The sequence below is a fragment of the Macrobrachium rosenbergii genome, chromosome 1, assembly GCF_040412425.1.
Source record: "Macrobrachium rosenbergii isolate ZJJX-2024 chromosome 1, ASM4041242v1, whole genome shotgun sequence".
In the NCBI taxonomy this organism is placed as follows: domain Eukaryota; kingdom Metazoa; phylum Arthropoda; class Malacostraca; order Decapoda; family Palaemonidae; genus Macrobrachium; species Macrobrachium rosenbergii.
In genome coordinates this window covers 41,511,786-41,583,874 of record NC_089741.1, presented here as the reverse complement: position 1 = coordinate 41,583,874, position 72,089 = coordinate 41,511,786, and the positions used below count along the sequence as shown (strand labels likewise).

Here is a 72,089-nt window from a genome sequence, read left to right as displayed (position 1 = left end):
TCAAAATTTCCAGGCGGTCGCTGGAATGTGCGTTTTCCATATTCTAATCTAGGGAACTTTTTATAACGAAAAAAGTTATAAAATGTTTAAATGTTTCAGTTATGTAAGAACAAAAAAGGATATTTGTTTAGATTTGTGCATTTTGATTTTAAAGAGTTTTATTCGTAACATGTAAGAGGGGAATAGATTATTTATTTAGGTTTTTTTTAATCTTTCTCATATCGCTACGAAGTTGTCTAAACTTGGTGTTTAGTTTAACCTCATTTTGTGTGTAATTAGCCTTGTCGAAAGTGTCATAATCATGTAGCTTATCATCGGCATATCCCAAAATGATGACAAAACCGTACGTGTTCCGTATTTATATATCCCGTATTTATGTACCGTATTTGTCCCCGTTATTTTTTTATGTCCCTTATTTATGTGCAGTATTTATATGTCCCGTATTTATATGTTCCGTATTTAAGTGTCCCGTATTTATGTGTCCCGTATTTATATGTGCCGTATTTATATGTTCCGTATTCAAGTGCCCGTATTTATATGTGCCGTATTTATATGTTCCGTATTCAAGTGCCCGTATTTATATGTGCCGTATTTATGTGTCCCGTATTCGAGTGCCGTATATGCCCCAAGACATTGATTAAGGGAAAAGGGGATGTTATTTTTGCCCGTTTTGTGAAAGATGGACACCTCGTATTGGGAACAGCGCTGATTGGAAACCTAGGAAGAAGATCTCTCTCTCTCTCTCTCTCTCTCTCTCTCTCTCTCTCTCTCTTTCCAGAGGGGTGTATGCAGGACACCGGCGCACAGTCATCCTTGGAAAAAGGTGTTAATCTCTCTCTCTCTCTCTCTCTCTCTCTCTCTCTCTCTCTCTCTCTCTCTCTCTCTCTTCCCTTTTCATTTTGGAAGGAGCGACGTCTCGATATCTGGATGATTTTCTCCGGGAAAAAGAGGTGTCACCCACCTTCCGATTTCTGAAAAATGCCTCTCTCTCTCTCTCTCTCTCTCTCTCTCTCTCTCTCTCTCTCTCTAGGTGTTCAGGGGATCGCAGTGCGATTCATTTACGACATGTCGTTTGAGAAGTGACGGGGAAAATTAAAAGAAAAAAAAAACATTAATGTTCTTGATGTGGGTTGAATAGAATGTTCTTTTCGCTGAATAACGCTAAATATTCTATAAAACTAATAAGCATCTATAGAACATTTGCACGCTTGTTCTTCTATCTAAAAGGCAGCTGGTCATTTTAAGATCCATTTGAATACTTCAGAGTCGAGTAGTAACGGTGAAACAAAAAAATCTCCCTGAAAAAAGTCATAAAAAGAATTTCTAGTATGATTTCAAGGTTGCAGTATAGTCTGTCAGTCAATACAAATTTGACCACAAACAGTTTTAGATATATTTTGATCTAATTTTATGTGTTTGATAAGTAAAAATAGCCTTAAAATGTTTTTGTGGATAACGTGTGTATATATAATTGTACAAAAAAGTAACGAAACATAAATTAGGATAAGGGTTGAAAATAGGATTTGAACGTTCGATTTGGAAGAATTTAATATTCGCGTTACTTTCAAGAAATGGAAGTTATTGATAAATTCAACCAAAGAATTGAAAATTTAGTAACTCGCTTTGCGTTGTCGAAACATAAGTCTCTCTCTCTCTCTCTCTCTCTCTCTCTCTCTGCAGTGTGCGTGGGTGAGTCTTCACACATATAGCTCACTCAGCGAATCCTTTATGGAAGTTTTAAGCCAAGGAATCGATCAAGGATAGGTCTAATGGACGGTGTTTGTCTTGGCAGAAAAAATTGAGCAGTTGCAGTCTCTCTCTCTCTCTCTCTCTCTCTCTCTCTCTCTCTCTCTCTCTCTCTCTATATATATATATATATATATATATATATATATATATATATATATATATATATATATATATATATATATATATATATATATATATATATAAGGACATTCAGTCATAACTTTGGATAAACACGTGTTAAAATTTTTTCTCTCTCTCTCTCTCTCTCTCTCTCTCTCTCTCTCTCTCTCTCTCTCTCTCTCTCTCTCTCTCTCAAAGAAAACATGTTATTGAAGAGTCCTTTGTCAACTCAGGACATTGAATTACCCTTTCCACGAATTTCGGGAAAATATGTTTTTCCTTTTCTTTCAGAATTATTCAGCTGCGCCATAGAATATAAAACAAAAAATGCGCCGAAGTGTCTTCGGCGCAATCAAGTTTTCTGTACAGCCGCTACAGCGTATAATCAAGGCCACCGAAAATAGATCTATCTTTCAGTGGTCTCAGTATAATGCTGTATGAGCTGCGACCCATGAAACTATAACCACGGTCCGCTGGTGGCCTATCCTACATCGTTCGCGGAAGCACGATCATGGCTAACTTTGACCTTGATAAAATAAAAACTGCTGTGGCTAGAGGGTTGCAATTTGTTATGTTTGATGATTAGGAGGTGGATGATCAGCATACCAATTTGCAGCCCTCTAGCCTCAGTAGTTTTTAAGATCTGGGCGGACAGAATAAAATGCGGACGGACAGACAAACCGCGCTATAGTTTTCTTTTGAAAACTAAAAGTTAATAGTCAATTTTTTATGTGACAGAAAGTTGTTTTTTTTTTTTAGAATTATTCAGCTATGCAATAGAATAAAAAGTCGACAGTCGAATTTGTGTGCGTGTGTTTTTGTACTCACAAGTTTTTTTTTTTTTTTTTTGCGTTTATCGCTTTGGTGCAATGTAAATATTACTGAAGGTTCTTGGCAGCGTCCCTTCGACCCCTAGTTGTAACCCCTGTAATTCCTTTTACTGTACCTCCGTTCATATTCTCCTTCCACCCTCTGCTAACAGTTGTTTCTTTGCGCAACTGCAAGTGGTTCCCTACCGTTACACCTTTAAACCCTTTTACTCAAGTTTCCCTTCCAGCGCTGAATGGCCTCATAAGGTCCCAGCGCTTGGCCTTTGGCCTAAATTCTATATTCCATTCGATTCCACAGTGCCTCAGTTTTCAGTTCTGATGTAACTAATTAACGATTCTAGAAACCGGTTCGTCTTAATGCGGTGTTAGGCCTATCTTTACATTTTTCTGATTTCCTCCGAGCCCAAAAGTGTGCCTCTGCACTACAGATAGAACATGTCGTAAACACATGTCTGCGACATATCGGACAGAAATCACAAACAAGTTGGATCGATGTTAACGACTTGTTGGTTGTTGGGGCCAAGCATTGGCCTATAAGGTTCGTTCTCCACGTGTTTCCAACCTGTTTGTGATATGTAACAGATAAGTTTCCGACCTGTGTTCAGTGGCATGTTCTACTGTAGTGTATGTGGACAGTCCTAAGTTAGATGAGGATTGATTGATCTGTTTCAGTAATCTGGCGTTGCAAGAACAAAAGAAAATGTACGGTTGATTCTCCTATATCGGTCTATGCATTGAAGTGATCTTCCCGTTCTTTGTAGAGTTGCTATGTTCTTTATAGTCTTCATATTCTCTTTATCCTTGCGTGTGGTGTTCTCCTTCTTCGCATTCATAGGCCATCCATATACGCCCCTATTCTTATATTTATTCTTTATTCTTCTTATTAGCTCAGTTATTCCCTTCCAAAGCTCATCATCATTATTGTGGATTTCTCACATATTTCAAAGCCTTTGGTGACAAACAGTAGTATAATTCTAAGTGATGAATTTACGAATCTCTCTCTCTCTCTCTCTCTCTCTCTCTCTCTCTCTCTCTCTCTCTCTCTCTCTCTCTCATTAAATGAGGAAGGTGACAAGGTGACAGCAGTTGGGGGGATGGGGTGTCGGTTGCGCAAGGAGATGGAGATATATCACATTACATATGCTGTCCGTTCCAGGTAGTGAATGAGGCAAGATGGTAATTGATGGTGATGATGATAATGATGTAAAAACATATACACACACATAAACACAACAACACTCATACACACGCACGAGCACGCGCATGCGCCGCGCTCATATACACGAGAGAGCAGGCATATAACAGTGAGATGTTTTGGAGGGAAATTGTGAAGGTCGGTTATGATTTTTTTATATTTTTCAGGTTTTCTTTCTATTTGCAATTTTTTATGTTTCTAATGTTTTAGGATTTTTCTCTCTCTCTCTCTCTCTCTCTCTCTCTCTCTCTCTCTCTCTCTCAGTTAAAGTATATCTTTGTTATGGGAACCACTGAGCTGATTAACAGCTCTCTCTAGGAAGACTATATAGTTTATTTACGTGGCTAAGAACCAACTAGTTACCTAGCAGCAGGACCTACAGCTTATTGAATCATACACATTATAACAGATAAATGAATTTCTATCACCAGAAATACAATTCTTCATTGGCTGGTCGGAGAGTCGAACGCTGGATAAGCAGCGTACATATATATGTTTATATATATGTATATACATAGTACATATATATTTATATATAATATATATAAATGTATAAGGTACTCTATATACATATGTATAACTAATGTCCAGAATAACATTAAATATTAACTATATTTACAATTGGAAACATCAAGCCACCGAGATCCACCCTTGAGAATTAATGAGGAAGTTCACTGCGCCTCATAAATATAGTACGAGGCTGTCGATAAGTGTGAGTGGTCTTCTCCTTTCTCTAAATTTAGGTATTGAAATGAAAATAGAACTGAGGCCAAATGCCAAGCGCTGGGACATATGAGGTCATTCAGCGCTGAAAAGGAAATTGACAGTAAAAGGTCTGAAAGGTGTAACGGGAGGAAAACCTCAAAGCAGTTGCATTTTGAAATAAGTGTTAGGAGAGGGTGGAAAGTAAGATTGAAGAAAGGGAATATGAAAGGAGGTACAGTAAAAGGAACGAAAGGGGTCGCAGCTAGGGGCCGAAGGCACGCTGCAAAGAACCTTGAGTAACGTCACTACCCTCCTACGGGGTCAACTTGAGGCTTCCTGTATAAAACTCGCTCCTACTTCTGTTTTCATCTTAGAAAAAAAACGAGAAGTCTGGTTGAACTGTCTAAATCTTGTTTAATTTATTTAATTTATTTGTTTATTTGTTTGAATGTTGTTACGTTCGTGTTTCGTACAGTTACGTGATTTTAGATATTTATTTATGACTCACTTCATTGTGTGTGCTCAGATAATTGTATATCCAGTAATAAAACATATATATATATATATATATATATATATATATATATATATATATATATATATATATATATATATATATATATATATATATATATATATATATATATATATATATAATCTACAATTGATACACATCTGCATATCCTAGATAATTTTAATCTTTGTAAACATATAATCAAATAATTACCATATTGCTTACTCCATGCAACCAGGTAATTACATCTTGCATTCACCCAGATCATTTTGGTCCTAGTTGTAATTACAGTTCTTGAAATTTCTCTCTCTTTTTTTGTGAGAAATGTCGTGCAAGATTGTCGTTAAAGGAGTAATGAGGCGAAGGTGATTACCGTAATGGCTGTTTGTTTAATGAGTTATGAGACGGTCTTGGGGGAGGAGGGTTAGTAAAATTCGTAATGGCCTTAATTGTACAAGTTTTAGGTCTGTATATGATTTTGTTTTTTTCGTAATAACTTGATTTGTATAGTGTTCTGGTGTAGGTTTGTAGGAGTAATCGTATGAATAGTACTATTTTATGGTCCCACCGAGACTAACTAATCATGATGTGCACACAATTTGGTCTTCTCAGCAGGACCGAATATTTGTTGTCCTTTTTATAAACCAGTAACCACCACACTGAGGCCTTTGGCCAGATCGCCTATGCAAAGTCTATGGAGATCGTTAGTTGCCTTGGCTTATCCAGTTTCGTCATTAGACCGAACCACCACCTTCACTGGGAAGGGAATAAACCAGCCCTCATAAACAATGAGGCAACCGTAGGCCTGGTTTCTAGACAGATTCGGAATCCTCCTCCGCCTTCGTTGTATTTTGAGAGGTTCGCCCTGTAGTAAAAGAGGCTTACAGGTGGTACGCCGTTCCTAAGGATGACGATGGTAGAAGGCCAGGGAGAGGTTGATAACATTGATGATAACATACAAAAGTGGAGATGAGAAGTACAGATCACGTCAAAGTATAGGCCTACGCTATTATAGCAGATGGTATGTGCTGTACATTAACTGCTCTGGGCTCATGTTAAGAAAGAGTCAAAAGGATAAAAAGCTTAAGAAATGAAAATAAATAATTCATAATACAGTATCAGGAAAGATTGTCAAAAAATATAGCATCACTGAGGTAGGTTGAAACCTCTGAAAGAAAGTATACAAAAGGCATAAGAAGAATGTCCGAGGTGATGTTCTAGGAAAGAACATAGAAAGAGTGAGTGAGTCAAGGCAGTGGAATCAACATCTACAAAGAACAACTGAACAGAAATCAACCACTTAACTAAAACAAATAATTAGATAGGCATTATGGAAGCAGAGGGTAACAGAAGCACCCACTGAACTAGCGATTGTTACTGTATACAGTAACGAAAGATCTAGAGTGAACGCAGTGGCAGGAAATCAAGGAAGAAGGGCATAGATGGAGACCTAGACCTAACGAGAATACAGGCAGAGCTCACGAGACACAAGGCATTGGGGAGAGAGAGAGAACTCATTCCACGCCTAACCACATAAAGATAAAAGTTGACTTTAAAACTTCAATAAAGATGATTGTGTAGATGTATGAGAATAACAAAAAAAAAGTTCGTACAAGTTAAACAAAGGGAGAACAGAGACTTGTAATTTAAAAAATTATATCCCGCTGGTTGAAAACGTGGAAAGCTATCACCCGGGATATAATGAGTTTTGTTATCCATTGTATCCTATTTTTGTATATATATATATATATATATATATATATATATATATATATATATATATATATATATATATATAAATAATACACATTAAATATGTGTTAGACCAAATCGATTAAAACGTAGGACAATAAGTCGCTTCGCTTAATTTGACCGTTGGCATTGCTTAATAATACTCCCGGCTGTGAAGAAAGAGGCTGGACTCTTTTTCCTTCTTCTACTTCATGTTCGCTGTTAACTGAGAGGGACTGAAATTCATTCTGAGCTCTTCAGTTTTAATTGCCTTTCCCGTAATTAAGTTTTCTGCTACAGCCGTGGGACTTCTGAGCAAGACACCACTTTTGATGGTTAATTTGCTGTGATGTGTATATATATATATATATATATATATATATATATATATATATATATATATATATATATATATATATTATATATATATAACAAAATCCACAAAGGAAAGAGGTGGAGTGGGTGCTGCGAGGCCTTTCGACTGTCGTCCTTTACTTAGGTAAGTAAAGGACGACAGTAGGAAGGCCTTGCAGCACTCCGTTGTTTCTACCTTTCCTGCTTGGATTTTGTCTTTATTCATAGTCTGCTAAGTAAAGGACGGCAGTCGAAGGACCTCACCCAGCTTCCATTGTTTCTCTTTCATTCGTCGATTTTGTCTTTATTTGTATGTATTCATCACGTTCCATATTTTCATGATTCAGTTATATATATATATATATATATATATATATATATATATATATATATATATATATATATATATATATATATATATATATATATTAATGCATGTATATAGTATATAGTCATTGTTTTGACTGAGACAGCTAAACAACTGATATGTCGTAGTCTACAGAACTGCATGGAAGCTCTTTGAAATTAGCAATAACTTTATTCATTGTCATTAATTTCCTCTTGTTTTCCAGGCGAACTGGGCACCAAGCGCTTCTGCTCAGCCCGTGACTGGGGCAACTACTGCGAGTGGGTGAGGCGCCCTGGGGACGAGAGAGAGTACAGAGCCTGCGTGTTCACCTGCGGAATGAACTCTTGCAACAAAGGTCACAGGGGAGTGATCTTTTCTGAGGTTCTTCTCATCTTCCCCGTGGTCTTCTCCGTCGTGGTGCACAGGGCGTGGTGCCTCGTGTCTTAGGAGGCTGGGTGGACTTCGGTGTGGATAAAAGTACGAGTGATTACAGGAAGGACTATCTTATTTTCCCTGGTTTCGAGAATTGCGGAAAAACTACCTGAATGTATTTTATGGGGGGAATTTCGAAACCAACGTCAGCTAATACCAAAATGCTTGTTCAAAAGAGTTTTATGATTATGTATACACTGGCGATCTTGCATACTTCTTTTGTGCTCCTCTTAACTATCTCTTAACTGTGACGTCGATTGTTTCAGCTCGTCCCTGGTTTAGTTAAGTTTGTTCGGTGTGGCAGCTTCCTTTAGGCCGGGTATTCACGATCAGGTTTACCTGTCAGTTCATCGAAACTGACGTTAAAACTTTTCGTGTGGACGCTCATCCGTCGAACGGTCGTGGGTGAACTGACAGGTAAACCTGACCGTGAATACCCGGCCTAAGAGTAGGCCTATATCTCACAAGTTCGAGTCCAGGTACCATTTAAAACTTCGAAAACGTTCAAAACTATCATTAAACTTTGGTCCACGAGTAGCCAGTATTGATGACAGTATTGAAATCGTGAATGTCCGTATTTGTGTCAGCGCCTTCACGAATACTACCATGCACGACAGCTTCGAATAAACGTTAGTACTAGGACTACTTAGTCCAGATTTTGGCGGGAACCGTGCTTGTGTGATGATACCTTTAGACTTTGTGACATCTCATCCCCACTTTTTTTTATTTAAAGTAGTTTTGATTAAGGTCATTTTGAGTTTTCTCAGAAGAATCTCGCAGGGACAATCTTGAATGAAAAGTAAAGTTCATCTTATAAATATACCCGATGAGGATACAGTGCATGTAGGCCTAAGTGTAAAAATAATTTGTCATTTTTTGGTGAATATAGGTCTGAGACATAGCTCATTGAGCTTGCTGGATCGCATTAAAACAGTTATGTATTTTAACTCAATCATTTTTAGGCTATCTCATTTCATTGCAAGATTACTTCAGGAACTTGACCTCAGTGCAGGATTAAATTTCCTGTTTCTTCGTCCTTTCCCTGATGTTAATGTCTCGAGTCTCTTCAGTCTTTTCAGATACTTAATATATCTTTTATATACAGTATACTATCTGTTTTTGTGCTTTCGGATTAAGACCGAATGAGAAGTGTGCCAAACGACTGATTCAGTTACAATCGTCAGTTGAAATGGTCTTTGCAGTTACTCTGCCTTGGTATTACTGTGCTGTAAATGTGATGTCATTGTCTTACTGTGAATAAGATGTCATTATGTATGGGAAGAATGGTCATTTTAGATTTGAAAGGCGCCGGTTGTTTTTATTATCATTCGTAATGTGTGCTCATCCACGTTGAACAGTCATGTTCGTGCAGTGTTAAAACGCTTTGAATTATTCAAAGAGCAACTGGTTGATTATCTTATGTAATTAAAATAAATGGTTAACAGTATTTTGACAGGCCACTCCAGGGTCCATTTTTTGCAATGCACGTGACCAGATCACTTCTAGAAACACCTTCGTTTTCTGCAATAACTTCAGTTGCGAACTTTCTGATGAGCATTTATGGTCCCTCCAGTTCTAAGCAGCCCTTTGTAGGCCTACCCCAGGATACGTTTAGTGTCTGTGGGCCTGCTGCTTTCAGTATCCCTTTTAAAACGTGGAGACACTGATTTTTATAGATAACTGAACGAGAACCACTTCTGTCATTATAAAACTCGCAACGGCAAGAGTTATCCTGTTGTACGAGAAGCTGATTTCGATAAACACAGCTGTATCATGATTGTATGAACATTATGTGTCAGTCCTCGTCGTTTTCCTCCAAATAGATTTGATAGGATGATCGATGTTCTTTTAGGATAGCCAGACCTTTTTGTTTTTAATTTTTGTTCTAGGATACCTTAGTGACGTGAGTAGTCATTGTTAGGTTAGGATGCAATAAGATACTTAACAAACATTCTTTGTTACTATAGTTTATGATTATGTTGTCAACAGGCTACAGCCCACACACGATTTTGTCTCTTTAGAAGAAATGGATATCATTTGATCTGGGAGAGATAAGAGAATTTAAGCGCTGAGTTATTTCAGTTTGTCACTGGTATAGTTCAGATAGTCGTGTATAGTGACCTCGTGGTGAACATTTCAATTTACTTAATAAATAAGTAAAATATTCGAACTTGAAGGCCTATGTTGATACAATTTCTGGAATGGAAAAGTTTGTTCAATACTTTTAAGGTTACAAACTATCTTGTTGCTATGAGACAAATCATTCCTTCAATCAAATTATGTATAAGTCTAGATATATGTGGCATCTGTAGACTCCTCTTCGTCGTGGCCTAGAGATGCTGCAGTTGTGTTCAAAGACAATATCATTTTCCTCTTGTTTAAATTAAGGCTTTGTTTGTTCTAAAGGTGGTCCGAAGCCTCCATACGCTGCTTCGGCTATGTCTTGCCCGTGCTGAGTAAAATCTTTTCGAACGAGGCAATATTCTGTGTACATACGAACTAGCGCCGTTTCTTTCAGATGCTGGAATCTTACATGGCGCTCGTTTTCTGTTCAGATAACTTTTCCTTTTTCATTTCAAGGTTTTGAGACCACCTTTATCTTTTTTTTTCTACTTCTCCAGATCAGTGTATGAATTCTTACAAAACTGTATACTTTGAAAATAAATGTTTTTTTATATGGTTTTTCTTTTGTATACCTAATGTGACTCTTTATGTTTAGTGCAGTGATGCAGTCCAGTACTAAATTTTTGCTAGCAACGTGATATGTCAGAAGAACTATGTCAGAAGAACTTTGTTCTCAGCTGTCGTCTACTGAAGTGAACATTTTTAATTTTCTTCTAAGGCTGTGTGATTTGAAGATCCACAGAAGTTGCTTTCAGTTGAAGACAGTATTTGTAGAAGGAAGTTAAATACACTATGTAGTTTACACAGTAGTTATCTGCTATTTCCAATCTTGAAGAGCAGGTAAGTGATAAGTCCAATTTTTCTGATGATGCTGTATGGGAGTTAGACGCATATCTCTTGAGATATATGAATGAGCTCACCAACTATATAATGCAGGTCCTATTTTGTACAGTCATAAAGTATAGGTTTGGGGTTTTATAAAAACTTCAGTAATAGGGCAGCCAAAAAATTACCATGGATGTCATATTAACAGACAATGCCAGAACAATAAAAGTATAGACACATTGACGATAAACAAAATTTTGAAAAGCAAGCACGTATTTACATATACATAAACAGTTCACTTATGTCCAAGTTTGTGGGCAAAACACAGAACTACTGTATGTAGTACTATCCGTATGAATCATAGCTATCAGTCATCTTTTAAACTGTAACTGTGATATTCGAGACAATAGATAAATAAGTGGATCAGTCTTAACGTAACGTGGTTATAATACTAGCGCGAGGATGCAAATCATTTCGATTCCTGAAAACCCAATGATGATTTATGATTATCGTTATTTATTTTCATTTTAGGCTAATAAGGATTGACAAGCTTCACGTTTTACGGTCCTTGTGTTAGCCTAATAAGTCAGCTGGATCCGTTACCACTTACCAGTTTATGCGGAGTGTTGACATCCGTGCGTCAGTGACATGAGGGAGGAAAATGTTTCCCCAAATTTCAAGATGACTTTTCCTCGCCGACACACGCATATCCCCACGACTGAGAAGGACCTTAAGGATGTCTAAACAGGCAAGTCAGGCTACTGCAGCGGTAGTACTGTACCGTAAGTACGCAAAGTAAAGTCAGCCGTTCTCAACGTTGTTCGATATTCGATTTGTCATCACCACCATCACGAGTGCTGCCATCCAGCTGCTAAGAAAGTCATCAAGCCACACCCTATTCACGCTTGTGAATGTTTAAATATCTTTAGAGTTACTGATAACATCCTGGTTAATAGCTAGATTAGATATGTTGAGAAAAGCATCTTGTGTTTACGTAAGCCGGTAAGACCGAACAACTACCGGTGTTTTCCCAGTCGAGAAGTAACACAAGCGTAGCCTTCTACACCAGGTGTTACCCGTATTGCGGAATCGTAATTTCTGCAGCCTAATTTACTGTTTGAAGTTTCCCATGGACGCCATAATGAAAGCTTCGTCAGAAGGTAAACGAACTTGGGTCTGTACCGTCTTGTTATAACCATGTGGTTTTCTGATGCTAACGATCCTGTCAAATTAATTAGCAGCCATAAAAAAAGTTCCACCCACGCCTAAACTTTTCTTTCATTGTGGTATCCAGGTTACTAGGCTAGTTATTACTGGTTAAAACCGATTTTCTTCTGCAATAATTACGCTGTGTGCAGCTTTTCAGAACAACAGTGCCATTTGGCGCAATGATCGGGTGGAACAAGTGGTGTTTTGTAGATACTATGCAATTGTTTGCTTGTGTTTACAAGTAAACAGGTATTCAGTCATTTCTTGTAAACTGGGCCAGCAGAAATTGCCTTCTCGTATGTTGTAGATGGTTGATCTGTTCCATATATTATCAATTTCCTTTTGTTATTTAAGTATTCCCTTTGTTTATTATGTGAAGTTACAATATACACAGCGAGGGGATGGAGATTCGAACATCAAACTTGGACGGAGGCAAATCAAATCCGTTTTCGGCTGTTCATGACTATTGTGAGACTGGGTAGCAGCAATCAACGAGGGAAAAACAGGGCCCTCGTAACCTTATCCCACACAATTAGCTGGAAATTCGAAGGACATTAAGTGTAGTGTAGTAGACCACTGAGTTTCATTTTAGGACCCATAGAACTGGTGCGAAGAAGGCTTTCTTACCTAAGTAACAAACATTGTTTAAAAAGAACGGCTAAGTAAATGGAGGAAAGCAATGTAATTTAGTTGGGTCAAAGGAACGTTACGAAAAACGTTGTCGAAGTATGTCGCTGAAGGTACACAATATGACATAGAGACTGCAAAACAGGCTACCTACCCTCCCACCCCCAACCTTCCAAGAATCCCTTACCGGGGGTAGCTCTAAGAGTTTGCACATGAGGCCGATATGCACTGACGTGAATCTAAAAATAATGAGAAATCGTGAGTGAAATTGAAAAAATGCTCTATAGACTCTTATTCAGTTCATGCGGAAGTCTTCACGCGATTTAATTTTTAATGAGAAAAAAGCATTTCCATTTGTATTAAAAAGCGAAAACTACTGGAAGAGAGAGAGAAAAAAATGGCGGCTCTTTGTGGCTTGAAAAACAAAGTAATAATCATTATCTGCATTCGTTATGTTGCTGATTCCTGGTCAAATTCGTTTTATACAGTATGTCTCTCCAAACGGGACGTAGACTCAAGTACCTAAACGATGGCTGAAATCGTCTTATAGAAAACGGAGTAAGTAAATCTTCACTTGAATACCATAACCTCTTCCATATATAGGAGCTGTGTTTATTACCAGCCTCATAGGAATGAATATTACAACATAAATAAAATGCTGTAAATATCAGTGGCAGTAAATTTAAATTAGATTTTTGTATGATTTGCGTATGAAGCATATTATGTTGGCCTAATAGCAAAGCGTAACTCCAGTATGGATTATAAAGAACAGAAAACAAATTTCATTGACTGGAGTTGTAAAACAATATTACAGATCAATAAAAAAAACAATTTAATTTTATTTAATTTAGTAAATGGATCGGATTTATATTAAATCAAGAGGCTATTACATAGAAAACTCTTTTACTCTTAGGTGGAGAACTTTTAGTGGTGGCACGGTACAGGCTATCTCGCTCAACAGTCTGCATGGGATTGAGTACATGGAGTTATGTCGTACTTGACAAACTTTGATGGCGTTCGCCGAAACTAATCCGAGATGTGGTATTGAAATTGATCAGCTTAACTGATAATCTACGACGGCTTTCACAGTAACAAACAACTTTGAGGTTGTTAGTGTAATAATATGATTTGATTACTACTGGTAATCACTTTACGGGTAATTACAAGAATATAATTATCCCAGGTAATCTTTGTACAGGTATTGACGAAGTGCTAAGTATATGTTAAAACCAACGGAGGTAGTAAATATGTTACAATGAGTTTGAAATACATTTTGGTATGATTCTCATATTAAGAAGACGAGTAAAATCCCATCATCAAGTTACCAGATCTGAACTGCTGAAAGTAGTCGATAACTTTTATCGACAATTTGCTACTTTCCATTATCACATGACTGACTACAGTAAACCACTCTTTTTGAAAATGACACCTAGCTTCATGCTAGGCTCCAAAATCCTTTCTGTGGACTCTTTCGTTAACAGTGTGCCATGTGTCATTTTTGGGTTTCAAGGTTCATTTCTAACATTTATATAGCTGGTAGCCTTTCATCACTGGCACTCTGTTGGTAGTACCCCCATGTGTCGTTTTTCAATATCATGGTTCCTATAGCCTTGTGGGTAATGCATGTGGCACTTTTGAATTTCAAGGTTCATATATCTACAAAAATGAAAATACACCAAAAATGGGAAAATAGTCCTACATGGGGTTTTACAGATGTATACATAATATAATAAATATAGAAAATAAATAAGAATATATATATATATATAGTATATATATATATATGTATATATATACTATATATATATATATATACACTGTATGTGTATAACTGATTCCTCTCTACGAAGCATATGGAACGTGATGAATATATATAAATAAAGAACACGAAGGAAACGCGAAACAACGGAGTGGTTGCGAGGCCTTTCGAGACACAGTCCTTTACTAGCATGGGAAAACCAACGATCAGTTTTCATCATTTATGAAACGTCTGTCAAGTCTGTCATTCAAACTTGATTTGTTAGACTGCGTGATGGTTTCATTTATTGTAAACCCACTCAAAGAAGCATAATTACAAGCACGAGTCGTCTCTTCATAACAACTGTTGCTCTTGATGTATCAGCCACATTTTGCTATTGCAGTTTTATTTTACGTTTTACCGTGATTTTGTCGCAATATATTATTTAATTAATACTAATATACTTCCAAGATTACTAGCAGCAATAGCTTTGGTTTTTTTTTACGGAACCTTTGTAAACAATGGTCTAGGAAACTATGCTATGAGCCTTTATGAACAACGATTCTGACAACGTCTAAATGCTTTTTGCACACTGGTATGGATAAGAATTTTCCGTAATGGCATTATAGTAGGCTACTGAATAATTTATTTTTTGCATATTTTGTCATTCATTTAACGAATCGGGAATGTTATTTCAAACCATCTCTTGAAATAAAATAAATAACACTGCCTATATCATAATTTATAGACTTGTCCAACAGACTCTCTCTCTCTCTCTCTCTCTCTCTCTCTCTCTCTCTCTCTCTCTCTCTCTCTCTCTCTCTCTCTCTCTCTCTCTCTCTCTCAGTATTTTCCCATTAAGTTACAGTTATTCATTTGGTGGTTTAAACAATCCATGTTGACCTTGGAGAAAATTAGACTTAAGCAACATTGTCACGCTCTCCTGTCAATGTATTAACATTTCTTCTTTGCTGTCGTGACTAGCCATTATGGAATATATCTTTTCTTCGTGTAGTCTCGAAAGCCGTCATTATAGATATTGCTTTTCATCAGCCATGCTTACTTTTTGGATTCAAACTTTCCTCCTTGACCTCTTCAAAGTGATCTAAAAGTTAATTCTTCCAAATGTTTCGTGCACCATTTTAATAAGAAAAACGGATATCCATTTAATATAACAAATTGTGATCTTTGTTTGGTAAACGAAAACTACTGGGGAGAGAGAGAGAGAGAGAGAGAGAGGTGTCTCCATTTTGTTAGAAAGAAAAACGCAATTACATTTGTATAACCAAACAATAATTATCCTCTAGTTAACGAAAGCAACTTAACTGGAGGAGAGAGAGAGAGAGAGAGAAGTGGTGGCTCTTTGTGGCTTAAAAAAACAAAGTAATAATCAATATCTGCAGTCGTTATGTTGTTGATTCCTGGTCAAGTCGTCTCATATGTCCTTCCAAACGGGAAGTAGAATTTAGGAGTACCTAAAGAATGACTGAAATCTTCACTTTAGTACCACGAAATTACCACCACGACCTCTCCCATAGGCGCTGTGCTTACTACCAGCCTCATAGGAATGAATTTTAAAACATAAACAAAATGCGGTAAATATCTGTGGCAGTATATTTAAAGAAGGTTTAAAGAAGAACAGAAAACAAATTTCGTTTACCGGAGTTGTAAATAAATATAATCAATAAAAAACAAAATCTAATTTTGTTTATAGTAAATGAAATTATATTAAATCAAGAGACTATTACATAGACAACTCTTTTAGGTGGAGAACTTTTAGTGGAAGGATGGCACAGGCATGTTAGCCAGGTAGCTGGATTGACTCGGGTTTTGGAAATAGTCTACATAATGGAGGCATAAAACCTAGAAGGCTATCGCCGAAATAATATCGATTTTCTAAAATAAATCAATTGATAGATTGAAACTCTGTGACAGTTTTCACCGAAATAGACTTAATTTTGAGATTGTAACCATGAGAAGATAATTATGAGGATAAATACGAACATAAAGCAATAAAGACAGGCGGGTCCTTCTAGATCAGTGGGATAGAACATTTGTTGTGATTCCTACTAAAGAGGTGGAAATATTAAATACAAAGAGGAACTCGTGATACTATCGCTGAACCCGAGAGGTACATATGAAAGCATTCGGGTCGTTTCGGCCGTAAGCACGTTTACGTGCAAAATGGGCGCCGTGTTTAGTACCAGCCCCTTGGGGATGTACGTAAAACATGGAATGATAATGGTAAATACCATAAACATAACGTCTTACATTGTTTTGGATGTTACGGCCTAAAGTGACTTGCGGCCGAAACAACGAGGACCGATCTGAAATGAATCTTTGTAGCAGATAACATTCGAGCGTTGGCTTAGAAATTGTATATACGCTTCAATAACTTGGATGACTTTCATGCATCACATAATTATGATCATTACCACTTTCATCTCACCTTTATTTTTTGTACAGTGGTCTTGCTTCTCGTGTTCTCTCAGAAATACGTGCGTGTACGTTCTTAGAACATTATAATAAAAATTAGGTCATATGCAGCGTAACAGAGTAACCTGGAATATTTCAGAACTTGTTTTAAATACGAACGCAGGCAAACTAAACGAAGCATGGAAGACGAATTTGAAGACAAAATACTCAAATTTATAAGGCCTTGAAAATTTTAAAGTTAATAATAAAAGATATTACGGAAAGAAACTCTGACAGTTGAGGAATTTCATTATATATATATATATATATATATATATATATATATATATATATATATATATATATATATATATTTATATAATAAATCATATCATATACTTGGACTAATTATTTTATTGTATTAGTGATTATTATATATGTTCAAACTTCGAATTCCACCAGTCCTGTATTGTTTATCCGAAGATCAAAGAAAAGGTGAAAATTCATTATACTGGTTGCAAATAGAACTTTTCTTTTGAGAGAAAAATCCAAAGAAACGGACAAGTTATCGTATGTTTCTAACCCAGGCCAGAAGAAAGCAAGAAAAAAGAAGGAAGAACACTGGAGCGCATCCTGAAAGGAAGCAATAGACATGCCTCTTGAAGGAAGTCGTAAGTTAGGAAAAGCAGAGGCGGGAAGATTGTACATACTGCATGTACAACTTACAAGCGTAACCGTGGAATGGGGTGGGTAGGGGAGATTGGACGCCGTCACTGGGGAGGGGGTGGGGCGGATGCTGCTACCTGGGAAGAAAATGAGACTAGTTGATTTCATGTTAAACTGGCGCCACGAAAGATACGGTCATTTACGTTAGAACTTGTGAAATAGGAGTTAGAGAGAGAGAGAGAAGGACTGACTGCTGGGATGAAAAGAGTGGATAGCATGTTGGATTTGGTGCAGAAATGGTTTCTCGTGAATATCAACAGTATCTCTGCCTGTGGGCAGATCATCATTTGGGAATTTTATGCAATAAAAAGAGGAAAGAAAAGAAGAATGTGACATATTTCAATTACATATAGTATTGGTAGGCCTAATTATGCATCAGTTACTCTAATTTTGAATGCACGCTTTCGATGGTAGTAAATTTATCTCATTTATAATGCGTACTAAAGATTCAAGTCTTTCTGTAATGTTTTTTTTACAGTCCATGTACCGTAGTAAAACGAGACCAATCCAGTTCTCAGACATCGTTGTTACCTACATTTGATTAATTTTCAAATTTATGCAAATAAAAATCGATATTGTCTAATATATTGCTCATTAAAAAAACAAAGGCAAAAATATATTCAGATAAGGGCAAAACCCAACTGTCTTACTTTACAAGGTGAAATTTAAACAAAAAATCTACTGGTAAGGAAGGAAACCAAGCGGACATTATGAAACCATTTTTTCAAAACAATTGAATTATGCTGAAGGTCAACTGCAAGTACCGAGAATAGTTGAAATTTATAGTACATGTTTAATAACTCCGGTTTTGTACTTTGACGCTGCAGATCTGTCAGGCGTGGAAAAAAATAAAGAAATATTAAGAGATAAATAATATGTACCTGTGCTGTGATAGTTACCTATTGCTTGTAAAGTCTTGACATAAGTTTGCAAAGCATTTTTCGTAGCTGTAAGAAGAAAGTGTACCCTAGCGACTCGTTTTATATGCTCCCCCGTGGTAGTAAATCCTCCTTGCCTCCTCCCTCCCCCCTTTAAATTGCCTATCTTGTTTTATATAACTTTTTAAAAGTTAATTTCCTGATCTTGGAATTAGGATCTTATTCAGTTTATTCTCGGACGTATAGTTTTAACAATATTAATGTATAAGTAAGCCGTTCTAGGCTTATTATACGGGGACTTTATAAACTTACCAGAGCAGAGAACGCTTCACACCAGACCCTCAACTATACAGATAGTTGAATGCTGAGTAATTGTTCATGATTAACTCTCACGTATGCTAACGCTATTTCTCTCGCACGAAATTCGTATTAATATCGGGTTTATTGGTCCTGTGGTGAAGTAGTATGATAACAGAGGAGAATACTGTTTATTTGAGAATGCTATGAACATATAACTAAAGAAATGCTTAGCTTACCTCTTCATGAAAGGCGATTTTGTCATCGCCTAAGAATAGATAACCATTAACGCAACTGGAATTCCTCTTCCTCTCGGGTCGGCTCGTAAAACCTATCAGTTACCTCTTCCCATATTTATAGTGGAAATCAGATTCTGGATTACATGGTGCAGTGGCTATTTCTTTCCTTCTACTGCCAAGCTTTGGGATTCTCTACCTGCTCCTGTTCTTCTCAACCTTATAGCAGCTATTTTTTTTAAGTTATCACTTCCTTCGCGGGTAATCTGCACCTTCCTCCCTTGTTTCTCAGTCTTCATGAAGCTGGGCTAGAAAAAGGCGGTATTTTGATTTGATTTCGAGAATTTCAGAATGCTGCAAAAGTAATGCTACTTTTATGTTTCTAACCAAGAAAAATATTTTATAACAAGAGAGAGAGAGAGGGAGAATATCCTGATTGATTTTAAACCTACGAAGTCGTAAGAAAACGATGATCCAAGATGAACGTACACTGCAATTAAATTAAAATTCTGAAATGTTTAAGTGTGGAGATTAAAGTTATCGGGAAGACTTCCTTTGTAGATTCTTCCAGTTTTCGTTGAATTCAGCTGTGGCGGTTGGTATCTCTTGAACGACAAACTTTGCTGTTTACTAATATCCCATATTTCTGCTGTGTGAAAATGAATTAAATCTTACACAATCATCGACAAAAACCAATATTGGTTAATCATGGCCAACGAACATAGTATGGACGAGTTGCAATTCTTACCAGTTTTTCTTCCACAAATATTTTTCTTTGTATCCACTTGTGCCCTCTCTCTCTCTCTCTCTCTCTCTCTCTCTCTCTCTCATTTTTTAATCTGTAGTAGCCTGAAGGTAATGGACTATAAGCGTTGGTCTATGAATTTGTGCGTATTTTCAGTAGTACCATAATAATCCCCCTCCTTAGTAGGCTACATTCAGACTGAGGTACTCTAAAAACAGTAATTAACAGGCTACGTGACAAGAACAACATAGGGAAATGTAAAAAAGGCACATTTATAGAACAAATGGAACACAAAAACATCCCTTATAAACTAGAAATGTAGAACTCGTGAGTAAATATTAGACAGTCACCCCCTCAAAGATTAACGGGTCGTTGCAGGTAATGGCAAGACATTAATATTAACAGATGTGTAAGGGATCCTCCCATGTATTGTAGGCGGGGTACAGACGCCATGGTGCCATATTTTAAGTATTGCATCATTTCCCTCTTCTTCCTTTCATCCTTTCATACTGTAGTCTGATGCTGATGGGGATTCTAACGTTCATTTTATTGCCATTTTGATTAAACTTTCCGTATAACATCTGATCGATCGACAATCGAACTCTCTATCGGTGTAGAAACTTTACTGCCAGGTTTTTCCTCTCGTGGTTGTATTCCACATATTTACCTTAAAAGACTGATATATAATTAATAAATCTTTTAAGGTGAATAGGTAATGTATTTACCTTAATATGTAAAATAGACAGTGGCCGTTTGCTGTGGTAAAATAGGAAGAAATAATCGTGACGTAAAGGAACTTGGGCCAATTTCTTTTATTGTTTTAATCAAGAAAATTAATACCTTACTTTTAAAGATACATCAGTAGGGTTGATGCCATCCTAACGGCACACGCACACATTATATATATATATATATATATATATATATATATATATATATATATATATATATATACTATAGTGTATTATGTAATATATATTATATGTTTATGTAATAATAATACATATAATGTTTATGTAATAGTTAATTTTTAGGTACTTAAGACCACAAATAAATTCATGGTGTGTACCTCTTCAAAAAATCTTTTTTCAAGCAATGAACTTCTGATTTTTTGGTAGGTATCAAAAAGAATTCTAGTAGCATATATCTGAAATTATTACTGTAAATAATCTGATTGTCGGGGATTAGCTTGTGCCAATCATACGGCATCTTAATTCGTCCCTCTAGTATTTTTTGTTGTTATTGGTCGCAAGTTATTAACCTAAGCTATAAGCGTACATTACAGCAGAGAATATAAAGTACACATTTCTGATAATTTCTTTAACAGAACCCGTAGCATTACAAGGAGGAACACGGCAAAGGAATTCCCAAAACATGGGAGCACTTGAACCGCAACAGAGGAAGAGTACTTTGCGAAGATTACGTTTTTAGGTTAAATATTAATAAATTAAGTAAGCATAATTTACAGTTAGAGCAAAAATGAAGAATTAGAGATACATCACCGCCTAAACTGTAGCAAAAGCTAAGAACATGTAATACTAATTTTCCAGAAGCCCACGATTTTCGTCGACGATGCTACCGTTGTTGTCGTTGTTGACATTTTGAGAGAGTGACTTTACTATGACATCCCGCACCAGAAAAAATAAGAAAAACTCAAGTACGTATCGATTACACCCGTCAAATTCCTCTCGCAGACGAATCCCCGGATTTTCCCGTGCATTTTCGAGCCGTTTGTTTCGAATTCGGGTCCGTCTCCGGGTCAAGTGGTCCCAGAACGACGTTTTTTCGACGTCAGAAGAGAGGTTTTTGGGGCCCATGGGCGAGTTTCTTATGCCACTTTGCGACGACTTCGAAAGCTCTTATTTGCTCGTTCTCGTCGAGATTAATTAGTTGGCGACTGCTTGTTATTTAATCCGTGGTTGTTTTGAGGGCGGAATTGTAATTGGTGTTAATATCCGCCCATATTGTCCCGGGCCAATAACTTTGTTGCCGGTAGTTTGTACCTGATCTTAGATAGGCCTCTGCTCGGGTGATTAGACAGCCTCGCGTAAGCTAGAAGAACAGCCTCGCGTAAGCTAGAAGAACAGCCTCTCGTAAGGCTCCTTGAAGTAGTTCGTAATTAAGGGGAAGCCTAGGTATAGGCTTTTGGCTTTGGATTTGGTGTGCTTTGGAGTGGGTTAGCCTAGCCTAGAGGCAATGCCACACTCGCAGCCAGCGTAAGCTGCTGTGGGTGAACAGTAGGCCTGTGGCGCAGGTAGGCCGTGGTTGACAAGTCAGTATTATTTGACTCTAAACCGTTATTGCATTTTCATCTAGGAAATATTTGTAGAACTGTGGGGTTGCTCCGCATCGGGTATTACCTTGGAAATTGCCTTTTCTTATAGTATTTTGGTTGCTTATTAACAATTTACTTTTATTTTGGTATATTTAAGTAAAAGCTCCAAAAGGACTATTACTTTGGAAATTGATTTTTCCTGTACCTGCAGTGCTGCTGATGAAGGATGTGGTGGTGTTTATTGTTAACCAATTATTATTAACCTCATATCTACCGAACATGGTTGGGGACCCTTTGGGAATGCGGGGTTTTGAGTGGGGGAAACAGGGTGAAAGACCGGACCGCCATGTTGTTGTTATGAAATGGTTCCGTGCATGCACAAGTCAATAGGGTTCCACATGTTTAAGAAGGGACTGATTAAGGAGACCTATTGTAAAAGGAATTATACTGACCTAACATACCCTATCCTAACCTAACCTAGGAAGGCTGTGGTACATAGACCACAATCTCTGCCCCCCTCCCCCCCATGAAGGAAACTCCATTTCTTACCAAAAGCTCCCCTATAACACTGTGCATGCACGATAGCATTCCAGGATGGCCAGCATACAACTTTTGAGGTTAATTATAGGTTAATTACAGTTGACTGATAAAAAACAATGGTAAATATTTTTTAAGCAACCAAAATATTATAGGAAAAATAAATTTCCAAAGTAATACCCAATGCGGAGCTACTGCTTAGGTCTACTGTTATTTTTTGTTGGTCTGTGGTAATTAACCTGTACTTAACATCAGAATTGACATGTTTTTGTACGCTGGCCATCCTGGAATGCTATTGCGCATGTGTAGTGTTATAGGGTAGCTTTTGGTAAAAAGTGGAGTTTCCTTCACGGGGGTATCCGGGGGCTCTGCCCCCAAGCTAAGTAACACAAACTGCTAGATTGGGTTAGGTTAGGGTACGTGAGGGTATTATAGTTCCTTTTATAATAAGTTTTCCTTAGCCAATCCCTTCTTGAACATATGGCGCTCTAATGACTTGAGCATGCATGGAACCATTCCATAACAACATGGCAGTCCAGTCTTTCTCCCAACAATTTCCCCAACCCAAAACCCTGCGTTCCCAAAGGGTTCCCAGTAGATATGGGGTTAGTAATAATTGACTGATAATAAACAACACTAAAAGTATAGGAAAAATCAATTTCCAAGGTAACAGTCCGTGCAGAGTTACCCTGTAGTTTTACCATTTTCATATGTAATAATATGTAAATTAATTTGAATGTTTCTGACATTTGTTTCATTAGCTAATGAGTATTTTTTCGAGATAGTGTATCCCACCTTGATAGTGTAACCCACCTTTAGGCCTATATCCTACAATTTGAGGATCACAGTAGGAAAACATAAAAGAAGTGAATTAAAAGGCCCATAGTCCCAGTGATACATCTCATTCATAGTTTGGTGAGCTTTTGTAATGTTTTCAAACTAATTTCATGCATTTACCTAAAGTAAAGACCTGGTACCCAAGATTAGGTTAGGTTAGGTGTTGGTTAGTTCATTTGCTAATGAAACAAATATTAGAAATGTTCAAAGCCCACATTAATACATAGGCAAGTGATATGTTTAATTCCAAGTGCAATAATAGTTTAAAGAAAAATTTTACCGACAAGTCCGGTACTAGGCTAGGGTAAGTGTAGTTTAGTATGAAGTGCTTAATAAGCTAGGGAAAAACTGCATTTGCTTTTGGTAGATAACATACAAAATTATTTTGTATGTTATCTACCATATTTAGTCATCTTGAAACACCACACCATAAGTTTACCCAGTTTCCTGTTTGATATAATTTTACAAAACTAGGTTAAAGGGGTTTTTGGACAGAACCTTCCTGACCAGCATAGGGCACAGGACAAAGATTTTGTCATTTATCCTGGATAAATAGTTAGGCTATGTCATCTGCCTGATTCTCTCTTAGGCTCTCGGTTGCTGACTTGCGCAAATGGTGGCTGACTGCAGATTGGTGTTATTAGTTATATCAGAAATGGCTAAAGTAAATGAAAATCCTTATAGAGCTGGGAGGGTAGGGGGGTATGAAACTCCTCCAGGCCAGGTCACGGCACAGTGATCTAGGTAAGAGCAGTTGAAGGGAAAGTTAGGTTAGGGTGTATTAACCAAGGCAATATTGAGCAAAAATCATGGTCGTTGGTTAATTCAAAAATAGGAATATTAATTTTTTATTCAACTAAATTATTTATAATTTTGTTAAGAATGAAGTTTCTTGTTAGATAATACATGACAAATTAAATCCTAGTTCTCCTGGCTCTATTACTTTACATTATGAAAAAGCCTTATCTGTTTCAAAGACATTAGTAGCTATGACATATTAAAGTGGTTCCCCTTACATTTGGTCAACTTGTCAGTGTCATTTTGTAATTAAAATTTTCTGTCTTTTCAGAAGAAGAATCTGAACTGAAAATGCCAAGAAAACAAGATACTGCAAGTGCTGCAGCGACATCACCAGAGACTCCTCAGAAAGGGCGTAGGAGACCACGCCAGTCCAAGGCAAGTCCAGGAACTACTCCAGAGTCACCTCCAAGAAAAACGCGAAGGGGTACGTCCACCCCAGAGTCGCCACAAAGGTCAAGTCCTAGGAGTAGAAGTTCAACTCGAAGCTCAAGAACTCCACCTCTTCTGGTCAACCTTTCACCGAGAGGCAGGGGCCGCAGGAGCCGTAGGGGTAGCACAGATTCTAGCGCAAGTAGTATAGGGAATACCAGTGGAACCTCTACCTCTACTCCAACAACACGACGCACCAGAAGAGGAAGTAATAGCTCTGAAGCGAGTGGAATATCTGAAAACACCACTGCCTCAGCAACATCATCAAGGGGAGGAAGGAAGAGGCCCAAGTCGTACAGTCCTCCAACTGCTCCTGCCACAAAAACCAATGGTGCTTCACCACCTTTGTCACCAAAACGGGCAGTTAAGAGGAGGAGAGGTGCTGTAGCAAATGATGTGGCTCCTGCTAATGGACGAAGTGGTCGTAGAACAAGAGGCCGAGGGCCCACTTCAGAAACACCCCCTCCTGGAGATTTAGATGGTGGAACGGAAGGTGCAGATGATAAACCATCTGTTGATGGTCACTCTGACAGCCCAGTTGATCATGTGAAAAGTGACATAAATGGGGACAAAGTTCACATCAGTTCTGAGGAAAAATTGGAAGTGGTTAAAGAAGCTGAAGGTGAGCAAGACCATTTGTGTCTAAATTCATCAGCAGAGGTGGAAGAAAATGCACAGAATGAGGTTAGGTCAAGGAACAGAAATGAAAAGGGGAAACAGAGACGTGCAAAGAAAGATTCAGGAGCTCGAAGCAAAGGCAAAGTTTCAGAAGTTGATGGTGATGATAACATTGAGGTTCAGGATAAAACTAAATTATGCAATTCTAATGAGGGTTCTAGTCATAATGACAGTGCAATGAAAAGGAGACTTTCTGACAGTGAAAGCTCAACTTATGAAACCCCAGAAGGTAAAATTACACATCTGAAAAAGATTAGAACTGAAAAAGTACCTGTTGTAGAAGGTAGTAAATCTGTAGTTTTGGACAAAATGCCATCTCAGGGAAGTACAAATAATGATAAGCCTAACATTAAAGAATCTGTTACTATTGTGCCAATTGAAGTGGATAAAGATAATTTAAGTGTTGCAGATACCTTTATGGAGACATTAAGTCTTAATGATGAACAGAAAAATGAAATTGTTTGCAGTATACCACCTGCAGTAAGAGGTAAGATAGGAAATGTTTTTAACTTTCTTGCATGCAGTCTTAAGTTTTATAACATTATTTTTAAGAATTGAATTGCTCTTGTCCTCAGTATAGTTAGTATTGTATTATTTTAGAACGGAGGATGGGTACAGTAAGGTTTAATAAGTTTAAGTTCATCCAAGACAATGTGATTATTAATACAGTACATGTGGAAGTATGCATAAAGCAATAATTCAACAGAGCATGCCTCCACTGATGACCCATGTTGAGTCTCCTTTATGACTTTTCTTTCACTTTATGGTTTTCATGCTTATGAATCAGTGTACTGTAACTGCATTTATAATGTTTCACTTGGTTTTTATTCATTATGAGAATTAAGGTATATCCTCACCATTTTGTAGTAGCTTGCATTTTTAGCTAAGTTTTTTTATGGAGCTAATTGTTAATGATTCTGGTCCATGATTATTCTCTATGTTATTAAAAATTCCCAAAGCAATGTGTAACTGTGAAAATTAGTTCAAAGAACATGTTTGAGAGTTAACATGAATGGGTATGGTAGGTTTGTTACCTGAAATTGTGTCAAGTTTGTAGAGGTCAGAGATGCACTCGAACACATATACCTGTATTTTTTAATTTCTCGAAGCTAGACTAGACTAGACTAGTTTTGTCAAATAATCAAGAGTTTGTTCCTGCTTCATTTAGTTGGTCACTCAACCTATTTAGAACTGTGCGTCACTGTGGCTCTGGCGTTCATTCTACTTTATGATAGGAAGCCAGTTTAGACCAACCTTGATATAAAATGGAAGGAGATTGCTGGTGTTCTTTTTCCTGTTCTTCATCACAGGAAAGGAGATGGTTGGACAAGAAGCCAACAACTGTATTCTCCAGGTTTATTGCTGATGTCACTTTTGATAATGTGGATTATGCTCCAACAGCTGTGAAATTTAGGGTTACTTTATGTGTATCTTTAATGGGTAAGGAGTATGCTCTTCTTGAGAAGGTAGATGATTATACAACTTAGTGATTAGTTAATGGATGTTGTAAATTCATGAATGATTTGACAGTGAATTGTTAAGTTGTCTGGTGATCCTGGCTTATTGGAGTTTTTACTGGTCTTACAGCTTCTCTTGGAGGAAGAGACTGCCAAGATTAACACTAAATGGCCAAACAATTTGCATTGATTTTAGAAACACAAACTTACAGAAACAAAGGGGGCAGAATGATTGTTATTATATGGACAAAGACATTGGAATGATATTTGTTTTCATTTAGGGAGACAGACAGGCAAAAGGTTTCTGCAGACCAGTTAAAAAACTAAAGCTATGGCTTATAGCCAGATTATGGCAGTTGAGACTAGACAGTGGCCTTTTATTGAGTATGTGTAGGCAGTCTCTGAGCAGGATACCCTCAGGGCATGGTCATCAGTCTTTTCTCATATTTAATCAGTCTTTTGTAGGTATGGTATTGGTAAAGGCTGTGGTTACATTGCTGCCTGAGTAAAGGCATCATTTAGAATCTTCTGTTCTGTGATATCTGTATTTATATCAGGGCTACACAAACTTTTTTGGTAACACTGAAATTTATTTGGATGTGGGTAACTTGCCGATGAGTTTTGATGGATATTTCCAGTGACGTTCTTTAAGAATTACCCATTCATTCGCTAAGATTCGTTAAATGGTTGACAGGGAACTTGTGAAGCTTTACTTATTTTGACAAAGATGGATACTCTGGTTCCTTCTGATGTTTTTCTGGGAAGATTACCAGTTCCATCCTAGAGAGATGCTGAAACTTGCAAACCAGGAGCTCCAGAAGATAAGGGGTGCAAATGTTGACTGCTCACTTTTTACAGTTAGTCCTTTTTGCCAGTATGGTGGAGCAGGAAGTTCTTAATGACATACCAAAGTCTCACAGAGTCAAGGTCAGAAAGATCAAGGGGCCAGAATTGACAGTAAACTCTCTGTTCCCCTTGCTTTGGGAAGAAAACTGGTCAGATTGTGGGAGCTGTGCAATATGGTTGCAGTTTCTAGAGGCTATTTTCCCATCTACCAGTTGCACACTTGCAAGTGTTAAGATAATGTAAATTGTATGACATTGTTGGGAGAGATTTAGGGGTACCAGCGTGACCTTTCATATTTGTTCACCATCTTGCTTCATGGGTTCTTGTAAAGTTGGTGATTCCTGTTGCCTATGGCCACTCTCAAGTATTATGGTTAGTGAGACATTTGGATAATTATATCAATGCAAAGACTTTTCAAATTCAGAATGATTGAAATCATTCTTTTGCTTTGGTCACTTGAGGAAAGCTTACTTGTATTCTTTGGAACAGTATATTAGATGTAAACAGATCCAGTGTCATAGAGGATGGTTCTATTTCTGGAGTGACCTTCCAAGTTCTTCAGGCTAAAGTCTTGTGAATCAGTCTTCTACTGGCAGTTCCTTGGTTGTGGCTTTTTGGGGTATAGTGAATTTGGAGGGAAGAGATCAAGTTAAGACGAATTTACTAGATTCTCTCTCTCTCTCTCTCTCTCTCTCTGTGGTTCTGAATTAATATGTTTGTGAAGAATACTCAGATGCTTAGATCTGAATTGACAGCACTACTAAGTTATTGAGATATGGTTTGGAATGATTATATGCAGGACATTCATATTCTTGAGAACTTTGTGAACTTTATGGGATTGCAATTGATGTAAATATGTGGTTATTGCGACTGTAGATAATAGTTTATGTAAATACTCACAGTATACATAGGCTGTACTGTGTAATAAATTGAGGTTGCACGATGAAATGTTCCATAATCCTATTATGAGTATATGGATATTTTCTGTAGTTCGTTCTTAGTTTATTTTAGAAATATGTCAATTACTCTTTTCCTCTTGCAGATTCATCAGTCAATGAAATTGTTGAAACCTTGGTAGAACAGCTATTGAATGGGACAACCACTGTAAAGACCATGAATGCACCTCGATTTAATAAGTTCCTCAGACAGCTGTTGACTCATTATTGCAGCTTAGAAACAACTAAGCAGAGTAAACATACACTCTGTGAGGTAAGACTGTTCTGATCGAGTTGTTTTGATGTATCTAGCTTCTTGTATAACTTCCATAGTTTAATTACATAATTGTTGATGAAAGCAGTTATTCTTTGCTTCATACTAAACTCAAGATGGCAAGAAAAAAAAAGTACAGCCTGTAGTACAAATGCACTTGAGTTACAGTCCTTGTACAAAATGGAAATCAATACAGACATTACCCTACATATGAATGAGTTACATTCCAAATGGCCGTTCGTATCTTGAATTGTTCGTAAGTTGGTCTTCATGCCTATTTAAGTACAGAATGATGTAAAGTCAATATGGTACTCTGCATTTTTTCATCCCAAAACGCAATACAGTAGTACTGTACTCTATACATACATTACTGTATTTTATACAGTACAGTGCTTTATTAATTGTAACTAAGCAGAATAGGCTCACGGAACAAAATTTAAACTTATGGATGGCAAAGGGGAGCGCTCTGAACACAATTTTAATTTATGATCACATTTGTTCGTATCTGAATGTTCGTAACGTGAATGTTAGTAAGTGGGGTAGTGTCTGTACTGTATTTAAGGAAAAAGCTTGGAAGTTGAGTCAGTGATATGAATACTACACGAAATATAACCCAACACATGTTCTTTGCTTTACTTAAGTCATATTAGAAAAGATATTAATGTAGTCTTGTTCGTTAATATTTTTGCACGTTGTATTATTTTATAGAAAGCCGTTGAATGGGCACGAGAAAGGAAAAGCGTAAACCTGAGGCATGAACTCGAGCTTACATTGATGTCGTTGTATTATGCCACCAAGCACTACAAGAAGGCGGAAACCATTGCAAATGCCTTGTATTCTGAAACGAAAAAATTGCAGGACAAAGAGAAAACAGTCAAGGTAATAAAAGTTTTGTATTCTTGTGTATATTGAGTGAATGGAGAACATGCTCGTGTGGTGGATGTTTTTAAAGGTTTGGAGAATCTGGTTATACTTTTTTGGGGGGGTTTCAGATCTGGTCATAGCTAAATTTCTGTGAATGTCTTTGTACCAACTTGCAGTTAGATTTTAAGGTGTATGAAAAAATTACTGCATTGTATTTTCTGTGAAATGTATATGATATAGTTATTATTAATTTGCCAGTTTTTATATTTTAAATAAAAATGACTTGCTAGTCTAAATTACATTAACCAGTGGCAATAACATTGTTGTTCAGTTACCAAGTTAATGAAATTGTTGCTTCACCACATGCATAGTGGTCTAGACCTCATTAATTCCATATGTGCTAATTTATAAGATATTGACTGAATGTCTCTTCTCTGCTAGACATGTAAATATGTTAATTGCTACCTCTTCGTATGTAAGTATGGATATTGTAAGGTAAGATCTTCGGACATTAAATAGAGTAAGGCTCAGTGTGTATGTGGAACCCAAAAGATGCAGTTAGTGTCTCATCAAAGATAGATCATACAATATTATTTGCTGAGGATTTAATTCAAAACAAACAGTCCTTCAGTTTTCTTGTCAGAGTCTTGGACAGATCTATTCAACACATGTTTCTTCAGTGGCCACTAACAATCTGATTGTCATTTATGGAGAATATAGTATGGCATAGATCTTTAAAAGTATTTTGTGCTGCTACCCAAATTTCAGCCAACAAGGAATGACAAGTCTTGCACACAAATCCATTTGAGAAAGTATGTTAGAATCTGGAGTATTTTCAGTTGAAGCCATTGTGATAGTGGTAAAGTTTTTGAACAGTTATAATATATTAATTTTCTTCCATAAGAACAAATTGTTTGAGAGTTATGAATTTTTAATTCATTGGTCACATTACACCTATGGTTTATAATAAACTTCATGAATCGGAGAACAGTATTATAGAGTATTGATGTTTGGACTGTTCAGAATTGTGATTATTTTGTGTGGTTAGTAGTATCTTCATTCAAGTTTGTATATTGAACGCCAACTGATGTATTTGGTCATCATATAAAATAAAATGTACATTTCAGGCTTGTTTGTGTTTAAGTCAAGTTTACCATGCAATGGGCAACATATCTAAAGCTCGAGCAAACATAACAACGGCAAAAACTGAGGCTCTGAAAATCTACACTCCTCCAGACATGCAGGGAGAGCTTGACTTACAATCAGGTAAAGTGAATTTATGCTCTTAGGGAAACATTTTCATAGTTCATCCTTCAAAATGTATTACAACCGGTCAGGAGTTTACTGTTTTTTAGTTGAGTCGTCGCATTAAGAGTTTACCATTAAATCAGAAACTTATCTATTCAGTCAGATTATATTTATGTGGCAGAATTCTTAGGAATCACATGAAATTTTTGAGTAGAGTCTGTCAGCATAGTATTCACTAGTGTATATTAAACGTAATCATGTAAAACAAATAGGAAGCACGCCAAACACCTCAGGAAGGTAGTGTACAGTGCTTCAGAGGTCTGGTTAAACAAATCATTTATAAATAAAAATAAATAACAGTACCCTAGAGGTGTAGCAATTGTGAAAATCTGCATTCATTCCTTTCTCTTCTATGTGCATTTTATTTGTAAGTTTTGATGATTGTAACAGTTTTTAGTATGCACTTACTGAATTTGGTTGTAAATTTTCTCCGTTCATTTGTCATACATGAGTTGTGAAGCCTATGAACAAATATAAAAATCTCTCTCTCTTGTATCTACCATTTTGTTCAGTTTTGATGAATTTAGTATCCCTAAACAAATGTTATTATTGTAATTGGTAATGAGTAAACTTAGTGCTGTAAGGGTAATGCATTACATAATTACACAAGGTATCAACAAATGATGTACTGTTCCCTAAGCTCAAGTAGCTTGCAACATGTTGCAGAGTGTAAGGATTTCATAAATTTTCGTAGGCCATAACAAGTAAATAACAATATTGCTGTAATATATCTTTAATAAGCCCTGCATGCTTGCACACTACATCTGCATTCATGTTGCAGATGCATCACTGTATATGTATTTATGAATACATTCCTTTTTATTTTACGTCTAGTGGCATTATATAATCAATCAACTAATAGTAATGAAAATACTGTACTATTCATTCATAACATTGTTCCTTCTAGTTTTTAGAAAAATGAAACTGTTTATATTTTGTGGTGTTTTCATTAAGCTTATACAGTATCACTTTATTTACATAGTATTTAATTTTGCAGGTATTATGCAAGTGGCTGAAGGAAAAGACATGGAAACTGCTTTTTCCTACTTCAAAGAAGCCGCGACGGGTTTCACATCACGTAGACAAAGATCACAAGCACTTAAGTATATGCTTCTTACCAAGGTCATGGTTAATCGGTAAGACTGTTTACCAAATACATACAGTATAGCCATTACATTATGTTTTTAGTAATAAATCAGATCTGTAACATATTTGACGTTCTTATAAGATTAAATCTTGCTAACTGAGTTTGAGAATTATATGGAGCAAAATACGGGAAAGAAATCATGGAACCTTTTCCTATATACGTAATGAGAAATTTGTCATCTTGGGTTTACTGTTAAAACAGAAAGAAGATTGTGATTATGACAGTCATTTGAAAATGAAGGATTATTTTACGTTTGTTGTAGTATAATGGATTGATTCAGTGGAAGTAGGTTGATTGTATTTATAGCTCTCTAACTACAGTTGTTTGTAAATGCCATCTGTAGGATGATAGATTAATGGAAGCTAGTTACTATCAAAAATAATTGTTTGAATCATGCAGACATTAGACAGATGTGCAAAGTGCCAAGTAGTTCCTGGCCATTTTCTCCTCCATTTTTTGTTGAAAATAACTAATCGCGAATCTGTAAAAATCATTTGAGTGGCATTTTCAAGAAATTTAGTAACGATTGATATGAAAGATGTTCGATATACCTTGATTTTGAGGAGAAATTAGATTTCTAACTTGTAGTATATTTCAAGGTCCTTTTGATGACTTATTTTAGGTCTGAGGAAGGAGAAAAGGCAGTGAGGAGCCAGAGTCATGTTCAAGATATTGATGAAGGAGTGGAAGCTATGCTTGCCATTACCAGTGCTGCCAATAAATCATCACTTGCAGATTTTAAGTGAGTTTGATTTTATTTTAATGTACTTTGTTTTGGTGCAAATTGATTAGATACAACTGGACATTTTTATGCTTCTTTTTTAGCATTAATATTTCATGAAATAATGGTACAGTACCTAATTAATAATTGTGAAATGGCTGTTTTAATCTGGATTTTTTTTAGAGATAACCAAAAGTGCTTCACTCATGATCCTTTCCTGTTTAAAGATGATAGGCAGTGTTTCTTCTTTTAAGATAATGAAAATTTACTAAGGATGTTGGTACAAGGAGTTATTGAGAAACTGTCATGTATTATCCTTGGTTGCCTTCAATATCTTTAGTACACTGTGCTAGGAAAGAAATTTGCAGCTTTAATTTAATGCTGATACTCTTGAGTTTTTTTTATGTACATTAGATTATAGGAAAGTATTCCTTTGAAACGACTGTATGGCAATATATATATTCATTATTTCAGTAGCTTACCCAAGCAGCAGAGTCACATTTCAATTGTCCAAAGGAGAAAAATATCAAATAGAATACAAAATTTAAGTCTCAACATGCATAATATGTGCCAGGGAGTCTATTTCTCTGATGGCCTGTGCAATTTGGTGGCACCTCAAGAGAAGGGGGATTTTGGCAACAAAATGAGTAGCATGCACAAACTTAGGCATGGGTACTAAGAGTGATGATTAAACTTCCCTTTTGAATTACATTTTTTGAAAGATGGTCCAATAGGAAATCTGGCAGTGGTCTGAAATGTCATTACCAGTCTTGTCTAGAAGAAAGATGTCTTCAAATCTTCCGGAGTTTTAGAAGGAAAGCATTCCAATGCTATTAGAGAAGATGATCCAAGTCTTGTGCCATTAAGCTATAATCTCTGCAGGTATAGAAGTCCTGCAAAGATTTGTAGTACTTTTTTGTAAGCACTGGCACTTTGAAAAATCAAGCTTAGTGTCAAAGGTAAAGCCAAGTATTTTTGGATGCTTGAAATCATTCAGGACATTATTACCAATGTGCAGTAAATTGTGTAAAGGAACTGTGATGAAGATTAGCCGATTTAAAAAAAGTGATCTTAGTAGGATTCTACCTAAAGGAAAAGTTATAATGTTACCAAAATTCAGCTTCACATCTTGGACTGCAGTCACTTATCAGTCTTTCTAGATCTTTGTTGAAGTACCTACTGTATACGTGTATAAGGCTACCTTTGACCTTAAAACGGGAGTCGTTTCATACGAGGTTAAATTCTGCCAAGATTTTTAATGATAGGCTAACCCTTGAAGTGGCAATAGTTTTATTAACAGTTAACTACTGTCTCAGCTATCGACACTCTAAACAAAACAACTGTAATAACGGTAAAAACCACGGGTAATTCGAGTGAATCAGTAGTGACACCATTGTTACAAGGCAATATCAGAAAATTTTGTTATTGATACTTAGTATATAATGCCCTTTTAACATTAACAGATGATTTGAAGTTACTGAAAAGGTAAATCGGATTAGTATAACTTTCTTGTTTAAGAAACGTAGCTGTGTTCGTAATTCCCAGTTGTGCTTGGCTTGTGATCCTTGTTGTCACTAAAGGCCAACATTTCCTTGTTAGTATTTTATAATCAAACTGAAGGGTTTTGTGATATTGGTAGTTCCCCAGTCATCCTTAATATCGGGGTTCTTTCTAGTTCTAAAGGAATGCATTCATGCAGATCTACTTCAAATGGGTATTACTCCGCTGATAGTGATGTTATAGGCGTTGAGCATTTGTCATGATGTTTATATTTTTTCTTAAGGGAATACAAAAATATTTTTTTGTTAATGGTGAGCTTGCTCAACCATTTTAAAATCTTGAAGATACTGATTTCACACATTTTCGGTACAATCATTCCAATAATTATTGATTTTATATATATGTACAAACTGACTTACATCAACTGGTAGTGTTATTTAATTTAATAAATTGGGGGTCGTCTTATACGGCGAACATGCTCTAAACCTACATTTTTACATGAAAAATGGGTGGTCATCTTATACGCTGAGTCACCTTATACGCTGGCATGTATGGTAATTGTTCCTAATATTCTGGGAGTGAACTATAAGCTTGTATATGTTTTACCAAGCCAGTGGAATATTTTAGTAGTAGTGATGTCATGTATCTTACAGTCAAAATGTGCTGAAAAGCATTAATTCATTTATTGGTAATTCCAGTTTTCTGTTGTAAAGGAATCGTAATACAGGAAGTAATGAATAGAGTACATTTGTGAAAATAGTTAAAATCTTGTTTTTATATTCTGATACTTGCAATGAAAATATGTTGTTTATAATTTTCCAGGAAGACTCGAGCCCAGTACAAGGATCATTTAGAAGGGGACATTGTTGTAGCAAGTGTACTGGATGATCTGTACACATCAATGATGGAGAAGAATCTTCTCAACATAGTCTTGCCTTATGAGCGACTGCAGGTGAGAACCTGTATTACAGTTATTACTGAGGATAATGTGTAGATATATCTCTCAATAACAAGTGTATTACTTTTATTGAATGGTTATACTGTTTATTTTGTATTCTGTAATGCTGGTTATACTGTATATTTTGTATACTATAATGCTCTTTAGATCATATTTGTTGGTTATTTGAAGGGATGGCTATTTTTGTCAGTTTTTTAATGATTTATTGCACTATTGTCTAGTGGCTTGCTGTCTTATCAAAATACAGAATGTGAAAATGTTAAATAACCACTTAATGTCCAGGTTAGTTTATGCTGCATTGCTGTTTGTTTAGAGTATGCCGGTGTTTAATTATGTGATGTGCTTTTCCCATATTTTATCCCCAAAGAACTGTTCGTATAGTAAAAGAATATGAATGCATGAACCCATGGTAAAGATGCTCTGATTTTCCAGAAAAGTAAATTTCCTAAGTGTGTTGAGAAATGAGGTAGCTCTAGCTTTCATGGGTACAGTAATGCCTCGATCTTACACGATTCGAGTTGCACAAATTCACAGTCACGCGAACTTTTCATTGGAACCTAACTAATTGGCTTACACGATTTTTCCAAGAGTTGTTTTAGCGTTTGAAACATATAAAGACAGAACTAAGAGTTGATTAGTGTTGTTCTGTGAAAATTACTTTGTTAACCTAGGAGAAAATGCTGGTGGAATCTGTATTACATGTAATTACAGCACGAACAGTTAGTGTGCTTTTACAAGATGTGATACCCATTCGCAGAGGTACTACACTTTTCAAAGATGTGATACCCCTGCAGAAAGTGTTTGTTTAATATTTGAAGTATTTTATAAGTTTTCATGCTTTTAAGTTTAAAATCGGTATGGAAAATTGTGTTACGGTCCAATCTTATTAATGTGCATATGTATTTCTCTCTCTCTCTCTCGTTCATAGTTATTGCTCACACATATTTTTACAAATTATTATTTCTCTATGTCTTTCATAATTTTGAATTGATTGAATTTTACTTACAAACATTGTGTACATGTTTTCTTTATTTTATTGAATTGTGTACCTTCGTTATGACTATAACTTATGAAGTTTACCTAGTGATGCAAAGAAAACATCTTTTACTCTGTGAGTGAAAAAAAAATGGCATCCCATAAATCAAGGGTAACGTTAGTATATGTACATACCTACTGTAAATGCACTAGTATGGCAAACACAATACCCATTACGATACTGTGCTGTGTTTTTCCATCATCCATTTGTTTCTTTTTTTAAGGGTAATGTATTAAGCTAATCTTTAAAAGAAATTACACTAACTTTAATTTCATTTAAAAGTTAGCTTAATACTTTGGGAGCATGATTATGGTCATATTTAGTCTTTAAACTCTAAAAATAAGCATTTATTAGCATTTTTAGTGACTGCATCAAATCTTACACGAATCTTCGCCATGTGTGAGTGGGTCTGGAACCTAACCTCACGTAAGTTTGAGGTATTACTGTACCATGAAAATGATGTCAAGTTGTCACCAGCAACAGTGTTTTGAGTTCCCTCTACCACTCCCAGAGTCAAGATAAGCTTTTGGTAGAGCTTCCACCTTTCGAAGTAGTTAGCTTTATTTCTGGTGATAAAAATTAATTTCCTACGGATTCCACAGAGTCACCACATAAAATGAGAATCCTTGAGCCCCAGGGATTGGCCAGTGGTCTGATAAAACATGAAGTGAGGGGATTGAAGAAGTAGTGAACATTGTATACAGCCAAATGGTAGCTAGTTGGGAAAGCCAGGTGAAGAGACTAAAAGAAACTGATGAAAAGTAAAAGACAGAGAGCATTGCTTCTGAGGCATCAAATATAGGTCTCTTCCAGTTGAAGATGAAGGTGCCATCCTTTGAGCAGGCACTAGGAGATGCCACTCAGCATTCTCTCCATTTTATCTTGAAGACATAACTTGTAAGAATGTGGATTTCTTTTTTCTTTTGTAGTCAGGAAGAATCTGAATTTTTTTTAGTGGGAGTCAAGAGCCATGTGGGAGGGAATTCCCCTTCATCATTGGTACTGCATCAAGATCTATCCCCCATAGGGGGTTAGTGCCGTCAGTGCACCTCATGCAGTGCAATGTAGGCATAAAGTTCTTTGCAGCGTCCCTTCGGCCCCTAGCTGCAACTTCTTCCATTCCTTTTATTGTACCTCTGTTCATATTCTCTTTCTTTCACAATTGATTCATAGTGCAACTGTGAGATTTTCCTCCTGTTACACCTTTCAAACTTTTTCATGGTCAGTTTCTGTTTCAGCGCTGAATCGCCTTAGTTGCCCCAGTGCTTGGCACGTATGCCTAAAGTCTATGAATCGAGATCTATCACTGGTGAAACATAGCTTGAGCTTTATAAGTCTGCTGGGTACAAACCATTGCTTTTACTTGCAACAAATGCAAGTACACCAGCACTTCCAAACCCTCAACTTTCTGCCCCTGCACTCTTAAGCTAATGAGGACTGACTTCTTATATTAGGCTTTGCTCCTCATTATTATGATTGGTAGGGAAAATTAGCTTTGTCTTTGTGCTTGAGAATAGTGATGCAGGCAGCTTGAATTAATGGGGCTGCAATGAACAAAATACATTTTACTTCACAAAAATGTTTTTCAAAACAAATCCGTTAATGATAAGAATGTTAATGTATTCCCTGCCCATCACCTATTCTCCTTAGTCTTCTAGGAGAGTGGAATGAGGAGGCTCTTAGCATGCACAGTGGGTGTTTCTTTTTTCCCTGTAATAGTAAATTGTAGTAACTTTGCGCAAGATCAAAGATGCACAAAGCCTGGAAGCACACAAAGATAACATGGAAGAATGCAGCCAGGATGTTGACACTACATGCCATAGATGAAGACCTAGACCAGACATGAATCCTTGTGGGAAAGTGAATGAGACAGAAGCAAGTAGAGCTCACTGATTTCACGTCTAATTCCATAAAGGGAAAAGCTGACATAAAACCATTGATGGTGATGACATTCACTTAATCTGAATAACTGTTACTTAATTGTACCAGACTGCCAAGTCACAAGTAGAAATTTGTAGCAGAGCAGTGAATGGAACTGTAATTTTAGCATCCTGAAGATGTTTCAGCAGATACCACCAGAAGGCAGTAGCCCTTGTGGTCATCTGAGTGTTGAATTAAGTTCCTTCATTTTGTGGCTGGTTACCCACTGTGAATGTAGACCCTTGCTTTTTTAGGTTACATTGATTGGTGGATTTTGTCATCTCTCTCATTTCCCAGTAGTTAAGTTGTGACTTAGTTTTTGCAGAGTTGAACTTTATGAATCAAACAAGGGATCAGAGTGTTTATGCTAGAAAAGAGAAATTACTGATGATTGTGATTTTTTGGGGTTAGCTAGCTGGACTACATGGTTAGGGCATCTATCCCAAGTCCACAAGACCTGGATGTGAGCTGAGTAATAACTGTTTGATATTAATGTACTTAGAAAATTCTAAGTTTTGCAGTAAAATTATGTGAGGGGGAGCTCTTCCCAGATGTTAATGAAATAATTTATATATACTTAGGTTTATAAATTATTAAATCTTGATATTTGTACATTGGGTATGTGAGGTCAACTGGCAAATAACCTTTATGTCTTATTTGCAAAATCAATTGTAGGTGAATTTCTTTTTATCTTTCAATGGAAATAATTTTCAGATCACATATGTTGCTGAAAAGATTGGTCTTCCAAGGGAGGAGGTGGAGAGACGTCTTTCCCAGATGATTCTAGACAAAAGAATTAATGCCCAGCTTGATCATCGGGATGACTGTCTCTATGTGTACGGTGCAGAGGAAAAAGATGCCGTCTACCAGACTGCTCTGGACTCCTTATCGCAACTTGACAAAACTGTATCCCATCTCAATCGTAAAGTAAAGAAGTTATTGTAATGAAAGTTTTTTTTAGGACAGCTAATCTTGTGAATTTTATGGCTAGTTGCATATATTCTATTATGTATGTATTGTGATCATTTATTTCAGGAATGCAATAGGTGGTAAGAATAGATCCACTTTTTTGTAATATAAGTGATATCGGTGATATCGTTAGCCTGACAAAGAAGAGACTTTCTTTGAAGCTGTTTAAGAGGTATGTACAGTGATTGAATCGTACTTGTGTGGTATATCAATTTCTCGTATGTTCCATGTACAGTTTTCGTTTAGAACTAACTCGTACCTAATGCTTAACCTCGGGTGTATTAGAAATAAAGGTATGATGAAAAGCATTTAACATATAATAAACATAATATTGTATACTAAAAATATATGCATTTTACCATGTCAGATCAGAGTTGTATTAGACTTATAAAGTGTGTTTAAAGTGTGTTTATAGCACAGGTGAGGTTCCTTAGTATCATATATCTATAAATTGTCTCTTTTGTGGCAAATGAATATAATGTATCATTGTTTTCTCAGCAGTATGTCACAGTTCCCCTTCTGTTTATGGAAAAGTAATGTTCTAATGCTCAGAAAAGGAAAGACCTGGAGAATTTTGTCTGAGAGATTTTTGGTTTGTCTTTAGAGGTCAGAGAAGTAAAGAAAATTAAAGTCCTGAAATACTAAACTTTACTTCCATAACTCAGTAGTTGGTGAGATTTGTCACTGCAAACCATCACAAATGATAACACTGGAAATTGTAACTAAGTAGGTATGGGTTTGATAATAGCCAAATATAAATAGTACAATGTGGGCCTTTTTTATATAATTTTGTACTTTGATAATTATGATACATTGCCTAATGAACAAAGGAAAAAAGTATAGAATACAAAGAGGAAATACATGGAAATGGTGGTGGTTGACATTTGGAAAGAATTTATTTGATCATATCTAGGTTTATACATTTGTACATAAGAAATATTCTTCAGAGTTAAGAAATACAAGTTGTCTACTTTTGATTTCATGTACAGTAACAGCCAGCACTGTCAAAACTATTGCAGTGTGTAGAGGGGATTAATGTTCCTATTATATATTAGGAAGTAACTGCACAAGATTCCTGTAAGTGGGTTTAGTTATGAACAATGTATATGCAGTAATTTCTCCTTATTTACTAAGGTAGGAAAGTGTCAAGTTGTATTTTTGATACATTAATGTGGGAAAGGTTTGTTATAGTAGCTCTTAACATAGATGGTTTTTGAGAAAAGGATTCTTACGTACAGTACATTCATTTTATGCACCCTGCTTCTGATTGCTTAGTGAAACGAGTTTACTGTTACACAGTTTACCTGTCAAGGCAGAGTGGTTATCCAACATTCCTGACAAGTTATGTAAAGTGGTTTTGGTGAAGAGATTCTGTCGCTTGTATTAAGTTGAAGAAAATTTACGAGAGGATATATTTGTTGGGTTATATTAAGAGTGCTATGAATAGCATTGTTACATTAAATTCATTTTGCTTGAAAAGCAGACATTATCAGTACGTTATCAAAGGCAGTTGAAAGATTGTGTGTGTGAAAGTAGAAGTTTTTCTTTCGTATTTTGTCTAAGCAGTTCTGTTTTTATTTAGAACAGTAACTCATATTTGTGCAACAAGTGTTCAGGTGTGGAATTTCACATTTACTTGCTGTAACCAAAAGAGTCCGGTGTATAATAATTCAGTTAAGAGAGAAATAGAGTTTAAAAAAAAGATGAACTGAAGTCATTTTATATTGGTAAAACTTAAAGATGAATATTATGAGCATATTGTTAGGCTTACACGTTTATTTCCAACTGAATGTTTGATTATTAGAGAGAATGTTTGTCTATTTACCAAAGATTCTTGAAGAACAGGTTCATATCTATATTTATTCCTTTGTACTTGAGGAGGTTAGTTATACGGTTTAATTAATTTTTCTCCCGTTTTGTATGTCATTCCGACTTTTTTTCATGTAAACCAAACCACTTGAGTTTCATTTTTATTGATACATTTCACTTGTCTTTGTTACATTATAGTACAATAATTATTGAGCCATAGCTATGTTTTTGTCGACATGCTTTTCCCAGTAGTAGTAATTGTTTATAAGAAATAGGATACTAGAGCATTTTTTTAACTGGTTGTCAATTATAACTAAGTTTTTCGTTTGATGGTTTGAGATCGAGATGTATATATGTATTTCTGTGAATAGCGATAGTTGATTACTACATAATTATATAACATTTAGTTTAGTTGGTTTGTTTTTTTCTATTATTTCATCGTGATGATTTTGTATATGTCGGACATTTTGTGAGATTATACTCGTGTAAACTTCTTTACCCCTTTATACTAGACTGATATCAGAAAGTCATGTTGAGCATGATGATCACTGTGCCTGCTTTCACAACCCAGTTTTGGCTAGCCCACCTTCCAGGCTAGTTAAGTATACTGTAAGGCCAAAAATTGCCTTTAAAAAAATCTGTTGTGTGTCAGTGAGTGAAAAAATTGGATCAAAGATATTTGAAATTTCTTTTATTTTTCCCCCAAAAGTTTATTACTTCTGTCAGGTTTGCAGGTACCATGTGTACACAAACAACCATATGTGTATAAGGTTTCAGTCAAAAAATATATTGAAATACATGTCTGTGTAAAGGTACTTATAAACTGCAAAATGAGAAAGTACTAAGTTTTGTGAAATTTTCAATAAATTTGTAAAAAATGGAAAGAATACGCTTTTGTGCCTTGCAGAGTTTTTACAATCATTGTTTGTGGATAGCCATGAGCAGTTGTTTATGGGTATAACAAAATTTTTAAAAATTATCCACATTACTGCACAAAGTTGTAGAGAAAGTAGTTTAAGGTCATGTATTCTGTTCTCGGAATTGGCCAGCTACTCATTAAAACATGCTGTAATATTTTTAAGGTTCATCTTATAAGACTGTTCAGACCAGAAATATTAACACAGGAATTTTTTAGGGCAATATTGGAGTCCTGTTTTGAACTTACAATAATGTGTTTTCTGTTGAAGTACATTGTACTTAGGAAGTAAATGTGATTAAAGCAAAAACCTGGAAAATGATTGTAGCCAAGCTTTTCATAGTGGAAATGTTTACGTGTCCACCATCACAACTGCCAACAGAAAGGCCTGAAGTACATGTAGAGTGCTCCAAGTACTCTGTCTGTGCTTGCAACCAAAAGATAGAAAAATGTAATGCAAATGCAAAATTAAAAAGTTGCAATTGAAATATGAAGGGTAATGTGCGCACACAAAGGAGCTACAGTATACTGAATGTAGAACCGAAAAATGTATGAATTTGTTAAAACTACTGTGCACATCGTAAAGCTAATACACAGAAAGACAATACTGAAAATATGTAATACACATTCCTGTTTCGCTTTAAATTTTGTTTGAAAATTCAAGTAATTTGTAATTTTCACATTGTCTGCTGCTGTAATTTTTACTGATATATTTGTGAGAATTGTGTCTGCGCAAAAATTTTTGCTCTTACCTGAGTTAACGTATTAATTCAGTAATCAGAAAACAGCTAAAAAGGTGAAGAAAGATTGTACACAAGTACCAGTTGCTAATATTAAGGGACTGATGTAAAATAGAAGCCAATACATGAAAACAATAAATATATGCAATGCCGTCAATAAGCTCTTGCATTACCAGTAGAGGTTGTTGGGAAAATTTTAAATAGTTTTCTCGCATTTTTCTTTTGCCTTGTTACAGTGGTTGAATAGTGATTTTTCTTTTTATACCAGTCATTTTTCTTGGCACTAGAATGAAGTTTATATGTGATTTTTGCTTCTCATGGGAGCACTATATTTAAACTAACTCAAATATGCGTTGGGAAATGTTTGAGCATTAAATGTTTTCTGGTGTTTTAACTTCCATAAACACCAGAGCTTAATTATTGTGAAAAGAAACGAAGATTTACAGGTCGAATGTTGTAACGTTCTCTTGTAAAAACAGCGTGTCTCGACACCCAACAAGCAGAAGTCTTTCATAGGATGAGATGAAGAAGATATGAATGACGTGCGTTTTTCATAAAAGAGTAAAGTACACTTTCATCCACGTTTATTCAAGCCAAATGCTTGGTATGTAATGCTGTATACCGGATAGGGAAAACGTACCTATTTAATGTCATCAAACTAACATGTCGCCAAGGTAGTTGGTTACTGAATGCCTAATAACTTTAGTATTGTCTCTCGTTGTCGTTCAATAGTATTAAAAGCAAATTACCGATTCTCATTTTTATGTTTGTAAAAGTCACTCACCTTTGCTTTCAAAAGATTATTAATGGTTACAAAAACTTCATGAATTCAGTGGAAGACGTTGTCAGTACACGGGAAGCATGGAAGACGATAAATTAAGGTTTGACAGCTGCATTGGCTACGGAGCCTGGTCCTGACTTACGAGATTTATCTAGGACTAGAGGTGAGGTAAGTGGATGTAGACATGCCTAGATGTTACTAGAATAGAAAAGCCGAGCCGTTCTGAGTGTTCTGTTTGTTTTCCATCATAGTGTATACCGTTCATTAACGGAAATTATTAAGTATATACGTTAGAGGATTTGTTAAAGTTAGGAAACTAAACGAAAGAACGAGTTCCCTGATGAAGGTCGGGTATGTCAGATGGAGAAAGGCAACAATATTAATTTAGCTAATGAACATAAAATTTGCAAGGAAGAGGTATGAAAACCGATAACGAAAATCAGAAGTGGCCTCAACAACATAAGGTAAATTTCTATAAAATACTCGAAGACTTGAATTACCATTGACCAGTTGCAACTCATTCCTGACCAATACTAAACATCCTAGCCTAAGACAAAATGGGCGGAAACAATAAAGATATAAATAAACCCCAGAATATCAGTTAGATGTAGTCAGAGACCATTAAACCAACCCATCAGACCTTATTACCTTGGGCATGAACAATGGACACATCATACCCAACCTAACCTAACCTGTTGCAGACTACCAACACCTGATCCAAACAGTTCACAAGGCATTACTGGAGTGAAATATTGTTTTAGAAGATGGGTGGGCTATCCGGAGTCAGCTAATGTGAAGAGATGGTGTGACATCAAAATGCAGGACGTGAATGAACTCGATCCATAACAGTTTACAGAACGTGTGCTTGGACAAAATCCATTAGGTTATTTTATAGTATTGTTGCTCAGACTTGACGTCGTGAGGGAATAGGTAGCCGCTTTACGCTTTTAGGTACCCACCAGTTCGTACGAGAATTATTTTTTCTTGCATGTACAAAGTTAACCAAAACGTAGGAGAGATTTCGAATAATGGTCCTACAAAAATCAGCACTACCGTAGAATTTTGTCAGCCCCTACGCCCTCCAGCATTGTTTTTCGAATATTATTACGTCGTTATTCATGAAACTCGCTGCAAATAGGCATTTCTTTTCGTCCTTCCAAAACCACAACAAATTTCATACTTTTACATGTCCACAATTTGTGATTTTGTGGCTGTTATTTCACTTCGTATATTCGGATAAGTTACTATGGAAAAAATTAGTTATTTCACCCTTCCTTTCTCTTCCTTGACCGTTTGTCGAGATTTTTGGATAAGTTTCACGGAAAAACAAAAGATTATTCATTTTCGGTGGCTAATCTGGTCATATCGTGTAACATCTGGTTAATTGCTATACTTCATCTTAACATTATCATGGAAATTATAAACTCTTATTAATGGACAGGAGATTAATAGAAATACGTTTCATTCGAAGTACAGCAAATTAATATACGAATTACAAAGCGAAGATTTATTTCCATGCAAACAATATAAGACCCTCAAATGGAACGGCGTTACTAGCGCTCACGATTCATAATACCGAGAGTACGGTGTGTTTTACTACCATGACGTTTGGCGTGCAAGGACATTTCCCGCCTTTTCACCCTATCGCCGATATTTTCTATATGAAACGTCAGATTTACGTAATAAAGTGATTCGTTACTATTGATAAATAGAGGAAGTTAAATAAGGGGTCAAGGAAATATTCATTGATAAAATAATCTCTAAATTTTCGAATGTGTGGATGCGAGTTAGTTTCCGGAGCTAAACAACAACCGCCAGGGCTGAAGCATCGGGCGTAGAGTACCAGGTGGGCGGAGCTTCGCCGAGAGGTCGTAGAGCCTTTCGTTACTGCTAGCAGAGATAACGAAAGTAGTAGTGATTCTGTGCTTGGTCTCGCAATAAGAATTTCTCGTTGTGGTCATAAAAATCCAAATATACGAAATTATATATGAATGAATTCGGGAAATTCGTTCTTCCAGTTTGTTGAGGTTTACACTTGACAGGTAAGTGTCGAGGATGTTGTTTTTCCCTGAACACTTGTAACTGCTGGTTTAGCTTTCTTCTTTCCAAACGATTATTTGATCTTACAGTATCATCCTTCCATTACGTATATTGTAGTATATCGTATCAGGTATAATTTATACATTTGTTTACATCACACATGCTTATGATGATTACAGCAATTTAAACTTACCCATCTTGATGTGTTCCCTACTACTTTTGGAGATCATTTTACTTTTTTTTTATTTCCCGTTCTTGTCATTTAGTCTGTTTTTTAAGACTGTTTTTAAGACTTCCATTAATATGTTCAGGTTTTCATGGTACTTTTGTATTTTGTCTTATGTGAAAGCAGACGAGACTTGTGTCATATTTAGATCATGTTTTCTGTCGTAAAATTCACTTTCTTAATTAGTTGCCTTAAGAGGACGGTTAAGTAAACCTTAGTTTAACCAGACCACTGAGCTGATTAACAGCTCTCCTAGGGCTGGCCCGAAGGATTAGATTTATTTTACGTGGCTAAGAACCAATTGGTTAATTGGTTACCTAGCAACGGGACCTACAGCTTATTGTGGAATCCGAACCACATTATAACGAGAAATGAATTTCTATCACCAGAAATAAATTCCTGTAATTCTTCATTGGCCGGTCGGAGAATCGAACGCGGGACCAGCAGAGTGCTAGCTGAGAACGATTGCGACCCGTCCAATGAGGAACTTTAAGGGGACAGTGTTACAGAAAATTTAGTATTTACTAATAAGCACTACTGTGATCTCTCTCTCTCTCTCTCTCTCTCTCTCTCTCTCTCTCTCTCTCTCTCTCTCTCTCTCTCTGAGTGGGTGTACGTGCACGTGTGTGTGTACGCATGTATCACATTAAATTTTTTCCGTGGAGAAAATATATTAAGCAGTACTACGTTAGAGATTCCTCCCAGTGAAAAAGATCCAGTGGGCTGGGATGCTGTCTTATTATGTATCAGAGAAGAAAAGTTGATGATTATGAATGTATTGACAGAGAAAATTTTCTATTAGTGGCGAAAAAATGACACTACAGAGCACAGACCAGTGACATTATCACCTCACTGGATCTGAATATAGGTCTACTGTGTCAAATGTTCCCATGGTCTTGGGGAAGGGCAGATGTTTATTCGTCACTGTACTTCTCAGATTCTCATTATAATGGACGTTCTTGATGTCAAGCACAGTCACTTAACAAAAAGTACGAATGTGAGTTAGAGACAGGGGAAATACCCAGTGCTGCTGAGATTAATTTAATATAGCGTACTTGACTAGTTTTCGAAGTGGGCAACCATACGTAGAAGCCAGCTTACAAGGCAATTCATTTGCAAGGCAAGTTGCCATAGAGCTGAATTCCTTTATGTGGAAAGCTACACTTAGGAGACAAAAACGAGTAAAAAAAAGTAAAATAAAATCTTCAGAGACGACAGAAATAATGGTATAAAAGATAAATGCAAAATAATAAAAAACTCCTTTTATGATACTCCAATTTTTCCTAGTGTAAACATGACGTGGCAGTTTAGTTATGCAAAGCACAAGCAATTGAATATAAGGGGATTTAATTGTACAAAACAAAATCAGTTAAAATAAGGTGTTTCTGTACTTACAAAACGCTAGAAAAATCAAAATGACACTAGTAAAGAGTGAATAGAGTCAAGATAACTGAGAATTATTTAAGAGAAGAAGAGGATATCTCAGATCCGGTATCGTGAGTCATGTAATTCTCACGCTGGTGCGAAATTGTGCTTCGTTGTTCATCATTTGGTTCTTTGTTTCCTCTATTTTTCTTTTTTTCCTTTCTTTTTGATTTTTTTTTGAGGTCATCGCGTGGTCGTTAAGGTGGGCCCTTAATTTATCAGTTATGGTTTCTCTGGAATAAAGTTTTCTTTTCGGTGTATGAGCAATTTTTAAATCAATAATTATTGTAAAATTCTCCAGTTATTCTCAGATGTTGAAGATTGGAAGGGATGTTTATTTTCATCATCTTCTTCTTGTTCTTCTATATTATTATTATTATTATTATTATTATTATTATTATTATTATTATTATTATTATTATTATTATTATTATTATTCAGAATTTGCTAATTTTGCATTGGAATCATTCTTAGGCAGTCATGCAACTGCTCCAAAATGAAGAACTCCGTGACCTTCATCTGACAAAGAACTCGAGAAAGCAGCGAATCATCGTCTTTCATTATCAGCATTCTTGGTTTTTTTAAAAAGTCTGATTTCCCGTTTGGTTGACATAACGACGTCGAAAAATTGCTTTACAGGATGGAAGGGAAAAGTTTCACGGGATGTGCAGTTGTCACGTGGCAAATACAACTCGGATGGAACACACAAGTCGAACGTAGGTCTAGCGATACATAAGATTACTGCGTTTCTTGCTTTAAATCTTTAGCTGAAAAACCGTTATGGACAGATTTAACTGACTATAAGCCCAAGAGGACTCCAAAGGGAAATCAGCCTGCAAAGAGAGAGAGAGAGAGAGAGAGAGAGAGAGAGAGTTATAGGAAGAGTTGATAAATGAATAAGTATGAGGGAATAACAGTTAATAAAACCGTTACGCATGAATTCAGGAGAGAGAGAGAGAGAGAGAGAGAGAGAGAGAGAGAGAGAGAGAGAGAGAGAGAGAGAGAGAGAGAGAGAGAGAAAGTTATAGGAAAAGGTGATACAAGTAAACGAATACGATGGAATAGAAAATAAACCGTTACTTATGAATTCAAGCAACGTCAGCAGAGAGCGGGGATGAATTTGGTCCTTGCTTCAAAGTTTGGAGATCAGAAGACTCGGCAACTGTATTATGCAAACTATCCACATTTAAGCTGTATCCTAGATAAAAGTCATAGCAAACCGAGTAGTATTAAACCTGATACTAGAAAATGACACACGGTTTGCAGCAGCAGCCTGCGGAAAGCGTATTGCCGAGCAAGAGTCAAAAGACTGTCAAATGGGAAAATGAGAGAACAGCACCAACATGAGACTAATGAGCCCCGTAGGATTAAGTTAAGTATATCTTAGTTTAACCAGACCACTGGATTACTTTAGGTTCTTTGCAGCGTGCCTTTGGCCCCTAGCTGCAACCCCTTTCGTTCCTTTTACTGTACCTCCTTTCATATTCTCTTTTTTCCATCTTACTTTCCACCCTCTCCTAATGACTGATTCATAGTGCAGCTGCGAGGTTTTCCTCCTGTTACCCCCTTCAAACCTTTTACTGTCAATTTCCGTTTCAGCGCTGAATGACCTCATAGGTACCATTGCTTGGCCGTTGGCCTAAATTCTTTATTGAATTTAATTCAGTTCAATGAGACTAATGAGAATATGAGAAATATTAAGGCCCAGCGATTAGTCTATAGGTATTTGAAGAAAGTGGATGTTTGTAATCGTAAAAAGTTACCCAGTGCCTATTTTAGAGCTCGGTCTAGAAACTGATTGATAATATTTAACTGAGTGGAGGAAGTGGACAGGATACAATGCAATCTCGCTCATAATGGAAGTCCGCTTCCCGCCAGTAACAAAACTATTCCAACCGTCGCGACGCTTAAATTAAATCGTCCATCACACGTCTGAATATATGAATTGAATAATATAGAAATGACGCCTGTTTCTCAAATAAAGCTTAATTATGAGTTCACTGGGGAATAAGATATAAGACGTAGAACAAATAAACTGGGGAAGAAAATACTTGGGCAAGCAATAAACATGGGAATTTCCAAGGTTAGAGAGAGAGAGAGAGAGAGGTAGGTGGAAGTGATAGAAGTTTGTTCAGTTCTGAAAACGTGGAGGTAAATGAATTTATGCACAATGGAGAATTGACGCTTTACTGCTCATTCTGGACGAAAGTATATATAAATATAATATATATTCAGTATATATATATATATATATATATATATATATATATATATATATATATATATATATATATATATATATATATTGATATATTGAGAATCAATACTGTACACCCCGTTTCATTTTTCTATATTTGATAATCAGTGATATATAAATTACGTGTAAGAATCATTATAATAATATACTGCAGACATCACTAATGTGCTCTATCTATAATTTTCATTTTCTTTTGTAATAAATGAGATCACTTTCTGTATTTCCCTTTACCTTCACTTGCTTCCCTCTAATGAACACCATATCCTTTGGAAGCCTGAATTTCAAGTCAGTGGCTCCTGTGGGCTCGTGCCATATGAATAGGGTTAAATCTCTGAATAATGATAATAATTATGGTAATAAATTAATTTCGTTTCTCGCAGTGCAGAAGAGAATCACCACCGCCCCTCCCGCTGACGCCTCCATACCTGCTAAGCTCCGCCCACGCGGTCACGAACCTCCGGCGGTCCAGCCTCCCAGAAACAAAAACAAACAGGTCTGAAGAGGAAGACTGTAGTAGTGTAGAGACCCGAGAGATCTGCTTCGCATTTAAATCCTGCCGTGAAAAATGTTGGCCGTGAGGGAATGTTTCACGACGAATGACACTGGTCAGAGCTACAAGGTAATGGCGCCGTCGAGAGGACATTGTCTGTGGCGTTGTCATGATATGACGACGAATGGAAGTGGCTGAAATTTGGGAAGGGGGTTTTTTAATCTTGGGTCGTGGATTAGGGTAGGACCTGTGTGGCCTCATGATGGGATATTCCTGTGAATTCTTATCATTTTTGTAATGATAGTAAAGCTGTGGATAGACGAAATGAACTGTAACCTAAGCCTCCTGTAGGTATGTCGAAGTCCTGGACACCTAGCTTTGAATTGGGCTTGGGAATCTAGCCCATAGGCTTGCTCTCAAATAGGTTACGTAACTGTTGTTAGTTATAATTTGTGGCGCATATATTGTAGTCATCTCTGGTCGAAGGTTGTAAGAGTTACATTAAAGGGTAGAACTATATAAAAGCTCCGTGCCTGCGACTGCCTTCTAACTTAACTTTTTCTACAATTTTTTGGTTGCTAATTATGAATTTACCTTTAATTTTTGGCGCTCGAGTGTAATTAACCTGTAATTAACCCCTGAAGTCCATCCAATGAGGAGTTTCCATATGTGGTCTTCACAAGACAGAGCACGGGTACGTCTGTTTCAAACGGTTCATATCCCGTACGGCAGGTACAATAACTTGTTAACGTATGGGTACCCCCCCCCGGGCCAGTACTAAACACGTTGAAGGGACATTCCATTTGGCCGACAACAAACAGATATACCGCCAGTATCAGAACCCCTAAAAGTGTAGAAAAAACCAGTTGAAAAGGTAAAAACAGGCGCAGAGCTAATATATAGAATTACCCATTAAAGTAATCGTTTGCAGGTGATATCATGATGCTTTAATTCCCAACTCGATGCGTGAACCAAATAGGCTAACTACATATTATTTTATTATTGTCTAACTTTAAACTGTTATTTGTTATTTGACTTTATGTCATGAGCTCACGTCTCCGTAATGTGGTTATAAAGAAACTCGTGCTCAAATTTATCATAAATTTACTGTTACCAAGGTATTTAAAACTCATGCTCAAATTTATCATGAATTTACTGTTACCAAGATATTTAATCTCTTATGTTTTACCATTCCTTCCAGTGGGGGCTGGTGCCAAACACTTCACTCATGGGAGTTATGCTGGTATTAAAATAAAACTGCACAGTGAAAGCAACAAATGTCAGAAATGTTCAAAGCACACATTAAAACTTAAGAAAATAATATTTTCAAGTTCAAATGGGATAACGGTTTAAAGGTAAATTTTATCGTTAGGCTACGCTGTGGTGGACCCCAGTGGGGCATTAGTTTTTTGGGTGGAGAAAGTTGGGCGGCCTGATTCCTGCCAGTCGTTGGCCAGTTCAGGTTCCTCATACATAAATAGACCTAAAGCCAGGTCCTGACCTAACCAGATCTTACCTACCCAACCTAACTTTGGGCGACGTGTCCTGACCTGGCCAGGGGGACAAAGCATAATGAGATTATTTTCAAGAAAATTGTATAGTTAGTTTTTAAGGTATGGCGTCCTGCTTTTTTTATGGAAAGGTCTTGGTACTCTATTACATCTCGGGAAAATGGGTCCCGGTCGGCGACTGGCGGGAACCAGGCTGCGCAACTATTGTAGGGCTTTAGTGGAGAAAGCCAAAAAAAATAAAAAAAAGAAATGCACAAGTTCAAATGAAGGCTAGTTGGTTGAAAAGGTGTATTGTTCATGTGTGGCAACAGACAATAGCTAACATATCCTTTAAGCATAAAACTAACAAAGACAGCTAAGGAAATGCATATTAACCTAACTGCCCTTAACCTAGGGCATTGAATGTGTACTTGGAAGGGAAAAGCTTCACTCCCTGAATCCCCCACGTAACCTGCCTTAGAGTGCCATAAGCCAAAGGGTAAACTACCATGGTGTGTCTAACCTAACCAAATGTAGCTTAGGACACTGATTTTTTACCTGACCAAGCCTGGACCACCCCTAGCTAAACTTTACTAAGAAGGCCATAGGCTGAATTATAAAGCAAAGGTTTGTATCATAACCTAACGTAGGCACTAGGTTTCTTGAATAGTCTTGAAGAAACCTAGTGCCTAGGTTAGGTTAGGATGGAGACCTTTACTTTATTATTACCTGCTGTATTCCATATTGAAAAAACTCTTGACAATCTTTAAATAGCCATTGTTGATATCGGAAATCTCAGTATTACCGAGATTCATCCTATGCTAACTTTCCTTAATCTAGGCTGTTGTGGTGTGTCCTACATGGTGATATTAAAGCAATTGGGAAGCCTTTTCAGTTACAACATATGCTAAGGTAAAAGACTAGTCAACTCGTATAATGTACAGAATATGGGAAATTTTGTAGATTCTGAACTAGAGGTTATAATTTATGGCACAAGATACTGGTATGTCTGAGGCACCTCCTAAGCATTGGGCTTGGGCTACCACCCAGTTTTTAAGAATCAACAGGTATGTTTAATGTTATTTGCAAATTGATCAAATGATTTGTGAAAAAAGGGATGGATTTTTCGTGGCCAGTACGGGTTATGTGTCACTTGACATAACCAGTGAATGGTACGTGAAAGATGATGAAATACTGATGAAGTAGATGCAGTGATCTTGAGAAATATGCTGAAGCATTCTCCCCTGTAATCCTCTTGAGTTTGTGCATAATGGTGAAACACTTCAGTACTCATTAAGTTTCAACTTTACAAGGGCTCCAAATGTGTTGTGTAATTTTTTTTTGTAGACGGTGAAGGGATTTCCTTCTTGATGTTTTAAGCATGTCTAGTATAACTTCCAAGTTCTTTACAATTATGTTAACTGCAAGTATCTTCTGATGACTAAACTTTAATTAGAAGAATTTAAATGAAAGTATTATGCATCTTTTTCCAAGGAACCATATAAGATAATTGTAGAAGGTAGATAGGTAGGCGTATTCTAAAAACCTGTAAACTTTAGGGGCTCAATTACTTATTCCTGATGATTTTTCAGGACTACTAATGCGTGGTAGTCATTGGTAAATAATACAGTAATTTGATAGTTATTTTACTCAGTCCTTTGATATTTATTGATATATTGTATAACTATAACAGTCATTAGGGATAGATAATAAAAATATACCTAACCAGAAACTGTACTGTTAGATCATTATCTGTACTAGAGGTAATTACTAAAACTGTCTTTGAAGAGAAGTTACACCTTACGAGTTTGATTGTGAAGTTAATCGTGTGTTTTATTTCAGGTTGTAAGCCTCTTTGCCAAGAAAGGCACCAACATATTGAAAAAGAAGAAACTTTGTGAAGTTGAAGCAGAAAATGGCGAGCGAATTATAGTGAAGGCGAAAAACTCCGGTGTCGTTTCACAGGTGCTGGTCAAAGTGAATGACGTAGTGGAAGATGGGTTAGTAAAAAGTTTAATTAGATTATTCGTTTTTATGTTGCGAGTTTATTTCTTTTGACGATGTATTGCATGTTTAAGTTTATTTGCATTTTTATGGATCTAGGATGTGCAGTAATATGTCTTAGCTTGATACCGTAAGATGTTGTAGATAGTTTTGTCCAATTAGAATACAAAAAAAACATAATTTTTAGGTCAGGGCGAGAAGGCATACTTTTGTGTTTTTTTACAATTAAATAACATACAGATTCTTTGAATATCATTATTTTCCTTAAATATTAATTATGTGCACAGATTGTCTTGATGGCAATGCAAAGATTGAAAGATAGATAAAAATGTCATTTAGTATAAAATGAAATGATTGCAGTAATGGTGGTAATATAGCCGGGACATTTATTAAGTAGTTTAACAAGATTACAGAGTGAAAATACTATTCTCATTAGGCTGGCACAAAGGGCTTGTATTTAATAATAGAATTTAGATTTTATCTGATAAATTGTAATTTTTTTGAAATTTTATGATTGGGTATATATTGAAAATAATGAAGATTCTGACAAAATTTAATTTAAGTATTTGTAACCTACCAGATGTGATAAGTTAAATGGTTTATTATGAAAAATATTGTTATTTAAGAATTGTGAAAAAACATTGAATGAGGTCATGAACTGCAGTATAAGAAATCACTTTTTGAAACTAGTGTTTGTCTTGCAGATACAATGTTTTCAGAAAACTGGCATCACAGTTGTAGGTAAACAACTGAAAAGTACGCTCACTTCCTGAGAGCGCCCCCCCCCAACAAAATGATACAGGTAGTCCCTGGTTATTGGCGATCTGGTTTTACAGTGCTTGTCTAGCGACAAAAATCGGTGATTTTCGGCACCAATATGCACTGATTTCCGTTTATTGGTGCAGATACATACCTAACAGAGGCGCCGATCTTTGGTTATCGGCAATTTTCGCTCATTGTCATGCCGTCGGGACGGAACCCCTGCTGATAACCGGGGACTGCCTGTAATGGAAAGGAAAATTGAAACATTAAGAGTTGAAAATATGATAAACGAATAACTAAGACCAGAAGAGTTGGAAAAAGAGTACTGTATAATATTATTATTTATTATTCAAAGTAATGAGGATTTGCTACATTATAACAATATAAATGAAAACAGGCAATGGAATTACTTTGAAAGTACAGTGTTGGCAAAGGTACTGCAGAAATGATTAAAAAAAGGAGTTAGGCAAAGGTACTGGAGAAATGCTTAAAAAAAAGGAATTAGTTGGTTACTGTTAGAGCAGTGTACTGGAAAGTTTGATTGAATAAAATCAAGAAGGCAAGCAGTGTATAATGCACTGCGTATGTGTACAGTATTGTTTATCAGTTTTACTAGGATTATATACTGTGAAAATAAAAGATTTTTTCTCTAGTTATCTGTGTATTTGTATTAATTTGCATGTTTTATTGGTTAAGATATTAATTATCACCATAAACATAATTTTAACCAGAAAACTAAATGAAATAGTAAAAATTAAGAAAAATAGTATACCAAAGGAAAACCGAAGACATCTTGTTAATCATTAGAGAGTGGGGATTTTATATCTAATGATCACAGTGTAATAATACAGTATACATTTAAATTTCATTGTTAAAACATTCCACATTTCAGAAGTTGCATTATGGAAATAACAGCATGTGTTCATCCAGCACTGATGGGCAACATTTGTTGTGACTGTGGCATGGTGTTGGATGACAATGAAATCCCCAAAAGCGATACTGTCAGCATGATACACTCCGTACCTGATCTCAAGATTGCAAAAGAGGTAGGACTTGAGTTGACACCATATACTGACCAATCTATAGTGTTGTTGCTGTTATTCTTATTGAAGATAAATCATAAAGCAGGATTATATATTGGAGAGCACTTCAAGTAGGAGTAAAATAAGTTTAACACATACAACTTACCTGTTAGTTACATATAGCTTTAGTCTTGACGTCACGGCAAAATTTCAAAAACGCATGCAGCGCCAGTCCGAATATCGGGTGATCGCCCTTACCTGCCCTCTGTCGGGTACTAGGAACTATTCCAACATGCTTCAGAATAATTTTGCCGTCACGCCGGCGACATTGTTGTCGGTACTCGGCGAAATTTCATTGTATCTGCCTGCATCGAGCTGTTTTCACTTGGTGAAGTACTCTTTGTTGGTTTGCGGCTTTGCCAGTTATTTTTGTCACCTATTTAGTCAGGTTTTCTGATAATTATGTCAGATTCTGGGTCTTATACCTTTAGGGTTTGCAGCAAAGGCTGTAAGACGAGGTTGGTCAAGGCTAGTCTTGATCCTCATTCAATTTGTGTGGCTTGTAGAGGTCAGGAATGTTCATATGAGAGGAAGTGTGATGAATGTGTCAGTATGACTGAAAAGATTGGAAGGCTCTATCTAAGTATGTAAAGAAGCTTGAGAAAGATAGAGCCAGGAAAGCTTTAGCTAGAAGTTCTTCTTCTCTCTCTCAGAAACCGAATCTCCTTTAGCTATGCAGGAAACTTCTATTAATATCCCGTGGCTACTAATATTCCTATTCCTGACTCTGATATCCCTGAACCCGTTACACGTGTCTGAGTATCAAGTCCAGATGGACGCCAGATTTAACCTTATTGTGGGCGCCATGGAGGATATTGGCGTTAATGTGAAATCCCTTCATGAGCGTATGGATTCTTTCCAAAATATTGTGAATAATTTAAGTGCAGTGCAAAGTGTTAGTGTGGTGGAGGAGGTGGTTGCTCGGCCTACTCGTTCTCCTAGACCTAAGCCTCTGTCAAGCTCCCTGCTCCTGGGAGAAGACATGCTGAAAGTCCAAGGGAGGCGAGTGGGGTCTGCTCACGAGCAGCCGCCCCTCGAACAGTCCTGTTGTTTCAGGCTGTTTCAGAGCGCCGTTGGAAAGGCGACTCAAGGAAGTGTCTTTCTTCAAGCTCCAGTGATTCGCCTGCATGGCTGGAGATTTCACGAGTCTAGACCATTGAAGAGGTCCAGGAATCTTTCGCCTTCAGCGGTTCAGAAGAAGAAGCCATTTCGCTTATCACAGCCTTCCTGTAGTTTTTTGGGAGAGTCCGGAGAGATTTTCGTCGTCAGAAGAGTCTTCTCCCAGGCGCAAGGCTCATGTGCGCAAGAGGTATAAGACTTCCCATTCGGTGTTGCCCAGCGTTCGGTGTTTCTCCTTTGGTTTCACGTAAGCCTATTGTGGCTTCTCGCCTCTTCCTCATCACGATCCTGGCTCTACTGATCATCGCTTCCCCAGTTGGATCCTCGTCTACTCATGACTTTCTTGAGCGATGCACAAGAAAATTGGAAGCATTCTTGGCGGGCTCGGAAGGCCTGGTTCTTCTCCAGCTAAGCCTTCTGAAGTGTATTTGATGCCTCCTCCTTCGTCTCGAGCTCTCGAGCGCCCAGCACGAAAGCTCCTCCTCGATCTGTGTCTCTTGATCCTCCTTTGGTTCAGGATCAGGCTCTGCACGCCTAGTCAGGCTCAGGCGCTCCCTCAAGCGCTCTCTCAGGCTTCTTTATTGATAATTTTCCTGAGGATTTTACACCTGCGGCTCCGGCTTCCCTCTCTCAGTACGCAAGAGACTCAAGCCTCCTACCTCTTCCTTTATGAAGTTAGTGCTTTCTATTTCAGCCAAAAAGGCATTAAAGAAAATGAACTCCTGGTTGGAAGACAAACGTGATCAGGGAAAACCACTTTCTGCTTCCCCTCCTTCCAAGCTTTCTACTAAGACGAAGGCTTGCTACGACACTGGGAAGTTTTCTCTGGGAGCTTCTGCCTCCTCTCAGGAGACTTCTCCAGTCTCGTTGACTCTACTCGTCGTTCTGATGAACTCGGCTCGGATTTTCTTCTCTCCTTCAGAGTTGGACCACCTTTTTGAAGAACGTTTTCAGAGTTTTGGAAGTCATCAGTTTTATGGACTGGACTATTGGCGCTTTGGGTAGGAAGGTAAAGTCAGGCGGTGCGTCTGAGTTAGCCTCCATCTTCACGTTAGGAGTTCTTAAGAAGCGACAACTTTGGTGCTCTTTTGTCGCTCGTGGAGTTTCTAGGACTCAAAGATCGGCTCTTCTTTCGCACCTTTGGATAAGAAGTACCTTTTCCTCAAGAACTTGTGGCGAAGTGTCTCGAAATCCCTTACTCAGAAGTCCACACAGGACCTTTTGGCGCAATCCACTGGAAACCAAAAGCTCCTCAACCTTCTCTGCCAGCGCAAACTCGTCCTCTAGTTAATCAAGATAGGCCCTTTCGTGGCAGGCCCCTCACCCGTACAGTATCTCAAGTTTCGGGCAAAGCAAGATTTGTCTCCAAGACTATCAAACCCTCAAGTAAAAAGTGATCTGCATGTCCTCCATGCACTAGTCGGAGCCAGACTTCAGCAGTTCTGGCAAATTTGGGAGGAGATCGGAGCGACCAGTGGACCACGTCCGTGCTAAAGGAAGGATATTCTATCCCCTTCCTCAAGAGGCCCCCTCTGCAACAGAACCTTTAGCTTTGACAGCATATTCCAGCAACTTAGAAAAATGCTCGGTTCTGAGTGCGAAGTAGACTCCATGCTTTTAAAAGGAGCGATAGAGATCGTGGAAGAAGTCAACTCTCCAGGCTTTACAACCGCTCTTTTTCTTGTTCCAAAGGCCTCAGGCGGCTGGAGGCCAGTCCTGGACGTGAGTTCTCTCAACCTTTTCGTGGAGAAAACCAGTTTCTCGATGGAGACGACGCAATCCGTCCTCAATTCTCTTCGTCCGGGGATTGGATGGTCTCAATAGATCTGCAGGACGCTTACTTTCACATTCCGATCCATCCCGCGTCCAGGAAGTTTCTTCGCCGTTTTCCAGGAGAAGACTTATCAGTTCAGGACTCTGTGCTTCGGGTCTGTCCACAGCCCTCAAGTATTCACAAGAGTTATGTCCACTGTTGCCAAAGCTCTTCATCTCAGAGGAATAAAGATCTCTCTCTATCTCGACGATTGGCTCCTTTTTGCCCCCAGTCTCAGCCTCAGTGCTTGGAGGATTTGCAAGTAACTCTCGACTTGACACAGAAGCTAGGACTTCTAATCAATTGGAAGAAGTCTCACCTATCTCCCTCACAATCCAGGATCTATTTAGGAATGAGACTGGAAACAGTTCCTTTTCTGGCTTTTCCGTCAGATCAAAGAATCTCGGACTGTCTCGCAAAAGTCCAGAACTTTCTGGATATGGATACCTGTTCCGCAAAGGCTTGGATGAGCCTCCTGGGAACTCTGGCGTCAATAGAAAAGTTTGTCTCCCTGGGGAGACTTCACATGAGGCCCCTTCAATTCTACCTCAGGGAGCAATGGAACAGGAAAACGCTTCCAGACTCCTTCTCCTTTCCAATCTCGGACCTTATCAAGGAAGATCTAAGGTGGTGGTTAGATCGAAGAAAATTAGAGAAAGGTCTCTCTCTATTTCCGTCGAACCCGAACCACGAACTGTTTGCAGACTCGTCAGAAGTAGGATGGGGAGCGACGTTGGGTGTAAAAGAAATTTCAGGTTTGTGGAATGCGACAGAAAAAGAATGGCACATCAACAAGAAGGAGTTGAAAGCAATCCACCTGAGTCTCGTACACTTCCTACCATTCGTACAGGGACAAACAGTTCTGGTTCATTCAGACAGCACCACAGCGTTGTCTTACATAAAAAAACAGGGGGGCACTCATTCTTACTCCCTCAGCGAGGTAGCAAGAGACCTCCTTTTTGTGGGCAGAGAAGCACAAGATTCTGCTCCTAACAAGATTCATTCAGGAGCCCTCAACGTGAGAGCGGACTCCTTGAGCAGGAAGCACCAGGTTCTGTCCACAGAGTGGATTTTGCACGAAAGAAGTGTGCAAGTCGCTGTGGAGACTTTGGGGTCAACCTCTGGTAGACCTGTTCGCGACGAACAAATCGAACAGGCTCCCAATCTTCTGCTCTCCTGTCCCGGACCAAGCAGCCTTCCAGACGGACGCAATGCTACTGAATTGGTCGGGTCTGGACCTTACGCCTTCCCGCCGTTCAAGATGTTAGGTGCGGTGTTGAGGAAATTTCAGCACCACTCCAACACCAGGATGACTTTGATAGCCCCCTTCTGGCCTTCCAGGGATTGGTTCCCAGTTCTCATGGATCTCTTGATCGACTTCCGAGGAGCCTTCCAAACAGAGTAGATTTACTCAGACAGCCCCACTTCAGGAGATTTCACGAAAAACCTGTCAAGTCTGCGGCTAACTGCGCTTCAGACTATCGAACGTCTACTCAGAAGCAAAGGATTTTCGAAGAAAGCGGCTCAATCCATCGCTAGAGCCAGAAGACCATCTTCGATCAAGGTCTATGAGTCCAAGTGGAATATGTTTCGTTCATGGTGCAAAGATCATGACATTTCCTCTTCCAGAACCTCGGTGACGCAGATGCGGATTTTCTTTTGTTCCTCAGGAATAAGAACCTTTCTGTATCCACAATTAAAGGTTATCGTAGCATGCTGGCTACTGTTTTTCGTCACAGAGGTTTGGATATCTCTAATAACCAAGATATAACGGACCTTATTAAATCCTTCGGTACCTCTAAGAGGTCAGATGCTAAAGTTGTTTCGTGGAATCTTGATGTAGTCCTGAAGTGGCTTATGTCTGAGAAATTTGAACCTATGGATTCCGCTTCTTTAAGAGATCTTACGAAGAAAACCCTCTTTTAGTTTTGTTAGCTACAGCTAAGAGAATCAGTGAGATCCACGCCTGGATAAGAGAGTAGGATTCTCTGCTTCAAAAGCAATTTGTTCTTTCAAACTGTTTTTATGGCCAAGAACGAGACCCCTTCGCACTCCGTGGCCTCGCTCTTTGAGATTCCGAGTCTGTCGGAATTGGTAGGTAAGGAGCAGGAGAGTTCCTCTGCCCAGTCAGAGCCTTGAAATATTATTTGCGAAGGACTAAAGATATTAGGGGTCCTTCAGATTCCTTATGGTGTTCGGTCAGGAACCCTCTTAGACCGATGTCCAAGAATGCCATGTCCTTTTTATTAGAGATCTGATTTCTGAAGCTCACTCCAATATTTCAGAGAATGATTTGAAAATGTGTAAAGTGAAGGCTCACGAAGTGAGGGCTATCTCTACTTCTCTCGCTTATAAAAGGAACCTCTCCCTTCAAGATATTGTGCAAGCAACCTACTGGAGATGTAAGTCTGTATTTGCTTTGCATTATCTCTCGCAAGTGCAGACAGTGTTTGATGAGTGCAGCACGTTAGGGCCCTTTGTTGTATCTGGCACGGTAATGGTAAAGGGGTAAAGGAGGATTAACCTACCTTTACTTACTTGTTTTTTTGGAGTGTGAAGGTTTTTTACGGTTGTCTGTGAGGGTAAGTGTTGGATAGTTTTACCCCACAGTTGGTTTTGGTTTTATGGTTATGCTTTTTCTTTGGTGTTGGGTGACCCCTTTTGTAATTCATGATGTTTGTGCTGCGCCTGAGCAGGGGCATACTTGTGGTATTGTCACGGCCATGTCCTAGGTGACTGATACCCAGCTTAAGCAATCTGCGACCAGGTCATTATACCCGCGGTTGCTCTAAGGATAGCAGGTTACTGAGGCAGTAACTGTGGAATCAGCTACCTTAGCAGGTGAGGAACTAAGAAATTTTCTACATTAATAACCTTAATGTTTCCAACAACTCTTTTAGCTGTCATTGCCCCACCTCCTAAAGGTGTCAATCAGCTATATGTAACTAACAGGTAAGTTGTATGTGTTAAAATGACATTTTTATTCTAAAATAATGTTTAACACATACTTACCTGTTAGTTACATATACGAAAAGCCCACCCTCCTCCCCACGGGGACAGGTAGGCAAATTATTCTGAAGCATGTTGGAATAGTTCCTAGTACCCGACAGAGGGCAGGTAAGGGCGATCACCCGATATTCGGACTGGCGCTGCATGCGTTTTGAAATTTTGCCGTGACGTCAAGACTAAAGCTATATGTAACTAACAGGTAAGTATGTGTTAAACATTATTTTAGAATAAAAATGTCATTTTTATCAACAGAATGCTTATTTAAAAAAGGATTAAAGGGCAACCTAGTATTTTTCCAAAAATGTAGAAAAAGCTTTCGTACTACCTTATCAGTCTTAGGAGTTATGAGCCAGTTTTAAATTTCTCTGCCTTCATTAGACATTACCCTTGACTAATTAGATACCTATTATTAAACAGGAAGCAGAAGAACTGGGCAAGAAAGACCAGAAGAATTTACTGAATCAACGGAAGCTGGTTCTACTCGTTGATTTAGATCAGACCCTTATCCACACAACAAATGACAACATTCCACCTGAGTTAAAAGTAGGTTTTAAGTGATTTGCGTACAAATTTTCTGTCATTGATAACATTTATATGGGAAGAAATATATTTAAATTTAGCCAGTTGTATTTTACAAGGTAAACGTTAATATTTGGGAGCTTTCACCAAAGCCTATGTTTTTTTTATCGTTAGCATTACAGTAATAACTTTTGTTGTTACGGTGTTAGTTTAATATAGAAGTGTTCTATATTCCATGAACTGAGTTATTATTACTTACAAATTAGTTTTACAAGACCAGTAGGTTACATATTTTAGACTTCAGAGCCTAGCCTGAAAGACCTGCAGAATGTGGCCTTCACTTCTGTGACACCGGTTGGGCTGTGTCGTAGATTTTGAATGCACATAATGGACAAATGTTAAAATAAAATATATTCTCAAAATTCTTGCAGGATGTGTATCATTTTCAACTTCACTCTGGTGGCCCTTGGTACCATACAAGACTAAGACCTCACACAAAAGAGTTTTTGGAGAAGATTTCAAGACTATATGAACTTCACATATGCACATTTGGTGTTCGAGAGTATGCTCATTACATTGCACATTTTTTAGATCCGGATGGGAAGCTTTTTGGTCAGCGAATACTGTCTCGAAATGAGTGCATAGATCCTATGTCAAAGAAGGCAAATCTCAAGTAAAGATCCTGCTGTTATCAGATGTTGATATGAATGTATATGTGTAGAACAGTGTTGTGGCCTAGAAAGAGTGAAAATATTTATCATGAAAACAGCTGTATGCATGAAGTCTTAAGTTTTTTTCTTTATTTCAGTTCCCTCTTCCCATGTGGTGATAACATGGTTTGCATCATTGATGATCGGACTGATGTTTGGAATTTTTCCCCCAATGTAATACAGGTGGTTCCGTACCATTTTTTCCGTCACACTGGGGATATAAATGCCCCGCAAGGTTTGCAGAAGAAAGAAAATGATGATCGTCAAGGGATTGATTTCAAGTCATTCGGTAAGGAATTAGGTGAGTAGGTTGTACAGTTTAAAAAAAAATGGTTTTTCAGACAATATTTTGCAATTTTTGGTTAAAATTGATTTTCCATTGTTCCTACGTGAATACAAACCATTGGCGTCAACAGTATTTTGAGGGCTAGGTACAGTCATTGAAAGATGGAAGCAAGGTGGTTAATCGGTGGCAAATACTGTAGTTGAATAGCAGGATACTGCCCAGTCGCTTATCTGTAACCTGCCACTTTGTCTTCAACTATTGTTGAGTCAAGATGTGTCGGTTTTTTTTTTTTGTTCAGTCATGGTTTTCAACTGAGTTTTAAAGCTGGGCAGTATATCTATTACGGTTGGTGATTGTTCAGCATGTCAGGGATACTTAAAGTTTTTACCAGATCAGTTACTGATCTTTGGAAGTAGAGCATTGTCATTCATCTCAGTACTGGAAAGACAAGACTTTTCTGAATCTTTCATAGGCTATAGTTTGACCTGGTGAACTTAACTTTTGCCTCCACTGCTTATTATATATCCTGTCACCTTGAGTGCCAAGCCTGAGTGAGCAGCGAAAAAACTGCAAAACAAAGGTGTTTTCAAATAGCTCTAGCATCATTAACTTTTATCCTAAAGACCACCTTGTGGTCTTGTTTTTGCCAAATGATTGAATTTTATGCATTAAACATCAAAATCCCCCTAAAGCATAAAAGGGTAAGGAAAAATTTACTTGTGTTGCTAAAAATGAAAAATTGAATAACATGCCTTACTTTACTTATCTCAGCACAAAAAACATTAGCGACTGGAATTTGAAATATTTTGTATCATACAGCTGATAAAATTTCCTTTTATATATTTTTGTATATTTGGGACACAAAATATAAGCTAAAATATTGATAGAAAACAAACAAAAAGTTTCTCACGGTCATTTACCACTGTCTCTCCCTCTCTTGAATCACTACTATTGCTCATACCTTCACTTTCTATCTCATATTTGTCATTATCACTTTCTGCTTTTAGGAGAGCGCTCACCTTGCATGGGGTAAGCTTTGTACCTTTATACTATATTTTCTGATTAGCATCTTTAAGCTATCTGTTTTTTTTAACCAGAACATGTTTCGTCACAACTCCTGGTGCTTGGAGCATCATCAACATCAAGGCGCCTGGCAACTTTGCCCATAGGCAAGGCCCCAATAACACCTTTTGGCATCTTGAATAAACTTAAACCTAATTAGATGCTTTACAAGTCTACATTAAAATTTTCAGGAAAAAGCACCTTCAAATAACAAGAGTTAAGACGAGAGATGTGTGACGATACGTAAGGTTTATTGTTCATATCACACACAACTAAACAATGAACTCCCAGTGGCATCATGAAGCCCTGAGGTACACCAGTTGTATGCTGGGGCCACTCAGCAGGCATTCTGCATCCCTCTGATGTTATTGGCAAAGTATGTCTTGGTAATATGCTGGAAATCCTCTCTGGAGGTTTTTTTTGAACAATTTTTCCCAGATGTGTTCTGTATCCAGTGGCGCTGATGGGAGCAAAGATACCCAAACTAGAATATGTCCTACGGTGCTCAAATTCTTAATTTCGCTTTGCATCCTTGTGCTAGGATGTGTGGCTTATAAGAGTCAGCCTCCCCCTGCTGCATGCGACTGACTGGGAATCTGACAGTTCTGGGTGTTGTGTGTGACTGTCCCCCTGGTTTTTTGCTTTAAGCACAGATGTATGGGATGTGGTTGAGGTGCACAACCTCACATGTTCCTAAAACTTTTGGAACAAAGCCATTTACTTCTGTGAGTGGATCCTTCCACCATAAAAGTAGGTCTTCTATATAATAAGCAGTTGTTTGTATTCTTGTATTTTTACAAATATCAAGTTCTTAAGATTTGTATATTTCATAGATGCAAAACAAATGTCATAATCCTACCTGTTTTATTATTTTAATAGCCCTGTATTATTATTATTATTATTATTATTATTATTATTATTATTATTATTATTATTATTATTATTGATGGGACATTTATTAAGACAGTCTTTTTCTTCACTGAAGAAACTATATCTTTTCCTCAAGAGAAGTCTATAAAATGTTTCCAGTGTTTTTCAGGCCAAAATTTATGTTGTTTTTAGGTATTATCTTCTGTCCGGAGAGTTATTTCATCACTGCATAGTAATCTAAGCTCCTTTATATACCCAAGAATGCATTAAGTAAACTATTTCCTATAAAATAAAGAGTAAATGACAGGAATAATCATTAATATATGTAGTTTTAGTTAGCTAATTCATCTTATTTTTCAAAGGATATGTCAACCGTTTAATCCTTTTAGAAGTACGGTTATTTCATAAAATAGTGTTTTATATGCATACCTTTTTATTCTGTCACACAGCTAAGGATACTTCACCCACAGATAGTCCTGAAGGGAGTGATGAGGATTTTGATAAAAGAACTTACAGTTCCGACTCTGACAGTGATAAAGATTCCAAAGACAAACAAGAAATAGAAGGTGACAGTGCTGAGTCAGACAAAATTAGTGATGATTCTGCTGTTGACGTCCACACAGATGATGCAGAGATGAGAGATGACGATGGAAAAAGTAGTGCCCAGGACATTTTTGATTTTAAGCTGCAAAATATCACAATCGAAGAAAAAGAAAATAGTGCAAACAAAAAGAACTTGAAAAGGCAGTCACAGGACAATGGCAAACAGAGGCGGAAAGCCACAAAGGAAGACTCCAAACAGAAAGACAACAGTAGTGAAACACACGAGGACGAAAGTATATCCGAAAGTGACTCTTGTAAGGAAAAGAGTGATGGTACAAATTTTGATACAAATGAGAAAGTAAATAAGTGTAGCAGTGAAACGGACGTGACTGAAAGTGATAAGGACTCAAATCCTCCGACGGAAAACCAAAACCTAGAGAGAGAAAAAGCAAAAGAACTCAGTTGTGAGGAATCCAGATCGGACAATTTGATTGATGTGGTGGATGACGATGACTTTCTTTTATATTTGGAAGACATTTTAGGAAAAATTCATGAAACCTTCTTTAACGAGTATGAGAAGTGTAAGTCCCAGCAGCAGTCAGATGGTAAAGAAACGGAATTACCAGATCTAAAAAAGTTGATACCTTTAGTGCGAAAGGATGTGTTGAAAGGTATAAATATTGTTTTCTCTGGTGTTGTGCCACAGCAGGTTAAGCTGAAGGACTCCAGAGCCTACCAAATAGCTGTGTGCTTTGGTGCAAACGTTTCAGAAAGACTCATCGTCAGAGCCAAAGGAGAGAGTGAGAAAAGTGACAAGGGAGAAAATCGATACACAACTCATCTTGTAGCTGCAAATATCAACACTGAAAAGGTGCACCGTGCTCGCAGATGTAAATCTATAAAGGTAAGGTATGCTTCTAGTATTATGTAGAAGTGTGAATCATGTAATTAGATCTCTTTACAGGGGACACATTCATGGAGTCAGAAGCGATCAGATGTTCCTACAGAGAGTTAATATACTTTTCTTTGTGTTTTAGTGTAGGCCGTATCTAATGGAAAACAGTGGTATCAAGTCTGTAATACCTGGGGAGTACAGATTGTGTTTAGTGCTGACTAAAAAAAATTGTAAAAATTAAATTTGTAGAATTTGAATAAAATAGCTATACTGTAATGGTAACCAAGATAACCATAACTAATTATGTGGAATGCCTAAAAGTAGTCAGTTCATATAGATAAGTTAATATTTGAAAGGGGAAGACTGCAGGGATGCAGAAATTATATCACACAAAAATAGAAGTAAAACAAGGTTACTGAACATAACATGAATTGCAATCAAGAGCATTAACTTAATTTTACATTTGACAGTACTTTAGCAGTATTAGAAAATATTAGTTAAAATATAACAAAATTAATTTCAATTCATCAAAATATGAAGGAAGTACCTACATATATTGTACAGAAATAAGTGGCAGTGATGCAAAACTTCAGTTCTGCGGTAAACAACTGTTATACCTGATCGTCAGCGAAACAATAACAAGGCACTTTAAGCATTAAGAAAAATATTCCATTAAAATATTTAAGGAATTTGGGGAAATTATACACAGCACAATCCACTGGTACAATAATATGGTAAATAAAAAGAATAAAATATGTATGAAATGTGACAATAAAAAATAAGCAAAAGCTTAAGAGTATGAGTCTGGGAGCTAAAGCAGGTGTTACTGCATGATAGAGATGCTGATACTTTGAATACGTACCTGTCCAGTTGGTGGAGTTCATCTTCTTGTGAGCTGCTGACTGCAAGAAAAGGTTGATTTAAAACAAACATTGTTATTTAAGCAATTCACTTTTGTTGAATATTTTTCAAGTGATGTTTTCACTTTATTATGAGAGAATCAAATGAAAAAATCACTTTAATAAACTGTAATTGTGTTAGTCTAAAATATCAAAGATACTTCTTTGTTTAATTTATAGATTGTGACACCAAACTGGCTGTGGTCCTGCGTTGAAAGATGGGAGTTGGTTGAAGAGCGGCTTTTTCCATTAACCAAAGAAGTGGAGAAAGATGTCCAGAGACATCCACCACATCACTGTTATTGTCCGGACTTTTCATATCAACCTACACAAATTGGTAATTTGTTGTTCTTTTCAGCATGTGCAAATGCAAGAATTATCTGCTGTCATGCACAGTGCATTGTAGGGAATAGAACGTGAATCATAAATAATATATTTACCTCTTAATATTTTTTGCTTAACATTCATGATTAAAATTCTGACAAAATTTTCTTTACAGAAGCAGTTCCTGGACCTAGTGGTCGGACAAGAACACCGAGTGGAAATCTTTTAGAGGACGTAAATCCCCTCTTGTTTTTCAGCCCTGATGACAAAAACAGTATGGCTGTTGAAGTCGACATGATGTTGAGTGATGATGGTAAGTTGAGATGAAGTTTATAGCAAAATAAAAGGAGTATAAATATGCTACTATAGCTCTAACTCATGTAAAAAAATACAGCAAGTTTTTCTTAAGGCCTCTTGTTAAAATGTGCTGGATCTTGCTGCTCATTGCCTTGTGTATAATTCTCTCTCTCTCTCTCTCTCTCTCTCTCTCTCTCTCTCTCTCTCTCTCTCTCTCTCTCTCTCTCTCTCTCTCTCTCTCTGCAGTACTACTACAGTATTACTACTACTAAAGTAATACTCTATTGCAAGATATTGGTATCATTAGATGGTTATTGACTTGGATGAAATTATTTAAATATATTTGGTTAACTGCTTTGTGGTATATATAGATTGACAGCTGTCAGACTACCAGGTAATTTATGGGTGATGTAATGGTAAAAAATATTTTGGTTCTCCCAGTATTATGAAATTTGAGTAACTTGACTTCACTGGAGATTGTACTGCACCCACCTTTACTACAGTATGGGTGAGGGAAATTTCTGTGTCACAAAATACCGTCAGATTTGTGTTTACCATTAGATATGATGTTGGAGGAGGTACTGAATATTTGTAAAAAGCGATTTCAAGTTGTTTATTATCAAGAATATAACCTGCTGTGAAGATGGGCCATTGTGGAAGTGAGCCTGTCAAAAGCCTTAAGTGACTGCCAGGTCTTAGTCCTAGTCCTAGGATGCTCATAGTAATTTCATTAATTAGTCTATATTTGTAAATGGTAATGAATGCTGAGATGTTATCTGCTGGGTTTTAAAAATTCTTGTAATTGATGAGAGTTCCAGAGTGTTCTTTACTTGAAGGGTACTATTTGTTTTTGCTGTTGCTTTGATGAATGACTTGGAAATTCACCTCCAAGAATATTGAGCAGCAAATTGTTGGATCATGAGAGTGGAGCTATCTTACATCAGCATTCTGGAAGGAAGATAATCTTTGCAAACCTCTGGCTACCTTATGGGCACATAGTAGTATGATTAATGTGGAACAACATGCTAAGCAGTCACATTGTTGGATAAATATGAAAACTTACGATTCCGTTTTGCTGGTAATATCCCAACACATTGTTGGTCGTGTGCATTTTTTGAAAATTGTTGTCTCAAATGTGAATTGGTCGAATGCTTTCTTTGCAGATGAGTCAAACTTTACTGATGACAACAGTGAAGATGAAGAAAGTGGTCCAGAAAGAAAAAAGCACAGAAGAATGGAAAGAAATTTGGATAGCACAAGCAGTAGCAGCAGTGAAAGACAAACTGATGAAGATGGAGACGATGAACTACCCAGTAAGGTCTTCCGTCAAGGTGGTGGACTGCCAAGTGATGACAGTGATGGAGGTCTGAGTGATGAAGATGATCTCAGTAGAATGGGTGCAGACCTGGAAAGTTTGTTGGATTGAATTACAGTACAAAATTTAATTTTATAAGGAAAGTTTTATTTTTTACAAGTCTGTGGAAATGTGATTGTCCAACCTGACTGATTAAGTTGTAGATTTAAAAAAAAGATCCCTGAAACTCTGTTGTAATTGTTTAAAGTAGCTTTATTTTTGTTATAAAATTCCACTGTTTTACAAATACATTTTAAAAATTATGGTTATATAAGATATTACAGAGGTCACATTCGCCTGCATTACCTCAGACTGAGTTTATGGAGAGGTTGTTAGATATATATGACCTAGAGTATCAATAACAAAAATTTGAGAACTCATTTTATCCTGAAGGATTTGGTTAACGTAACAAAAATTTACGTAAAATTATATGGGCTTTCATTTTAAAGCAAGCAAGAAATTCATTATCATATCACGAATTCTGAGTGACTTTTAGTATACCTTTTACATGAAGAATTATTTTGCCTGGAATAATCATGTTTTTAAAATGTATTAAAGTACTGTATATTTGCAATGTTCATTTCTTATGAGGGTAATATTTTATTGTACTCAAAGATCATGTTAATAAATTTTGATTTTGTTTAGTACATGTGTTATTTACATGTTATTGTTATTAAGTAGTTTCATCAGACCACCAAGCTGAAATACTTAACTCTCATAGGGCTGGCCAAAAGAGTTTGTTGTTAACAAAAGTAGGAAAAAAAATGAATTTTACGTTAATAAGCTGCAGTTCTTAAGTACTTGGTGAGAATATTGCTTTTCAATTATTTAAATGTTTAAGGACAGTGACATGTTTTTTGAACTCAAGAGGATTAAAGTACTCTTCTTTTGTTTCTTATATATATAAAACATGTTTAATATAGGTATAAAGATTGAATTTTGAATATACTTTACATAAATTGTAATACTGAGCAGTCAACGTTGATTGTTTTTAAGAAATTGTTATTGTATTTGATACTTTATTTGTTGTACAAAATGTTACTCCTGGTAGTAGTAGTATAGTTTTTTTTTTTTTAAATAGTCATAATTTTCTTTGTGAAGAGAGAGGATTTCTACATAACCATGCAGTGGAAGTGCTAGTTAAAAGTAAAAAGACCAAATGCTGGGAAAATGTGACATTACAGTTGCAAGTGTCCTCACTACTTGCAAAATATTTGAACAATCGAAATGAAGGTGAAGATTGATAAAGCACATTACAGGATCTGCTTGCTGAATATTTTGCTCTGAAGAAGCTGCACATATGCAGACATTTTCATCAGTAAGGAAAATTAAGAAAGGTCACCTGCTTGCAGGAGAGGAAATTGTTACATTAGAAATGAAATGTAATACTGTACTTAAATACTGCTGGCAAATTGTTAGGGGAAGCCAACTTAATGAATTCAAAGTTACTAATGACTGTGGGACAGAACTTAGCTATTGTTTTCGTCGTAGCTTTCTAGAGAAACTTTCTTAAGTTCATGTAACTGTGGCAGTAGCTTTGTAATTTCATCACATGTGAAGGAACAGACATTCATCTCAAATCTTTTAGAGGTCAGCATCAAGAAAAATAGGAAATACAAGCTTAGGGTAAGGAGTCATCCTACACCAACTATGGTAGCTAAATCAGAAAACAGAATTTCTAAAGAAGAATTACCAGCACCCAACAATCAATTGGCCTTCAACAGAAAAAATTTGGCTTCCAAAGCCATAATGAACCCTGCATTATACAGTGATCTCCTTATTTATTATATTATTTATCATCATAGCATGTCACTTTGGATTCATTGTATGGCAGTCGACCATAGAGATGATTGGCATTTGGACCCAATCACAAGAAAAATACCTTGCTGAAAGGAGAACATTGTATGGGAAAAACTCATTTGAGATACTGTATCTTTACTGATGATTTTGCCATTTACTGTATTGGTTATTTTAACCTGAATATAGCTGGTTGGATTAGGGAAGAACTCATACTTACCAAGTCTAGAAGTTGAATGAATAAATATCTACATTGCAGTATTATTGGTGATTTTGTGCATACAACTTATAACCAATGCCCATCACACTTCAGTCCTTTGGTGTGCTTGCCAAGGTGAGGCTCACATGGAAAGCTAAATGAATGATTTCATAATGAGCAGCCAGATTTTGTTAGATCAAGCAGAAGGACTATGTATGACTAGACAATTGTATTAATTGAATAAAAAATTATTATTGGTGTTGGATGTACAGTATTGTACTCATTAAGAAGTTAATGGAAGCTATAGGAATTGCATGTGCCCCAAAATTTGTCATTAGAAAATCACATGGATGAATTCGAACATTTATTTGTGATAAATGCTTACCACAAGGTTCACTCATCGACATTCCTAGAGAAGTCTTCTTTATTATGAAGGTAAGATTTTATGGATATTTGTGATTTAGAGAAAGCCTTCAATGTCTTAAATAAAGTAAGTAGCCTTTGTAATATAAAGTGTCACCTCATTTGGATTGAAAACGAAAAATGTCTAATTTTTAACCAGCTGGTGTAAATGAGTTCCCACACTAATACAAATCCACTGATTTTGTTTCCTGGTAGGCATAGAAGTAAACCATGCTGTCCTTGTGTCAGGTAGATGGTTGAGTGAGGCACTATTACAAGAGTACTCCTCCAATGTATTAATTATGATTGCTTTGTTCTTGCTTAGGTAATTGAAGATGCCTCTAGTAGCTTGTGCCTGATGGGCTATTAGTGAAGCTGTGGAGCAAAGGTAGGATGCGATGATGACAGCTGTTGTTGACTCGTTAATATTTTTACATCACATTTTCTGCGTGAAACCCTATCTTGTCTAAGTGTTCTGTATGCTTTTTTTATGAATTCCTTTGACTTCCTAATGGTTTTTATACTACTGTAGTTCCATAACCTAATACTTTTATGACATAGGGTTCCTGATCCCTTTTTATCATGTGTTTAAGTCTTTGAGATCTGTGTCTTTTTCAACAGCTCTCTGTAACTTTTCCATTTTCTTGTCAATGCACTCTGTTGTATACAGTTGTTCAG

At 36.9% G+C, this 72,089-nt stretch overlaps 3 protein-coding genes across 14 annotated transcripts in view; all 3 read left to right on the top strand.

The window, feature by feature from the left end:
* The window catches only part of bou (boudin), a 50,943-nt gene extending 40,289 nt beyond the window's left edge, over window positions 1–10,654 (top strand). For all 3 annotated transcript variants that reach the window (XM_067081437.1, XM_067081351.1, XM_067081264.1), the window contains exon 3: window positions 7,771–10,654. In XM_067081437.1, coding sequence (XP_066937538.1) covers window positions 7,771–7,994 — 224 coding nt within the window. In that variant the 3' untranslated portion in view covers window positions 7,995–10,654. The remainder of the gene's footprint in view (window positions 1–7,770) is intronic.
* A 10,661-nt stretch (window positions 10,655–21,315) lies between these two features.
* LOC136856457 (uncharacterized) lies at window positions 21,316–41,778 on the top strand. 5 transcript variants are annotated; one of them, XM_067134357.1, is made up of 9 exons: window positions 21,316–21,456; window positions 24,518–25,843; window positions 28,702–28,868; window positions 29,577–29,747; window positions 30,860–30,998; window positions 32,038–32,176; window positions 32,810–32,929; window positions 35,231–35,360; window positions 39,037–41,778. In XM_067134357.1, the coding sequence occupies exons 1-9, from the start codon at window positions 21,420–21,422 to the stop codon at window positions 39,265–39,267; spliced, it is 2,460 nt and encodes an 819-aa protein (XP_066990458.1). In that variant the 5' UTR covers window positions 21,316–21,419; the 3' UTR covers window positions 39,268–41,778. The 5 variants fall into 5 exon arrangements, with proteins under 5 accessions (XP_066990458.1, XP_066990745.1, XP_066990657.1 ...); XM_067134644.1 differs by lacking the exon at window positions 21,316–21,456 and adding an exon at window positions 21,521–21,688; XM_067134556.1 differs by lacking the exon at window positions 21,316–21,456 and adding an exon at window positions 21,550–21,892.
* A 1,893-nt stretch (window positions 41,779–43,671) lies between these two features.
* On the top strand, window positions 43,672–69,657 carry Fcp1 (RNA polymerase II subunit A C-terminal domain phosphatase Fcp1). Of its 6 annotated transcripts, none has more exons than XM_067133924.1 (11): window positions 43,672–43,705; window positions 49,866–50,104; window positions 53,308–53,465; window positions 55,124–55,277; window positions 61,672–61,797; window positions 62,205–62,446; window positions 62,582–62,784; window positions 65,151–66,148; window positions 67,219–67,375; window positions 67,538–67,675; window positions 68,823–69,657. In XM_067133924.1, exons 2-11 carry the CDS (start codon window positions 50,051–50,053, stop codon window positions 69,083–69,085), a joined length of 2,493 nt encoding a protein of 830 aa, XP_066990025.1. In that variant the 5' UTR covers window positions 43,672–43,705; window positions 49,866–50,050; the 3' UTR covers window positions 69,086–69,657. The 6 variants fall into 6 exon arrangements, with proteins under 6 accessions (XP_066990025.1, XP_066990269.1, XP_066990359.1 ...); XM_067134168.1 differs by having other exon boundaries at window positions 43,678–43,705; window positions 65,172–66,148; XM_067134258.1 differs by lacking the exon at window positions 43,672–43,705 and adding an exon at window positions 45,355–45,579 and having other exon boundaries at window positions 62,582–62,772; window positions 65,172–66,148.
* Window positions 69,658–72,089: the final 2,432 nt, after the last annotated feature.

Coding starts and splice junctions, on each gene's coding strand:
- LOC136856457 (XM_067134357.1), top strand. CDS start 21,420: ATGACATCCCGCACCAGAAAAAATAAGAAAAACTCAA. Junction 25,844..28,701: donor TATACCACCTGCAGTAAGAG/GTAAGATAGGAA, acceptor TTCCTCTTGCAG/ATTCATCAGTCAATGAAATT. Junction 35,361..39,036: donor TGCCTTATGAGCGACTGCAG/GTGAGAACCTGT, acceptor AATAATTTTCAG/ATCACATATGTTGCTGAAAA.
- Fcp1 (XM_067133924.1), top strand. CDS start 50,051: ATGTTGGCCGTGAGGGAATGTTTCACGACGAATGACACTGGTCAGAGC. Junction 50,105..53,307: donor ACACTGGTCAGAGCTACAAG/GTAATGGCGCCG, acceptor GTTTTATTTCAG/GTTGTAAGCCTCTTTGCCAA. Junction 62,785..65,150: donor GTCATTCGGTAAGGAATTAG/GTGAGTAGGTTG, acceptor TCTGTCACACAG/CTAAGGATACTTCACCCACA.